The sequence below is a fragment of the Dasypus novemcinctus genome, chromosome 12 (assembly GCF_030445035.2).
Source record: "Dasypus novemcinctus isolate mDasNov1 chromosome 12, mDasNov1.1.hap2, whole genome shotgun sequence".
NCBI classification, from domain to species: domain Eukaryota; kingdom Metazoa; phylum Chordata; class Mammalia; order Cingulata; family Dasypodidae; genus Dasypus; species Dasypus novemcinctus.
The window spans coordinates 28,959,754-29,031,842 of record NC_080684.1 but is presented as its reverse complement, the minus strand read 5'-3'; the positions used below and the strand labels follow the sequence as shown (position 1 = coordinate 29,031,842).

The 72,089-nt window shown below is 36.5% G+C and overlaps 1 protein-coding gene across 1 annotated transcript; it reads left to right on the top strand.

The window, feature by feature from the left end:
- Positions 1–47,088: 47,088 nt before the first annotated feature.
- LOC101428640 (vomeronasal type-1 receptor 4-like) lies at positions 47,089–49,601 on the top strand. Its single transcript, XM_023590997.1, has 2 exons — positions 47,089–47,958; positions 49,581–49,601. The coding sequence occupies exons 1-2, from the start codon at positions 47,089–47,091 to the stop codon at positions 49,599–49,601; spliced, it is 891 nt and encodes a 296-aa protein (XP_023446765.1).
- The last annotated feature ends 22,488 nt before the right edge of the window (positions 49,602–72,089 follow it).

Below are 72,089 nucleotides of genomic sequence, written 5' to 3'. Positions count from 1 at the left end.
TAACACCCCACACCAATGTTCCTCCCCTTCTGTAGTTGAACCTTTCTGTGGTCCAAAACTTCTTCAAAAATGAAACCTAATATATTACCAGGTTCCATTAATAGTAAAATGGAATATAGTGATGGGTTTAAAGGTTAGATACAGAATAAATGCTCATTTAGAAAAATTAAATAAAGTAAAAATAAATTGGGCTTTCAAAAAAAGAAAAATCTTTGTTTTTGACATTTTGTCTTTCATCACTGCAACAGGTGTTGCCCTATATGTACAGTCACACGGCAATTTCATTTCTTCCTTAGTGTCTACCTCCTTTCTTTTTTTGTAATTATTAAATATGTCTTCACAAAAGGTTTATATCACAGTAATTCACATATAAAATATAGGGTACTCCTACATATCTGACATCAAACACTTTGTCCCTTCCCCAGCAATTATCTTTTTACATGTTCATGTTATATTTGCTGCAATGTATTTTTAATCTCATCTATGGTGTCTTTCATTTCCATAACATGAAATGAAATTAGTTACATTACTTTGCAGACTTTTAAATTGTTATTTATGCTCTTCCAGTTTTTTCTTAATATCCATTATTTCTTTAATCTTATTTTCTTTAAATTCTTTGAAGAAATTTAGTTGAGTTACATGATTATCACTGACTACTTGTATTAAACCCAGTATCTCTTCAGGATATTTGGTTTGTTCTTTTGACTTGGACTTTCTCCTTTCTCCTAGTATGGCTTGTAATTTTTTACTAATGTCTAGGCATCAGAATATGTTAGTGAATTTACTCTGATGGCTAATTTCTCTCTTTCCTATTGTTTTTCTTAACTGTTCCTCTTTGATATTTGACACAACTTATTCTCAGTCTTTAAAATTACCCAGATTATTTTCAGAACAAGGCCAGGGACTCAGTAGGGTGCAAATTTTCTCCCAGGGGTTGGATACATAGCACATGAACAGTTTTTGTCCAATTTCCAAACCCTCCAGCAGATAGCACTAGTCAGTACACACTTCCACTGAAGTGTCTCAGTCATCAATTTCCTGTGTTCCTGTGCTGAATCTCTTGATTCAACACCCTCTGTTGACCAAATTCACCAAAGAAATTTCCCCTTATTCTCCCTCCCTTTTCCTTTGAAACAGCTGACGGGGGGAAAATCTGCTCCTCTCTCAGTGTGTTGCAAAGAGCCAGGAGTTTTACCCCATCTTAATATCTTTGGGATGGGGGAGGGCTGCCAGAGGGGCTTGGTAACTCATGTTTGTGATTTTGGCTTCTTCATATCTCTGTTCCTTACCCTCCTGGGAGTTCTGTAGCACTGTTCTGATCTGCTAACCCCCAAAGCAGTTCCTCAAACAGATTTTGGCTCTTTCTTCATTGTTTATGTGAGAGCTTTCAACTCTGCCTGTTAGTCCATTGCTATCTTTGCACAATTCTCTCAGTTTTCCTTTTAAAGTCTTCAATTTCAAACATGCCAATTGATTTGAGTTGAAGATATGGAGTCAGAAGTCCAGAGAGATCAAGACTGATAGAGTTCAAAGTACAGAATATCAATGCAGAAAGAACTGTACTGATAGAAACCCAGAGAACTGTAACAGTCTTCCTAAGTATTGATCAGAGCACAGTTTTGCACATAGGTGAGAGACAACTAGCCAATGTTATGGGAAAAGATGTGATAGGATTAAAAAATAAAGCATGTGGCAATCACTCAGAACAAGGCATAGGACCTGTTCCTATAGTATAAACTAAGGGATAAAAAACGTCAATATTCACAAGGCATTTCATAAACAAGAGGATATCGTCTTTGTTGTGGGGAATAGCTATCCCTAGATTGACTTCTACTAACACTTTATCTAATAGGTCATGAAATCAAAACTCAAAAGGATAAACTGTTTCTAAATAACTTAATTGTTTCCTACAACCAATCTCAAGAACTTTTATGGCTGTATGAATATATGCAGCAACCAACAAGATAAAATTCATAATGAATGGCATCCAAGTAAAGATTATCAAAGAGACAGGAAAATATGACCCATAATAATGGGACTATTCAATGAATCAAAATTTAATCAGAATAGAAGCAGAGGGAACATTTTCTAACTCATTTTATGAGGTAAGCATTACCTTAATACCAAATTCAAAAAATTTAAGAGGAAGGAAAATTGTAGACTAATATTTTGCATGAGCATTGTGCAAAAATTCTCAATAAAATATTAGTAAATTGAATCCAACAAAGTGTAAAATAATTACACATCATGACCAAGTGGAATTTATTCCAGGTATGCCCATACTGACTCATCAATCAAACATTAATTAATAGAATTGTCTTAGTCAGTGTTCTCTAAGGTAACAGAATTGAAAATATTCAATTATATACTTATATAGCCCAAATATTATGACAATTATTACAGGAATTGGCTCACACATTTGTGGAGATGGGCAAGTATGAATTCTGTAGGGTAGGTCCTCCAGCTGGGAACTCCAATGAAAGGTTTTGCTGAGTTCATCTGGAGAAGATGGATGGCTGAAATAGAGATGGGAATTCTTCCTTATAACTGCTGAAAACATTAGTTCTCCCTTTAAGATCTTCCTTCAACTGATTGGATTAGATTTTTCCCTTTGTTGAAGGTATGCTCCTTAGTTGATTATACATATAATCAGCCATAGACACAATCAACTTACTGATAATTTTAATTCATGAAATACCCTCACAGTAATGATCAGATAAATGCTTGCTTGGCCAAACAACTGGACACCATAATCTAGCCAAGTTGACACATGATCATAATATCACAATAATTTGCTGCTAAAGGAACTCTGAACAGGATGAACTGGATCAGACCCACAACATTCCATGTTATAATCCAATTGTTTAATGACAAAGAAAAAGAAAGAATTCTGCAAGTTGCAAGAAAGACACAATGTGTATCATAAAAGGGACCTGAACAAGACTATGTTCTGATTTCCCAGGAGAAACCATGGATTAAAGAAGGAAAGTGTGACTATATTTGAACTGATGGAAGCCAAACATAGCCAAACAAGGTGCCTTGCCAGTTGGCCCTACCTTGGTGTTTGTGCTCTGAAGTGTAACAAAGTTGGCCTCAGATGTGACTTCTCTACGTCTGCCTCTTTTGTCCCTTTTACTTGACCTGAAGTTGGTGCAGGAATTGGTGGGTGTATATCCAAGAGACTTGAATCTCTGGACTGTCCATGTGCGAGCTGAGCCCTGAGCCTCAGTGCAGTTACTATTCTCCAGTTATTCGGACTCATCCAGGACAACTAACATGGAGGTGAGGATGAATAACCACCACACCAAGGATCCGAGATTGTCTACAACTGCAAGCAAGACAGTCCCATCCATCAGCCATGTGGAATTGAAGCTCCCTCTCAATTAGAGGTAGAGTGGGCATCACCATCCAGAATCCTCAGGATTGAGGAGTAAAATATGGGTTAGAGTGGAATTGCTTGTATTCTACTGTAGACATTGTGATTCTCGCAATGAAAGAAATTATATCATTGATGAGGAGACAGTGGCCACCGGAGGTGCTGAAGTCAGGAAGAGGGAAAAAGAGGTGTAATATGCAGGTACTTTCAGGACTGGAAATTGACCTGAATGGCATTGCAATGACAGATACAGGCCATTATATATCCTTCCATAACCTAAAGAACTGAGAGGGAGATAGTGTAAACTACAATGTAAACTATAATCTGTGCTTAATGGCAATGCTCCAAAATGTGTTCATCAATTGCAATGAATGTACCACATTAATGAAAGAAGTTGTTAGTGTGGGGAAAATTAGGATGTGTGGGGAATGGGGTGTATGAGATTCTTTTATATTTCTTTAGGTAACATTTTATGTAATCTAAATATCTTTTAAAAATAAAAATAAATAAATATATAATTTTAAAAAAGAACTATATATCCAGGGAAATCACTTTAAAAATGAAGGATGGAATTAGATATTTCCAAATAAACAAAAGCTGAGGGTGTTCATCATCATTAGACCAGCCCAACAAACTAGACAATGTAGATGAAATGGAAAAATTCCTAAGAATGTATCAATAACCAGAAAGAGCCTGCATTTGCCTGGAAAGGCTGGTGCAAATTTCCCCAGCTTCTTTCCTGCTGAAGGTGGTGCTAGAGCTTAGTCTAAAGGCTGCAAATGGATCTTGGTGGAGAAAAGCCAGTAACTACTGTCACTGTAATTTTCAATCAGCCCCACTTCCCCTCATGCTGGGGGTGGAGTTAAAGTGGCAGCTACCAGCCTCTTTCTGATTTGAACAAGCTTAAACTTTATTTTTATATGAGGCACACAGAGTGGGATGAGGAGAGGTTTTGGCCCCAAAAGACTCTTTGTTAGTTTTTTAGTAGGGTTTAGAGGTTTGTTTGGATACCAGGTTAGCTTGAATTAACATACCACCCACATTGTGACTGGATATAAGCTAGAATAGGCATTCAGTTTACATCTTTTCTGAATACATAAAGCCTATAGAGTTTATATCACTTAATTGGTCTCCAGAAACTAGGCAAATTTGGATACAGAATTAGATAAGTTTGAAAACACTTATATACACATACAGGCTATATTATTTCCCCACTTTGATGCCTGCTTAAGTTTGCTAATTTTTGGCATCATTATTTTCAGTTATGGGGTGGGTGGCTATCTGTGTTTTTACTGCATCATTTATTAAAGCATGTACCCTAACTATTAATTAGGGGAGGAAGCAGAAAAGCATGATGAGAGCATAGGAGGAGTTCCAGGTGCACACTGCTTTGACTGCTTATTTTTCCCACTAATTTTTTTAATTAGGGCTCAATGATAAAGTTTTTTTGGGGGGTATTGGGGGCTCCTCATGGCCTCAGGAGGAAGTCCTCTTCAGAGTGGCAGAATCTTGGGGAGGGTTTTCCAGCAGCCATCTTGGGAGCCATTGATGTCCACATGGACAGATTGCTGGGTTTCAAATCCACCCACTGATTTTCTATCTTACTAGCCTGCTTTATTTCCCCCTTAGTTTACACCTTTAATTTTAAAGGTGTGCTGAAGGGAGATGATCATTCTTCTTTAGCTACTTCATGCTGGTTGAGGCAGTTGTTCCTACCTGACAAGGTGTAACACCCTCCCTGCTATTCTAGGTTGGAGGAAGATAGATGTGGCATCTTGGGCAAAGCTGGATGAAATTCCCATATGGCTAATAAGATGTTGATTCTGGAAGAAATAAACTTAATTAGAATTTTGAGAATATATGATTCTACTAAGACATATTGGATAAAAGTTCAGGTGTCTGAAAAGGCTGCATTTTTCCAAAGTTGGTGGGAAACAGTATTTTTCCTTGAGTTATTTTATGCTGTTGGGTAACTTTAGAGAGAAATTGCAATAGACAAAAGGGTTAGGTATAAATTGCCAATTTCAATTTTTATGGTAGGAGTGAAGAATGGGAAGAGGCACTGCCCTTTTAAGTAAGTTAAAGGAAATTAAATCAGACAAAGTTTGGTTTTCCTCCCCTCTAACAATAGGCATTAGGGTTAGAGTTAGTGGGAACAGATGACTTTGATATAGTCACTACTTAGTTTTATTTTTTGATGAGGTATTTTAGGCCGTTCAATGACTGGCATTTGTACATCCCATCAGGTGTTTCTGGTGAACTGGCACTTTCTTGGGCAGCTGACTTCATTCAAGATTAGTGCACCAAGCCAGATATTCCTTTAACAGCTGTGGGAGTGATGAGACCTACAGAGTAAAATTGTTTTTAGTGGGGTTTTTTTTACATTTTTGGTTTTAACTGAGTAATTCCTAGTAATTTTTTGACTGTTTTTACCAGGCTTTGGTTTTTTGTAATCCTGGTTGGCTAGGCTGATTAGGGCATTCTTCCCCAGATGAGTGGCTTGGTGAGGTCCACGAAGGACTTTCCACTGCACTGCTACTGGCAGATAGCCTTGAGTATCTTTAACAAGTCATCCATTAATTTCCAGGGTGTATTCCAGGCTAGCTTTAAACTTTGGGTATGGACATTTAGCTTTGTTTTCTGGGCTGAAGTTCCAGGGGGAAGAGCTTTGGCCTGCATGAATTCAAACTAAGAAATCACTGCATAGACTGCCTTTTTAAAACTTTTCTTAAAAATTTAAAACTGCTTTCATTTGTGACCCATTTAATGTTTGGGTTCACAAGACATTCCTCCTTTAAATCTGGCTGGCTTGAGTAGTTTTGGTTAAGAGTCTCAAGACAGGAGGGGAGAAGGGGTTCTTCAGGATTTGACTTTGGGCCCTCTACCTATAGTAGGGAGGCCAGGTTCAGAGTTTGACACACCCTTATTTGTGCCTTGGGGTTTTTTATTAATTGGGCCTGGTATTAATTAACTATCTACTAGTAAACCACTGGTAGCTCCTGCCTCGAGCACATTCTTCACCTGATGTGGGGTGAAGATTGAGAGGTTGCCCCCAAGCTAATTTGGTGGCTTTTTCAATTAAAAGGGCTGTTGGCTCCACTGTTCAAAGGCAAGGTGGCCATTCCTTTACCTTACAGACATGTTCATTAACTACTCAGAAAATGAAGTTGACCAGGACTTTCAACATGTTTAATGTCCTTTCACATATGATTTACTAGGAGTATTACCGTAATCCTCAGACATATATCTAGAATAAGCTATGGGTACAGTATTTAATACTAATTAATGTACTACTCTATGCATAAGTTTCTCCTTGAGCTCCAATTAATAGCTTTAAGTTTCAGGTTTGCAATACCATACACATTATCTCTCCATGGGAGCAAGCTATAGTGACAATTATGTTTAACTTCTCCTCACAGTACTTTGGTATTCATTGCTCCACTTGATATGTTCTTCACAGAAGCTACAGCACCATTGACCCTAGAGAGAAGCTAGGAAAGTAGGTTCCAGTATTTCACCGGCCTGGTACATAGCACTGTTTGGCACTATAAAGCAATGCCAATTTGGAGGTGATATCCATTGTACATTTGGCTGTAATGAGTTATTGTTTGCTGCTTCAGGAGTTTGAAACTGCAACAGAGTTCTCATCCACCTCAGAAGCATGAGCAGAGATGTAGTCGATAACTATTATTTTAGGGGTCAGTGACCAACCTAGTCAATAACTCATATGGAGAAGTACCCTGCAGTGTATTGAACACCTGGTTTGAATGCACAAGAGAGTTTGACAATGCTGAAGTCTATCTCTTGATTTTTATATACATTTTAAACATTTTTAATGCAATGTGTTACATATTAAATGAATTTTAGTACTTTGCTTTTTCTACACTTTTACCATGAAGACATTAATTACACACTTATTTTACTTTGGCAATAGAGGAAAAACTACTTTTTTTTCTATTTTTAAAATGAAAAATGAAGATTCCCAGTGGAATTAAAGTAACTTTTCATTACCACCACTTCTATATGCACATCGAGGTGACTTTTAGAATGATTTTATTGCCATGAAGTTCCTTTATGCCATTAACATCAATTTAGGTTATTAGTTAATAATGACTTCTTAGAACTAGCTATTTAGATGTTTCACTTTAGAAGATGCTTTTACAAACTTTTTATAATTAACCACCAATACACAGACTGGTTAATTTACCTTAGATTACAATTAGCAACTGATGGATTTTACTATATGCATTTAAGAGAGGGCAGATCTACATTTCTTCAACTTAATTTTATTAGATATCAACTTAGAAAATTTTTCATAGTAAAGACTTAATACATACAATATTAATTTATTAACTTAGCATTTTATAAACCAAAGAGAGAATACCCAATTTAAATAAATTGAAACTGTTATAGTTTATACAAATACTTTTTTTTTCATTTCTTTACAGGGAGCCAAACCCTTTCTGATATAAACTGATTCTTAATTTTTTCTGCTTAGAAGAGTTTTGATCTGTTACACCAAGCTCCTCCCTCAGAGCTCTTGCAAAGATAAGGCCCTGGGGGTGGGTAAATTATAAACTCAGGAAAATTCTTTTCCCTTTTTTTAAATAGTTGCTATATTCAGATTTCTATATGACCTTTTGTCCCCTCCAGGTTTTTTAGCTTAATGTGTGTTCTAGAAGTATTTATTACATATAAAACTGCATATTTAATTTTAACAAATTGAACAGAGCTTTTGTTAAGAATTATTTGTTAATTTCGTATTATTATCCTGATGTATGGAGATACATACTGAGCAAATAGGCAGACATGAATAGTCTGACATAGAAACACAACTTAGTTACTTAAAACTTTCATTCTTTTAAAAAACAAGTTTAACTGGAAAACAACATTTGAAAGATTTTCCAGAAGGCTTTTTTTTTTTTATTTGCACTATGACCATACACTTTTACACAAGAACTTTTTTCTTAATTAATGGCTGATAGCTAAAATGTTTCCAATACTCTAATACAAGTTTCCTTTTCCTTAGAACCTTATCTTTTACCTTGATTTCAGCAAACTCTGGATGAGCAAGACCAATTACTTGTATATTCATTGAGGCTATTAAGGCTTCAGGGAAACTGGTTTCTCTCAAGAATTACTACTTTTAGGAACACCAACAGTCAAGGCAGACTTCTTTTACTTCTCAGTCCTCAGAGATAATAAAACTCCCCTCATGGACCCTGGACTGGGGAGTGGCATCTAATCTCCAGTGTTAAGAATTCTACCAGGCAGTAATTTAGCCCACACTTGGAGCCATGAGAGAAAGCAGGGTTATTAACACCAGTAGAACAGGAAACAGGGATGTCTCAAATCTGTTTGTTTTTTCCCCAAGCCATAGGGGCAGAAGTTGTTAAGAAATAACCATAAGCATAGGCAAGGGGTGGGGCCAGACTTGTAGTAACCATAAACAAAGGCAAACTCAGTTTATTATTACCATTACAATAGCTGAAGTTTAAGGCTTAAGTGAAGCTAGTTATAAAATAATCATAATTAGAGGTAAGTTTAATTTATAATTACCATTACTATAATAAACGTGAGATGGATATGAAGTAGCCATAACCAAAGGTAAATTAGTTTAAGATTACCATTACAATAGCTGAAATCTAGGCTACATTTACTTCACTGTAATAATTTCAGTGTTTTTTTTCCATTTTATATATATAGTTTCTAGAAAGTTTTCATTTAAAATGAATTTGGGCACCTTTATTTATTAACCAAGCAATTCAAATAATTTATTAATAGCAAATTTGTGAAGTTTCTGGGTATTTTTTCTTTCAGCAATTATATAAATTTCACTTGTGATTTATGCATTAAGTGTACTAGCAAGACAGTATTGAAAGATTTATTTTTAGGTTACCTTTCATCATTATTCAATTCTAAACAGGTAAACTCCTAATCTGATTTTCTAGGCATATGCAAACTGGCAAAGTTAAATGCAGATTTTAAAATTGAACACAGAGTTAAACAGATTAAAACAGAAGAGAAAATTCTATACCTTTAGCATTTCTAGGAAATTTTTTTGTTTTAATTGATGGCATATGACCTCCTTTTATTTTGATCACTATTTGCACCTTTTATAGGCATAACCAATTTTACACTAATGGAAGTTCAAGGCTTATTTTTTCATTTCTTTAAGGAGACACAATATGAGGTTTTTGGGCCTTGGATCTATCTGTTCTCTTTTTTTATGCTTGTTTAACTGGAATTCAGGGTTCCATGCAGACTGCTCTGTGGCCATGCAGCCCAGCAGCAGGCAGAACTTCCTGATTCCTGAGAAGAGACTCCCATGAGGAGCCCACTGGCATGCCAGAAGTCATGCTTATCATTCCAGGAAGAGTGAAGAGACACCCTTTTAGTTGACTCACCTGGTGTCCCAGAGTTCCAGCCTAACCAAAGTTCATCCTTTCACACAGTTCAATACCACCATCTGGAAGCATGAAAACATACAATGGCACTGAACCAATGGACAAATACTAAAGAGTCACAGCACACAGAAAAAAAAAACATAAAGTTCATTAATTAGACTTTTAATTCTTATTCTTTTGGTATGTGGTTTCCAAGCTTTCAATGATTTCCCATTTTTTATTTTTATTGCTTTTAAGAATTTCAACTGGCACCAAGAGGACTTACACAGTATTAATTCACAGTTTTGGGGAAGTGTCTTGTTCTCAGACATGTAAGCTAAGGGAGGGGTTTATGAAGGAGGGGAGCTTCCAAAAGGACCCCTCACCCATGCTTGCCATCTACAAAACAAGCTCAATTGCATTCCAGCACCAAAACAAAGACCTATTTCTGGCCAAACTTTTCCACTGCTCAACTCCTATACAGACCAACGTTAATTACAAAAACCAATCCACTTTTCTGTAACCAAGACCCTCCAAATATATACCAATATCTCAGGATGGGAGGGAGTGGGACTTCAACCCACAAAACCTCCCTCACCAGTGCCGTACTTTAACTTGCAGCTAACCAGAACCAAATAGTAGGTTGGTATAAACCCCAACTCAGATGAAGAGCCCCAGAGCATGCCTTCACTGCTCTTGACTAGATGAGGTTGCTACAGAAAGGCAGTTTAGGACTCTGCTCTTACCCCATGTTCTCCACAGTTAGACACACACAGCCACCACTTTTTTTTCTTTTCAGACCTGGAGAAAATGGCTTTCCCCCAACTTCCTTGGAGTACTAGATCCTTGCAGGGTTGATCAAGCCCCTTTCTAACGTTTAGGTAGGCTTTTCTTACACTATGCCCCCAGGTGACTTACCCATCTGGCATGTGGAGCTTTTCTCTTCTGTTCTCAGGGTTTCCCTTTAAAGCCCTCAGTGCCTCTGGTTTCTTTTGGGAGGGCTTCATTGGAGTCCACAACCTCTTTCTGGAGTAAAGGTGTCAGGGGTACCCAAGGCTGGGGTTCCCCTGGGCCCTCCCAACTTCCTCAGAGGTGTCTGAGAGGGGCAACAAAATGCTCCTGTCTCTGGCCTTCACAGTGATTCTGGATGAGCCCCCAGAGATGTAGTGGAAGCAGAGAGAAGTTGGTGATTGTATATTGAAGGCTAGAACATAGGAATTCTCTGAGAAAGAAGGTTTATTATGACTGGCCGTGCCCAGCATATTCCTGTCCAAAAACCCAAGCCCTGAGTCAGTCTTGTAGGTTGCTTTTATACAGAGAGCATAGGGGTGAAGCTAGGAAGCAGTGGGTTGAAGAGTAAGGTTTTGATTTCTCAGGGCTTGGGTTCTTTCTGGGTAATAGGCAGGGTGGCCTGGGTGGTGTGATTACAAGAGGTGGGGTTGCAGTTCTTATTGTTTGCATGCACACATGGCTTATGCTGGAATGTTAAATTTTGTGAGCTTACACACATATCCCGAGTTCTTCTTGAACACAAATACAGGCTAATACATGCACGGGCTATATCAACAATAGAGCAATAAACACTTTAAACAATATACAATGGTAAAAATAACATTGATTGACTCATGGGCTGATGAAAGACTTGGATAGATCAGTGACCATTGACCAAGATGGTCCTGATCAAGCCAAAAATTAACATTTGTGGAGAGGAAGGCAGCCAAGGAGAGAGCCCATTATTCTGGCCCAATTTTAAAGAATCTCAGGACTCAAAAATATATGTTCAATAGAGATCAACAGCAAGATAAAAGATAGACTGAAACAGACAGATTATTGATGTCTCTGTAGGGAGCCAATGGCTTACTCATTTTATATTGCTCACCATGAGCAAAATGACTGGTAGTCAAGCATTTGGCCATCTGAGATGATTCAGTAAGAAGCATGATAGAAGTAAACAAACACCTTCAGCACTGTGCAACACACACAGTGAACCTAATAAAAATTATAGATTACTTTTAATGTAATATTATTACAAAGTCAATAAAATAAAATAAAAAAATTATAGATTAGATTTATAGTATAATTGCAATGGTATTATTTCATCTATTGTAACATAGATACCACACCAATGTGAAATGTTAATAGTAAGGAAAACTGCTTATGGGAGGCAGAATTTGGGAACCCTGTACTTTCTGCATGATTTTTCTGTAAACCTACAACTTCTCTAATAAAAAATAAACAAAGAAAGTATGCCCAGGTAAGGTGAATTCAGCATTCTTGCCTTTATTAATCAAACTCTAATTGCATTCACCACCAAATGACTTTGATAAAATCACAGTGGTTTCATGTCCACATCCATGAAACTCCAGGGCACTGTTTATTTCCTCATTCTTAACTATTAAGAGACCACCACATACCAGCTGGTGCTGATATACATTGTAACTGAAATAGATCTAGATGAACAATCAAACAAAAAAATATTCCTGTGGGAGGAAAAACAAATTTTGGGGATAAAAGCCCCACAAAGCTAAATATAAAATGAACTCCAAATTAATATCCTCATAGATATGACAATACAGAATTTAACAAAAACAAGGAATAAGTGGCAACCAGAAAGAAATAGCCAGAGAATAGGAAAGCACTTATCAAAAGGAAATTAAGATTGTGAAAAAAATTTATAAAGAAATAGAAAGCTTTGGATGAAAATATCATAGAAAATCTATCAGAGGGCAGAATAACAGTAGCATGCACAAGAGACAGAAAGATAAAATAAAATTTAAAAAACAGAAAGACTTTTCCCCCAGTATTAATGCTATAGAATGTCCTAAACTGAAAATGCAATCTCAATATGCCATGTACCAAGTAAGAATGGAGCACAATGGATGAGAAAAAGAAACATACTTGGATACATTACTGTAATTTTAAAAGTCTAATATCAAAAAGTGATTCTAAATATATGTGGAGAATATTAAAGCTCTTAGTTTGCAATACTGAATGCTGTAAGAAAATGGCACAAGAAAATTAAAATTTTGAAAAGAAATGAGTTTAAAACTAAGAATCTATACTAAGCCAAACTATTATTCAAAACAAAATGCAGAGAAACAAATTTAAGAAATGCTGGCACTTATAAGGTTTTTTTCATGCATGTGCTTTTGTAAGAATTATGCTCAACAAAATAAAGCAAAACCATGAAAGAGATAATCAAGAAACTTGGAAGCAGTAGATTGAAATATGTAGAGTTGTAAAGGGATATTTCAATATCAGTCATTAGAACATGCCTAGCAAAAAATTCCAACTGGAACAGAATATAAAAATGTCCTGGAAGCTGAACACTAGAGTAAAGGAGCATCTTTACTTAAGTAATATAATGTAGAGATTGGGAAAATAATGAGGCTTTGGTGAAAATAAATAATACTAGGGAAAAAAAAAGACATGTATAATAGAAACTCCAAAAGAACCATAACCTTGAATTTAAAATAATATTTCCAGTAATTTGCTCTGCAATGAAAAGTGCTCATGTAATCAAAATAATATTTAATGTTTTTAAACAACCCAACTAATATTCAAAGGATATATGGGAAACAGGGTTGGATTAAGAAAACTAGCTATCTAATCTATCATCATATGAAATTAGAAGATTGTATGTAAACATGATAATGTAAAATCACAGAATAAAATGTTTAGAAAAATGGAGATAACAATCAGATGGACTAACTCAGAACTGAGTGTGATCACTAAGGTATATTATTTAGGAATGGATACATATTGCCACTTTTTGTAAGAATTTAATGTTCCAGTAAAATTGTTTTAGCACCTTTATTGAATGATAATTTATACACCATAAAGTCCTCCTTTTAGGGTATAATTCAGTGATTTTTAGTAAATTTGCCAGCAAGACACCCATCAGCACAATCCAGTTTTAGATCATGTCCATTACAACCCTCACAATTGTAATCATTTTATCCTCATTCCCACCTCTAGGCCCAGGCAACTACTAGTCAACTTTCTGTCCCTGTGGTATTCCCATTACTGATATTTGATATGATTTCATTTTAAGCTGCAATGAAAATCCTTGTATAGACCAATTTGCCCATGATTGTAGCTACTTAAAAGTGAGATCAAAAGACAATTTTACATTTAGTTTTTCTTGAAAATTTGCATTTAGCTAGATTTGGTATTAATTTGAGTTCAAATTAAGTCATCCAGAGTGAAAAATATTTCTAAAATTTTAAAGGATTTTCATTCGTATTAGCTGGAATAGGGGTATATATAGTCACTTTTGTGGCTTGGACAATTTTCATGTTTTGTCTTTGTTTACATATAATAGCAGAATAGCCTTGTTTCTCTGGCTTGATCCTTTATGCTCACAGAATAGCCTTTTCTGATTTTGATGCTCTATGAAATCAAACAGGTGGAAAACAAGACCTAAGTGTGAATGGCAGGCCGGCCTCAAATTTTAAGGACTGCTTTTGTTCTTCTCAATATAATTTATATAAAATTTTAGTTAATATCAAGGAGCTCTATTTTCAGTTCTTTTCTTAAAATTCTCCAATATTTAAAAGTATTTGAAGTAATTAATTTGGAACTATAGTGACCAGCAGTGTCTAGAACTCTCAGACTAAAGAATTTATCTAGTTTCTAGTCTTTCTGAAGTCTTTATCCCAGAGATTATTAACTTCACATAATAAGGGCCTAAAATGTCCAGTCTTAAGATTCAGAATAATAGGGGAGGAGATAGACTAGCAGACATACAATAACCAAAACACATAGGGTATTACACAATGTGAATTTCTTGCCCTCATGATGGGGTTGTTGAAGGCAGGTAAATTACTTAAGATTTATGGTTAAATGTGCCATTCTTTTCCAAAAATTCTTAAAATATCATCTTTTTCATAGCAACATCATTTTCATAAATCAAATAAAAAGAGTGATTTTTAAAGATAACCACTATTGTTGAAAGATCATTTTAAACTTTCTGTTTCTGTGAACTCTCAGAAGACTATACAGCTCCTAAAAAATTGTTTTCTTCATTATTTATAAGATATTTTAATGTTTTCCTCTTAGTGTTTTTTTGCTTTCAGAGAAATTGATTTTTTTTTGAACTATAGGTTTCCACTTAAATTTTTTTGTAGTGTGTTTAACATCTGGTATTAGTAATATTTTGTTTTGTTAAATGACCATCCTTTCCTTCATAGACTGTGATTTTGTCTGTAAGAAAAGAAACTATTCCACCTCCTGAAAACTTTCTTTTAATTCTTTGTCATTTTTTATTTTGTATTTTAAACGAAATATGTGATTTTGCATGTTATGTAATGTTAACAGAAATCTGATACTTTGACTACATAAATTTTTGGTTGTCTCACAAATACTTATAAAATAATATATTATTTCTTTTGTAAACAAAAATGACACTTTCAACAAATATTTTAAAATATTAAAAATTCATACAACAATTGTGTTGATTTCTGGGTTCTCTATTATATTTACCTATGTATCTCTTCATTATGTACAATGTTATTTTGATTACTGAATATATATACTGCATTTTAATTGCCACCTATGATCATTGGTCCACATAATTTTTCAAATTTCATTTATCTTTAATTCCAACTGAAATTTACATCAGAATTTTTCCAAAATAACTCATTAAGGATTTTGATTAGAATTTTGCTGGTTTTGTAGACTAATATTGGAGATAAATATTATCTTTATGGTACTTGATTTTTTCATGTAGGAACATCATAAATCTTTCTAGATTTTCAGGTTCTATTTTATTTCCCTCACTAAACTCTTATAGATGGCTGAATTTTATGATAAATACCCTAACTTCCTCAGTCCTTTGTTAATGTTTAAAGAGCAACCAGGGCACAAAACAAACCTACCTAAATGAGTGCATATTTACAATTCTTTCTTTTCTTTCAGATGTTATATGCACATTAACTGTAGTCACTTTTTTAATGCTGAACAACAAATAAGTCCAAAACTTAGTGGCTCAGACAGCATTCCTCACTTATCTCTCACAGTTTCTGTGGTTCTGGAATTCAGGCATTGGAGAGCTGATTGTTCCTCCATGTCTCTCATGAAGTCACAGTCAAATATTTGCTCAATCTCCAGCCATCTAAGACCATGAATGGGCTGGAAGACACACTTCAAGGTGGCTCATCTATGTGGTGATTATTAGACAGCCTCAGTTTCTCTCCACAAGGGCCTCCACAGTACAACTTGAGTATTCTCAGGACATGACATTTGGCTTCCCCAGAGAAAGAGGTCCATTTGAATGTGGAAGCTGCAATACTTTTCAGGACCTAGCTTTGAAAGCTATGCATTATTAGCTCCACAGTATTTTTTGGTCATTCAGACTACCCATATTTAAAGTGGGAAGATTCATGAAGCAAGTTTCATTGGGCCATCTCATACAATGGATACTATTCAGTGTCATACACAAATCTCAATTGTACCATCAGATGAATTTTGATTTATATATAAATTCTCAAACCACACCCCTATGAAGACTTGGAACATTTCCATCACACCAGAAATTTGTCTCTTCCTTTTCCCAGTCAATCGCATCCCCCAGAGCAAACACCTCTTTTATTTATTTTCACCATAGATGAGTGTCATTTCTTTAAGCACTTCATACTTAGAAAATCATATTGCATAGTAATTTTGTTCCAGCTACTTTTATACAACATGTTATCTGAGAAGCAACCATATGATTGCATGAATCGATGATCTCTTCTTTTTATGTCAAATGTATTACATTGTATCACTATATTGAAACATATTTATTCCACAATAGTATGAGGCAGGAAATTAATAAGGGGAAAACATTCAGAATATGCACAAAGATATGGAAGTGATACAACACACTTTTGAGTGTTGATTAATAATATTGTAGGAAAATAAAATAACTAATTAATACCAAAACAGGAGAAAAGAAGGAAATAGGAAAGAGTAAAAAAGTAAATAAATTAGAATTTAAAAAGTGTAGAAAAAATTAACAAAATCAAAAGATGGATCTTTGTGATGATTAATAAAAGTGACAAACTCTTAGCTAGAGTAACAAAGAAAACAAAGAAAAGATGCAATTTTTTAAAGCAAAGGGGATATCTCCACTGATCACGCAGAAATAAAAAATATCTTATGAGAATACTTTAAAAAATTGTATGCCAACTATAACCAAAGCATATTGAAAATGAAAAACAAAATTGGAGGAATCGTTATTATTAACTTTAAAGCATATTGCAAAGCTACAGTGGTTAAAACTGCATAAAACTGGCACAAGGATAGACATATTGAACAATGGGGTCAAATTCAGAGTTTTGATATTGAACCTCATGCATGTGGTCAACTGATATACTACAAGGCCCTCAATCTCACTCAACTGAGACAGAATAGTCTCTTCCAAAGTAATGAAAAAGGTTGGCAATCTCATGCTCTAAATGAAAATTAACTCAGGAAGGATCCAAGATGTAAATATAAGAGCCAAGACCATAAAAGTCCTAGAAGATAATGTAGGGAAGGATTTCTGAGATTTGTAGTAGGATCATTTCATAAACCTTACATCAGTGTGTGAGCAATGAAAGAAAAAAATAAATAAATGAGACCTCCTCAATATTCAAAACTTTTGTGCTTCAAAGGAGTTTGTCAAGAAAGTGAAATGGCTGCCTACTCAATGGTAGAAAATATTTGGGAACAATTTATCTGCTAGGGGCTCATATGCAGAATATGTAAAGAAAGCCCGTATCTGAAACATAAAAAGATAAACAACACATTTTTTACAATGAGCAAGAGATTTGAATAGACACTTTTCCAAAGAGGAAATAAAAATGGCTAAAAAGCAGAAGAAAATTGTTTAACATCACTAGCATTTAGGGAAATACAAATTAAAACTATAATGAAATATCATTTTACATCTATTAGACTGGTGGCTATTTAAAACACACACACACACAGATGGCAGCAGGTGTAGCTGAGTGACTGAATGCATGCTTCCCAGGTTCACAGTCATGGTCTTGGGTTCAATCCCAGGTACCTCCTTAAAAAAAAAACATAAAACAATAAACAAAACAGAGAACTCCAAGTGTTGGAGAGGATGTGGAGGAAAGACAAAACTCTTCCATGCTGGTGGAAATGTAAAATGGTACACCCAATGTGGAGGATCATTTGGCAGTTCCTCATTTACAAACTTGGGGAAAAGTGTTGGAAGGGGAGAGAGTGGGAATTCACATATGTTTTTGATGTAACATTTATGCTATCTAATCTCTTTTAAAATAAAGAAAAATATAAAATATATCATTGATTTCTATGCAATAAAGCATTATTTCTTTTAAATTTTAAAAGAAGCTTTAGATTACATAAATGTTACATTAAAAGAGAGTGAATTCCCATACATCTCACCTCCTTTCTCTACCACACTTTCCTACATTAGCAAAATCTTTCATTATCATGGGTGTATTTGTTATAATCAATGAACACATATTGAAGTATTGCTATTAACTGCGAACTGTAATTTACATTATAGTTCACATTTTGCCCATAATTTTATAGATCATGACAAAATGTGTAATAACTCTGTATGCACCATGGCAACGTTATGCAGGATGATTCCAATCTCCCAAACGTGCCCCCATGTTACACCTATTTTTCCCTGACTCTTCCCTCCTAACCTCTGGTGGCCACTGCCTTTATGTCAATGAAAAAATTTCTTCCATTGCTAGAATAATCATGTCTTTAATAGAAGGATTCTTAACCAGAGATCCACAGATACCCAAGGGATCCATGGAAAGACTTTAGGGATTCCCTGAGGTTGAATTAAAAAAAAAAAAAACTTATTATCTTTATTGTCTCTGACCTCTAACTGAAATCTAGCATTTCCTTCACTTATAAATGTATGCAAGAAATAAAATATAGTAGAATTCATTTCATCTGAATGCCAAAGGTGTATGTGGAACAGAAAGAGTTGAGCATCCCTGCTTTAATAGAATAATAATGTCTGCCTTATTATCCAAGGGTTGTTTCCCAGTCTTGAGGATTTGGGGATGGTAATGCCCACTTTAATTGAGAGGGGGCTTATATTCCATGATGCAGATGGATTGGAGTATCTTGCTTGCAATTGCAGGCACTCTCTGTTCCTTGGGATGGGCATTGTCCATCATAATGTCCTTGTTGGCCTGGGTAAGTCCAATGAACTGGAGAGTAGGTTTTGCAACTCTGCTGAGATTCAGAGTTCACCTGGTATGTAAAATGACCAAAGATTTAAGTCTTTGGGAAATATATTTAACAAATGTAGTTCTAATTATAGTTTCAATTAAAAGGGGCAGAAGAACCTTTTGTAGGGAAACTATCAATGAATCTAAGTCTGTTATACTGGGGGCATAAATTCCAAAGTAAGGCCCATGGATAGGGTGCAGAAATCATGAACTTGTATGTCCTGCTTAAAGTGTCTAGATGTCTCTAGAGCCCTCAGGAGCTCTGCTGTTCCAGGCACTCATTACTGTGGCAGTCAATGTGATCCTGCTGAGACATGCAGGAGAGTAACCTCTGTAAAGACCTCCTGACTCACTTTGAAATCTCTTAGCCATAAAAACTCATTTGTATTTACCATTTCCCCCTTTTTGTCAAGGTCTTTTCCCAGACTATGATTTCTTTCAAAACAACATTATATATAATTATTTATCACCTGATATTATATCAGTAGGATTGGACTGCGCATCTACTTTAAATTTTAAGATAGCCAACTGAAGTATATATTTTGGAACTTCTCCCAGTTTATTAAGTCGTCCTTATTTCTAAATGGTATATAAGTATTTGGACATTCCTATGTGCTTTATTTATTTCTTCCATTGTTCTTATTTAATGTCCTTTGTCTAAAGGTAAAATTGATATTTAATGTTATTAATTTAAATATATCAATGGAACAAATATAAAATCCTTCTTAAATGACAAAAGCAAAATTTTAAAAGGGCAAGAAATACACATAAGTGGTTGAGTAAAATGCTTTTTATCCATATATGCATATCAGGGAACAGAAAAATGATAGACTATAACCAAATCTATTGATTGCATCAGCAAATGTAATAGGACAGAATTCATCAAATAAAAATTATATTAGATTATCCTGTACAGCAAAATCCAATTCATCAATTATAAGAAATATAATTAGAATTAAATAATTAGGAACATTTGAAAATAAAAGTATAGGTAAATACAATATATATTTTAAAATTTTGTTTGCTCTTTCAATTGCAGTCAAGGCAGAATTTAGGGAAAAAATTTACTAAACGAGACATAGAAGTGAAATTTACAATCTTAAATGACCCTATCATATAACTCTATTTAAAGTATACAGAAAATACACAGAAATACTATAGTATAATAACAGAAAATTTTAACATATTACTCTTACTATTAAACTGTTAAGAATGAATATAAAATACTTAAATATAAAATACTTAAATACAAATATATTATATTATATTATATAAATATACTATAAGCAGCACACTTTGAGAACAATGAAATAAAATTAGAAATGATTAACTAGTAACTTGGATCATAATATTTGAGGTCTGAATTTTAAAAGAGGCTTGAATCAAAGGTAAATAAATAAATTGCATGCTTTAGTAATAAAAAAGCTAAAACACAACATCATAATTTATGGGATATTTATAATGCTGAAATAAGAGGAAAATTCATGCCTTCAAATGCTTATATAAAAAAAGAATTAAAGATCCAATTTAATATCAAGAAACAATGTAAAATAAACTAAAATGCATCAAAAAGAGGAAATTAAAAAACCAACTAATAGTTTAGAAAACTGAAAACACAGTAAAAAAATAACAGTGTATTATTTAAAATATTCAGAAAAATAAACAGAACAATTGGTTTTTTATTCCATTGTGGGAAATCTGCATAACATACAATTAACTATTCTAAGCATTTACTTGTATAATCCATTAGTATGATGCACATTCATAATGTTGTACCACCATGACCACTGTCTTTCATCACCCCAAATAGAAAATGATGTCCCCATTAATCAATAATTTCCCATTTCCCTCATCTTTCCAGCTTCTGATAACCATAAATCTGCTTTCTGTCTCTATGGCTTTTCCTATTCTAGGATATTCCATATACGTGAAAGCATAATGTATGCCATTTTTGTGTCTGACTGTTTCTTTAACTTAACAAAATATTTTTTAGATTTTTGTCTATGTTGCACCATTTAGAAGTGCTTCATTCATTCAATTTTATGACTAAATAATATTCTGTCATATGGATTACCAACTTTTGTTTATCCATTCATCCATTGATAAGTATCTGGATTGTTTCCACACCTTGACTATTGTGAATAGTGAGTGCTGTTGTGAAACTTCAAGCATTTGTTTCAGCACCTGCTTTTAATTCTTTTGGGTATATCCTAGTATATACCTAATTACTTGGTCACATGGTGTTTCTTTAACTTTGTGAGGAAACATCAAAGCCTTTTCCACAGTGCCTACACAATTTTGCATTCCCACCAGCAATGTATGAGGTTTCTAAATTCTCCACATCTTTGCCAGCACTTGTTATGATGAAATTGTCTATGAAATTAGAATCTATGGAGTCCATGCCTTAGTTTTTGTGTTTTGTTTTTTTTTTTTTTTTTGCCACTTTTGTTCTTCCTTCACCAAATAAGGGTCTTAAATGAGAATGGAAAGAAATGTTCAGTGCCTAGCTATCACTGAAATGCTAGTAAATATTTTTAAATTAGGTGAAAAATAAGATTCTGAGATATTGTAGACATTGTTGGGCAAGAGATAAAAATTGGGTCTATGTCTTGAAACTTCATCAAACCCAAAACTGTGGCTGTTTCATTTGTTCTCCTTTAAACTGTCCTGGTCACATGTTGGAAATGCTGATGACATCAGAGGAGTGCAGCACTTCTAATTGGAAATGAAAATGCAGTGGGTCCATGGCAGCAGATGTAGATAGCAGCATCACCTCAGAGCTCTTGCCCACTACCCATTTCTTTGCAATTTGAAGCAGATATAAAGTGATTGGGTAGAGCTAAAGCACAGATGAAGGATTTGGACCAGTAAGAGAGATTTCTGTGAGCCCAATATCAGTGGTAGGCAATAAGTAGCCTGAGAGAAATAATGACTTTATGTCATATATTTTCACAATAAGTGAACCAGAGTCTTCAGTTTAGCCACCCCACACACACCAGTGAATTCCCTGCCTAGGTAGGTTAAGGAAGAAAGTCCCGACTGTTCAGATGAGGTAAATAAAGATGGATGTGATTTGATAGGGAGTCGCTATAAAAGAGAAGTTCATGAATATTTGGAAAGAGGGACTGATTCATGAGTGAATAAAAGGAAGAAGAAGCAAGAAACAGGTATTTAGAAAGAAGGACAAAAAGAGCTGGACTTGAGAAAATCCATAAAGCGAACACCTGGCAATGAGGAAAGACAGTTAATGATGAGATCCCAGGAAGAGAAAAGGGAAGGTAGAAATCAAGTAGAGTCTTTCTTTCTCGCCCTCAATCTCTCTCTTTTTCTGCCAGTGAGCAGTTTTTTTCTATAGTGAGGAAGAGAATTGTGAACTGTGAGTTTGGAGTAATACCAAGATGAGTGGGGGCAGACAGATATCAACAAAGGTACAAATGGAAAACATTTCTTGGGGGAAGGCTAAATGTGTAGATGGCCTGAGGGATTGACATAATATTTGTTGGGAGCTAGAGTGATCAATAGCTAAACCCTCAGAGATACCTTGTGTAGCCCTGTTTCTATACTCAGTCCCCTGGATAGTTCTTACCCTCTGCCTCCAACCTTTGACTGGAAAAGGATCTGGACAGTAGTTTTTATAAAGAGATAATGCCAGATGCTAAGGATGACTTTCTCATGGATGATATGTGTGGGCTTATAAAGGTGAAGTATAAGCAGGTGTTAACTCTGCAACCTGAGCACCAAGAGGCCTTCAACAGACTGCTTGTTTGTAAGATGTTCCAGATCTCTGCCCTACAGCCTGTTTCTCCAGCAAATGAAGTCATTTCCAAACACTAACCTTGCCCAAAGTGGAATGGGATTCTAGGATATGGAGTCAGTTTCTCATATGTGGGAATGTGCAAGCAAGACTTTATTAATGAACACTTGTGATGCACACTTAAAAAATTAGAAAACTTTAGTTCGTGTTTAGCTTTGGCAACTTGTTGGCTCTCAGTTACCCCTTCTGAATCTAAATTTCTTTATCTGTGCAATGAGGCTCAAAGATGTCAACTTCCTACTATGATATGATAATGAAAACAGAAAATGTTGTCCCAGGTCTCTACCAGCCATCTCTATGTCCCCTTAAAATAAAGAACACTCAGATCACTAAAGGAATAGTTCATTAGATATGGAAGATTTAATTAACCAAATATTTTATTTTGGTGGTCATAAATTTTAATTAGGACATTATATCTCCTTTCTAATATTCTGGAGCCTGGTATTAAACACTGTCTGTGTTATGATGGGCTGAATTGACACTGACATTACAAGCCTCATGTTTTCACTTTTATTCTCTCTATAAACTGAGACACATTTCCTCATGAAGCATAGAGTTTCTCACTCTGGAAGCCTCCTAATTGAGATTGGCCCCATCAGGAACTTAATGGAGTAAGTCAGAGATTGTCTCTGATGCCATATACAATTCTGAAATTCAGTGATTGCATATATATATATACTAAGCACTCAATTGATGCATCTTGGACTTAAATGATGTGACTTTACTCAGCCTTTTAAAGACTGAATTAGAAACAGCCAATGGAAAATAATCATTAAATAAATATATAGACCTTTCAGAAATCACTGATATGCTTCCTGTTGAAAGTTTAACAATGTATCCAGATCAATACTTAGATAAGTAAAAAGTAGAATGTGATTAATACTGTAAGAAAGAGGTAAGAATTAGGATGTTCAGTAGATCTTCTCCTGATACAGTAATTTTTGGAGATGGTTAGATTAATTAACCCATCGGGATTTTTTTTTTTTTAAAGATTTTATTTTTATTTATTTAATTCCCCTCCCTTCCCCCGGTTGTCCGCTCTCTGTGTCTTTCCGCTGCGTCTTGTTTCTTTGTCTGCCTCTGTCGTCGTCAGCGGCAGGGGAAGTGTGGGTGGCGCCATTCCTGGGCAACCTGCACCCCCTCCCACGCTGGGTGGCTCTCCTTTAGAGGTGCACTCCTTGCGCGTGTGGCTCCCCCACGCGGGGGACACCCCTGCGTGGCATGGCACTCCCTGCGCGCATCAGCACTGCACATGGGCCAGCTCCACACAGGTCAAGGAGGCCCGAGGCTTGAACCATGGACCTCCCATGTGGTAGACGGACGCCCTAACCACTGGGCCAAAGTCCGCCTCCCCCCATCTGGATTTTTATGACACTTCCAAGAAATAAAATTATATTCTTATATTCTTTCTTGAAGTGGGCAATTATTCCTTATGATCTTGTTTTTTAAATATAATATTATACTTATAGGATACATTGGTGGTATTGGAATTTCTCAGAAAAAGGTTATCATACATTCAAAATATGGGAGGGGGGGGAAACTAGGTTTCCTTATTTGTAACTGAGAGACTTTAGGAAATGCATAAACTCCCTGATATTGTATACAATTATTGGTGTGTGAGGGCATGTCGCTGATTTATATATCCTTATATTAAATCTTAAAAGATTTGTTTAAGATACAAAATGTACACTTTATGATTATTGTGGGTTTGACATTTTGAATAATTATTTTCCCATAAAGGAATCTCAAAATAAGGTTAGTAAATATTTATGACAAGACTTTTTCCACATAGAGTTTGGGGAAATTATTTTCATATTATAAATGAATGCACATGAAATCCTTTTACATTTTTCTTTTATTCATGTAAATGATTGAGACACCCTTCATGTTCAACTTAGCTTGCTAAATTTATAAAGCTCATGTAATTGACGTACCCCTGGGTCTTTCCCTAATGTCTTCCAGTATTTTTCCACTAGCTTGCTCTTGTCCTGGAAAACTCTTTTGATCTGTGAATAAGGTCATCCTTGCATATTTAAAAAAAAATTATTTCAATTTTATTTGACATAATATATTATTACTTCTTTTTTTAAAGATTTATTTATGTATTTATTTCTCCCCCTTTCCCCCCCACCCCAGTTGCCTGTTCTCTGTGTCTATTTGCTCTGTGTTCTTCTTTGTCCATTTCTGTTGTTGTCAGCAGCACAGGAATCTGTTTCTTTTTGTTGTGTCAGCTCTCTGTGTGTGCAGCACCGTTCTTGGGCAGGCTGAACTTTCTTTCGCACTGGGCAGCTCTCCTTACGGGGTGCACTCCTTGCACGTGGGGCCCCCCTATGCGGGGGCACCCCTGCATGGGATGGCACTCCTTGTGCGCATCAGCACTGCACGTGGACCAGCTCCACACAGGTCAAGGAGGCCCAGGGTTTGAACCATGGACCTCCCATGTGGTAAACGGACACCCTATCCACTGGGCCAAGTCCACTTCCCTTATTACATCTTATTGTCCTACATTTTCTTGTCCATATTTCCTCTTACTGCTCGCCTGGACAGTGAAATGAAAATGAAAAGAGGTATAGTTTATCTAATATTTTCCATGCTTCAAAATAAATGTCATGTCATAAGATGGAGAAAAGATTAAAAAATAATTCTGATATATTGAAGATAGTTCTTTTACTTTTTTAAATTTTATCTTTTGAAGAAACATAAATCACAAAAAAATGTTACATTAAAAAATACAAGAGGTTTCCATATGTCTCACACCCCATTCCCCCACTCCTTCCACATCAACAATCTCTTTCATCATGGTGGCACATTCGCTGCATTTGGTGAATACATTTTGAAGCACTGCTGTACCACATGGATAACAGTTTACACTGCAGTTTACACTCTCACCCAGCACATTCAGTGAGCTATGGCAGGATATATAATGTCTAGCATCTGTCCCTGCAATATTAAATAGTTACAAGTTAGGTCAGTTGTGTTTTGTTTAACACTGATTTCCAGAAGAAAATAAACTATCACTATGGTTTGTTACAATTGTTTTTCTTCAAATTGTTCTGCTTCAGGATGGAAATATTGATGACATCTGAGGATTCTAACTTCTGATTGAAGGTCCAAACTCAGTGGGTGTTTGGCACTAGATGTGCACAAAAGTATAGAGCTCTTTCCAACTCCTTCTCCCCAGTTAGGAATATAATGGGAAAGGGCAGAACCAAAGTACAGAGGAGAGAATTTACTAGATCAAAGACTGAGTGAGAGCAGGCTCCCCTTTTTTTGTGATAGGAGAAAAGCAGCCTTGCAGATACCATGGTAACTTCTCTCCCATTTGCACAGTCTCTGCATCAGAACCCTCAGTCTAGCCAGACAGAATGTGCCCTGGGAATGATGTGAAGAATACCCCGAACCTTCATTTGAAGGGAGACAAATAGGAAGAGATTTGAAATGGTAATAAGGCATTTAGAGGTTAGCAAGCTATTCCTGAGTCTGGTATGCAAGAATGAGAGGAGCGATTAGGAATTCAGTGCTCTGGGGATTAATGATGCAAGAGCTAGAGACAAGGAAATCTACATCAAAAATAAATAAATAAAAATAGAAGTAAAAATTTAGAAAGTAAAAAGCCAATGTTAAGATATGAAATCCACGGATTTAAAAAAGAAGGAAAAGGGTCTGCCATCGAGGAAATGGGTCCGGTGGCCATCGCACTTGTACTTAGTGGGGCATGAAGTGCTCTTGGATCTGCCTTAAGTTTCTGAGGGAGCAGAAGTGGGAGTTATAGGTGGGATGAGTAGCAACTGCCAGATTGAGGAGAGCATCATCATAGTGAAGGGCAACCCAGGTGTCAGTAAACCAGAACTAACTTAATTAACACACATTTTGCTTCACATGAATTTAGATCCTAATGTCTTTGGAGCCTGAATCTTGTAAATAAGGTAATTTTAACTATATTTTTTAGAAAATTTTATTGTCTTTTTAAAAATGAGATAAATAGATGATGCAAAATGTTACATTAAAATACATAGAAGGTTCCCATACACCCCACTTACCACCCACCCTCACTCCTCCCACATCAACATCCCTTTACATCAGTAAGGCATATTCATTGCATTTGGTGAACATAACCTGGAGCACTGCGACACCACATGGACCATATTTTACATTGTAGTTCACACTTTCCCCCAGTACATTCAGTGCGTTATGGCAGGATATACAATGTCCTGCATCTGTCCCTGCAATATCATTCAGGAAACCTCCAAGTCCCAAAAATGCCCCTATATCACACCTCTTCCTCCCTCTCCCGGCACTCAGCAACTCCCGTGGCCACTGTCTCCACATCAATGATACAATTCCTTCCATTGCTAGAAACACAACAGTTCTAAAGTAGACTACCAACGAGTCCACTCCAATCCGGATTATATTCCTTCAGCCTGTGGACCCTGGGATGGTGATGTCCACTCCACCTCTAAATTGAGAGGGGGCTTTGATCCCACATGAGTGATGGAGGTGATTCTTCTGCTTGCAGTTGTAGTTTCTTTTGTTTCCCTGGTGTAGTGGTTGACCATTCTCACCTTCCTGTCACCTGACGTGGGTTAGTCCAACTAATTGGACAGTAGATGTTACAACCCTGCTGAAGTTCAGAGCCCAGCTGGCACATGGTCAGTCTAGAGATTAAAGTCTCCTCAGCATACACAAACCCCAGTGCCAATCACAGGTTCAGTAAAAGTGACAGAAGAGGCATGTGTTGAGGGGTCATATCTGACTCCAACTCTATCATACTCAGGAGCATAAATTCCAAAGTTGGGCACACTCACAAGGAACTGAAATCCAGAGCCCTCTGTCATGACTGTACAACCTCTGTGACTCTGTATCCTTCAGCATCTCCACAACCTGAGATTGTATCTACTTTGGCTGTCTCTGATATTCTGCTGAGATGTGCATAAGCATGACCTCTCTGAAGACCTCTCAACTCATTTTGAAGGCTCTTAGCCATATAAACTGATTTGTCTTTACAATTTCCCATCTTATTCAAGACTTTTTCTAGTTGCATCACCAGCTAGTGATAGGTAGCAATCCCTCAGCACCAGGGAGGCTCATCCCTTGGAGTCATGCCCCATGCTGGGGGGAAGGTAATGCATTTACATACTGAGTTTGGCTTAGAGAGTGGCCACATTTGAGCAACATGGAGGCTCTTAGGAGGTAACTCTTAGGCAGCCTGCAGATCTAGGCCTAGTTGGAATTTCAAGCACACAGTCTCATAAGCATAGTCATCAGTATCAAGGGCCATCATTGGACCATCGTTCTTCACTGGTCTTTGCCCTTACACTTGGGGAATTGTTGCTGTTGTATTGGGGAATACAACAGAGCTGACCAGGATGGGACCTCAGTACTCCATCAGTTGTAAATGTTCTCAGTTTTTCTCATTTGATTCTTGCCCTGTATATGAGGTAAATTTTAAAATTGCAATTTTGTGAATTGCTTCATGTCTTCTCTTCTTTGCGAACCATGATCTGCTCTGTTTGTTTTTGTGAAGAATTTTCTCCCCAGCTCCTATGATTTATTTAAATTCTCTCCCTCATTTTTTCCTTATACATTGAGTTCTGGCATGCTATCTTATAGCATTTCAGTCACCTGCCCCTTTTTTTTGTGGGGCTTTTCTACCTCCCAATTTCTTACTCATTTTGGTAGCTTGCCCCATGGACCAAAACAATACTTATCTAGCAAAGCCCATTTTGTGTTTATGTGGCCCAGCCACCTAAGATTGACTGAATGTGTGTGCCTCTTGACAAAATTTTTGTTGTGATTTCTTTTTCTCTCTTTTTTGTTCATCTGGATGACCATTTTCATGTTGCACCCATTGGATACATTGGATACTGGGTTTCTGAGGTATTGTGTCCCTGTACCTGGATATGTAGGGGGTTCTCTGTTGCTGCATCCATATCAAGGAGTGCCTGGGCCATACTGCTTTTATGTCTTTCCCAAACTGCTTGAGACCATATGGGACTGAGGTGTTTGGACTGAAAGAGCTTGAACAGAAATACCTTAACTAATCTTGGAGATACTTTTACTTTTTCTTCAGTTAAGTATTTGCACATTCTTTCTCCAGTCTTTATTATCTTTGCAGTTCCAAGCATGTTGAATTTGTTCTTTAATTACTTGAAACTGATGGGAAAAATTTTCAGAAGATATATTACCATGAGGATAACATTTGTCAACTGACTTTTGACAATTGTGCTAAGTAAAAGCAGTAAGGAAATAATCATGTTTTCAAGAAATTGTATGGTAAAAACTGGATATCCACAAGCAGAAGAATGAAATCAAGATCTTAAACATAAGAGAGAAAAATGTAAAAACATTAGATGATAACATTGGGGGAAATTTTCATGACCTGGCATAGTTATGATACTAAAAGAATGAGATACAAAGTAACAGAAATACATAAAATTGAATGCATTAAATCTAAAATCTTCAGTACCTCAATGGAAATTATCAATAAATTTAAAAATACAGGGGAGTGGACTTGGCCTACAGGGCAGAACTACCACATGGGAGTTCCATGATTCAAACCCCGGGCCTCCTTGGCCCATGTAGAGCTGGCCCACGCACAGTGCTAATATGCACAAGGAGTGCCCTGTCACACAGGGGTGTCCCTGCGTAGGGGAGCCCCACGTTCAAGGAGTGTGCCCCATAAGGAGAGCCACCCAGCACAAAAGAAATTGCTGCCTGCCCAGGAATGGCACCACAGACATGGAGAGCTGACACAGCAAGATGATGCAACACAAAGAGACACAGATTCCCATGCTGCTGACAACAACAGAAGCAGACAAAGAAGAGCACGCAGCAAATAGACACAGCGAACAGACAACTGGGGCGGGGGGGGGGGGGAGGAAGGGGAGAGAAATAAATAAATATTAAAAAAATACAGCTTACAGAATGGGAGAAAAAGTTCTCAAGCCACACATACCTCATCTATGTTTAATATTAAGAATATACAAAGCATTTTTACAATGCAGTAAAACCAAATGATAAAGAACCCAATTTAAAAATGGTCAAAGTGCTTCAATAGGTATTTCTTCAAAGAAAACGTGTTCAAGGCCAATAAGCACACAAAAGAAAGAAGCTCCAAACATTTAGTTCTTGGGAAAATGAAAATTAAAGCTACAATGAGATACTACAAAGATAATTACTATCCAAAAATTGATAGTTTGCAGAGAAATTGGAATTCTAGTGAATGTTTGTTAGGAATGAAAAAATATGTGGATATGGAAAGCAATATGGTCATTTTTTTCAAAAAATTAAATTGAAAATTACCATTGGGGCTAGCAATCCCATTTCTTTATATACCCAAACTGGGTCACAAACAGATATTTGTACATCTATGTTTATAGAAGCATTATGCACAACACCCAATATCTGGAACAACTCAAATGTTGATCAACAAATGAATGGATAAGCAAAATGTGTTGCATACACACAGTGAAATATTATTTGGCAATAAGAAAAAATGAATTTATGAGACATTTTGCAACATGGAACAGACTTGAAAATATTATGCTCTGTGAAATAAGCCATACAACAAAGGACAACAATTTTATTGTATCACTTATAAGAGGTGACTAATCAGCAAATTTACAGCAATGGAAAGCCAACAAGAGTTTATGGGGGAAGGGGTAATGGGAGAAGAGGGAATGTTTAAAAATTGAAATGTTCAAATACTGATGGGATATTTTTAAAAAATAAAATATGGTATATCCATACAATTGGAATGCTTTTCAAAACTGTTTAAAAAACTGATCAATACTTCAAAAATACAAAATATGGTATATCAATAAAATGGAATACTACTCAAACATAAAAGAATAAAGTTCTCATACATGCTGTGGGCTATAGCATAGATTAGTCTTAAAAACATTATGCTAAGTGAACCAGACACCAAAGAACAAATACTCTATGATTTACCTGATAGGAAATATATTGAATAAGCAAGTCCGTGGAGATAGAGAGTAGATTAGAGATTAGGAGGGTTAGGAATGGAGGAGGATTTACAGATTAGTGGATACAAAATTTCTGCTTTAGGTTATGAAAATGCTTTGTAACTGATGGTGGAGAGGGTAGAACAATACTAGAAATTAATGCCACTGAATTGTATCTTTAAAATGCTTACCATAGAAAATTTTATGTTGTATATAATATCTATAAACATTGTTATATGTGTATGGGAAAAGCATTAAAATGAATGTTAGCTGTTCTTAAGAACCTCCCTATGAAAACATTTGAGTGAATTTGAGCATCAAAAATTTTTGTTAATCTAATATATTATATCACTATGAATGAAAAAGAATCCTTAAATCCACTGTGATAATAAAAACAGTAAAGTGTGAAAGGGAAAACTCTCCTTTACCAAGGAATGTGAACTAATGCATATAAAATGAACAGAACAATTCAAACTACCGTGTGATTGATTCAGACAAAAAATGATCAGTAAATGATAAAATAATTTGGTCTTTTGTTATGCAGTTAATAAGGCAATCTTGCTGAGATTCAGGGCTCAACTGTCATATGAACAGACTGAAGATTTAAAAATATGAGAAATATTTATTAGGTACAGTAAAAACTGTAAGTTCAAATAAAATGGGTAGAATAATGATGATTAGAGAAATTATAAATGACCCTAAATCTGTTTTATTGGGGAAATAGGTTATCATATATTTCAAAATAGGGCCCTCCTAGGAGATGTTGATTTCCTGAAGCTGTGTGCTTTGCCTATACTGTCTGGATTTCCCCCAAATAGGAGTACATTTGTCTGAGGCTTTTTTAATTGTTGCAGTTAGTGAGATGTGGCTGAGACCTCCAGAATTATCTCCCAAATCACTTTCAAATCTCTTAGATGTTAAAATTCTTTTGTATTTAATATTTCACCCTTTTGGCCAAGGTCTTTTACCAAATGCATTGCTGGTTGGTGCTTGTTAATAATCCCTTGGTGCCAAGGAGGCTCATCACCAGGAGTCATTTCCTACTTCAGGGGAAAGGAGTGAATTTATTTGCTGAATTTGGCTTAGAAAGAGGCCACATTTGAGTAACAAGGAGATTTTCAGGAGGTAACTATTAGGTATTAATTATAATTGAGCTAAGTTTCATTTTTACAGGAATTATGTCCTTAAGTACAAGCATTAAGACCAAGGAATTCCCATATTGGCCTGTTCACTTGTATTAGGTGCTGCATATATATATGTTCAGGAGATTTCTGCCATTTTATTGAGAAAGTATCAGTATTCCCCAGAAAAGGAGTTTAAAATTTTCTTGCCTACTTTGTGGGTCTCTAGCAAGAAAACATTCATATGCCATAGGGATATGCACTAGGTGTATTTCTCCCCATATATCCCCACACTATGAACACCCTGTACAGGTGACATATTTTCATCATAGACCTTGAAAGAATATTATAACCCTGTATTCTTAACCACAATCCTCAGTATAGAAAAGTTCCACAAATTTAGTAACCTAAAATATCACCATTTATTTTCTCACAGTTGATATTTCAGAAGTCTCATGGATATAGCTGGTTCCTCTACTTAGAGCCTCACAAGTCTGAAATAAGCTTCAACCAGCTTAGGATCTTATCTCTCTGCTCTCATAGAGAAAATACCTCCAAGATATTTCAGGTTGTTGGAAGAATTAATTTCCTTCTCAAAAATTCATGTGACCCCTTTTATCTTCAAAGCCAGCAAGAGCACATCAAATATGACTAATGCTTCAAATGTATGACTTTCCCTTCTGAAATATTTCTGAGACTTCTATTTTAATGGCTCATATGATTTCATTGGGCCTGCCAAGTTTATCCTGGAAAAGCTCCCTATTTTAAGGTCAGACAATTAGCAGTATAAATTATGTCTGCAAAGGAAGCAACATAACATAAACATGGGGCAGTACCAGGTTTGAAGATCTGCATATGATATCATGAGACAATTGAAATTTTGGTCAAATTTATATATATACATTTTATATGTATATTTGTTATATAAAATTACATATATATTTGTTGTGCTAACAATTTTATTGTCTTTGGTTACTTCTTTGATGGTGTCTTATAAGGAAAAAGCAAGTAGAAAACATAATTAAAATTTGCAATGTATTATATTATTTTATTTTCATATAATAAAGCATTTGGTCTGCTTTAGAAATATTACATTTAAAAATTTTTTTTTTCAAATCAGTCTTAGAAAATTTAAGTAATTCATGACATATGCAGAGCTTGAGGAAAAAGACAGACTGTCACTTCTTTCTCCTATTGGGTATCAGATATCAGTCAACAGACTTTCCTGCCAAACCAGCTGTGGTCACAAATGTACCTGATATCCCAAGAGCAGAAAGGCTATGGAATCCAATATGCAAAATCCAATGTGCAGGCCTCTAATATATGCTCAGCTAAAGAGGTTTTAAGTATACTTAGGACAAGCAAGGTTTTTATCTCATATACTGAAACTAGACTCTATCAATGAATATGATATTAAAAGTGTGGATCAATGATTGTTAGAATGAATTAGTGACCACTGTCTGTCCCTGCAAATTTTATCCCCAACCTTCATGCCTTCTTTCTCTCCACAATTGTGATTTTTAGGCATTCCTTGAAGGTCCACCTGCCACCTCACCTTCATTAAGTTATTCTAGATTTCTTTATTGCTCCCTCAATGCCACCCTTTATTCTTTTTGATCTCCATCTCTCCATGGTTCATATTCCAGAATTAGCCCAACCTTCTGAAGTTCCATTGCCTCCACAGCCTTCGTCCTCCTGCCTTCCTTCTCCCCTATCCTATAACAACTCTCCTGTTCCAATGATCTCAGTCTATTTCCTGTGTCTTTTGTTTCTGCTGCCCTTAAGCCCAAACCCTTGACCATAAGACATCCTCAGGTCCCATATGAATACCATCCACAACCCCTGCACCATTACCCCATTACTTGAAGCCTATTGTCTTTTTCCAGGGACATTTAGCTCTGTGATGCCAACTAGCTTCCCCACACCTTTCATTGCCCTTTGCACATTTTGCATCCCCTTGTCATTGTTGCTCATAACCTCCATCTCCATTTTCCATCCTGTATCCTTCCCTTGAGCACCTGTTCTTCTTCCTAGCCCAATCGTATTCCTCTTCTCCCAAAAAATGTTCTTTAACTCCTCAAAGCTATTAAATTCCTTGTTCCGTGTATTCTTACCTGTCCTTTTCTATGCCTTCTATCCTTTACTACTTTCTCTTTCCCTGCATTTTTTATCCTCCTGTACCCCAGAATCTGCAGCCATATATTATTCCTGTGTACCCTTTCCCCGTGCACTTTTTATTACCCTGCTCTATCACATGCCGGAAAAGTCATTCCCCTAAATGCTCCAGTTTTCCCACCAGGAAACCTTGATCTATAGTCTCAAAACTCACATTTTTTATTGCTTTACATGGTAAATGCTGTTTTTGTTGGTGACTGTAAGCTTGGTAAATCACAGATATGGAATAGGCACCTCCTAGACTTCTAGAGGAATGGAGATGTCACTTCTCTTTCATACATGAGCATGTTACTGAGTTATGTATACACATGGTGACTGTGTGAGTGTGATTTTATGAGAGTGGGTGTGACTTTAAGTTTATATGAATGTGTATGATTGCGAGGGTGTTTTTACATGGTAAGTGTGTGCATGAGTGTGTGTGATTGAAATTGTGGGACTGTGGATATGAAGGTGTTTAAGTGAGAGGGTGGAGCAAGATGGCATCAGAGTATGTGCACCCATATCCTAACTCCTACAAAAAAATGGCTGAGTGGGGACAAACTTCTGCCTGTGTGAGCTGTTTTGGGAACCCACAAAGCAGTCGGCTGCTGGACATCCATCCGGAGATGGCATGACAAGGAGAGTGATAGCTCAAGGTAAAACCATGGGTTTCCATCTCTCCCCCATGGCAAGAAGCTGCCAGCTTTCCTGAACTTCGCAGGTCGCACATTGAGAAGAGAAAGACTCTGAGAGTGGGAGGGTTCTGGTGAAGGGTGGAGAGGAGCCCTATGAGTGCAGGTTCTATTGTCTGGTCCCCCTTTTTTTTGAGCTTTGAGTAGCATACCAGCTAGCTTGAGGAGAAATCAGGAAATGGGGAGATGCAAATCTGCTGAGGCACCCGATTTACCTAAATGCTGTGGGATAGGGAACATTGGTCTGGGAGAAGGTGGAGAGAGGCAATTAACTAATCCTGTGCAACACACCCTAGGGAGGGGGACAGTAGGAAGTAGGTAGGCTTCCAATAGCATATTTAGGGTTCCTGGCAAGGTGTGGGTGGCCTCTCTCAAAAGACTGAGAGTAATTATTTTCCATGGTGATTTTGCTCACCAGGGTCCCATTTGAATTTTGGAGGGGAGTTCTAACATGGGCTTCCTGCTGCCCTGAGAGAGAAGGAGGTGAGAAAGGGAGAAAGGGGCAAGGACAGATTCCTCATTAGTTTATTCAATTGCGAAGAGTCCATCCTGCCCCTGTAATGGGACTTTTTTTGAGGAGCAGTTTGACCATGAAGGAAGGTTTGGCTCAGTGGAAGAGATTCAGCCTTGAATGTGCAAGGTCTTTGGTTGAGTTCCCAGGTCCTCTTAGAGAAGTGACCCACTGGTGGGATATTAGCTGATACTTTGAGACAGGGAAAACATTGATACTATCCTTGTATTAGCTTCCATTGGGCCTCTTATTTTCCCTAAAAGAGCTTAAGAGGGAAGTCTGGTTTATTTATTGTTTTTTTTTTTTCTCACTCTTTTCTTGAGGGCTTGTGTTTGTTTGTTTTTGTCTTTTTGTCTTCTCTTTCCTTCTTCCTCATCTCCCCACTTTTTTTTTTTCTTTCTTTCTTTGTTTTTTTTCTTTTTTCAATTAGAAGCTGCCAGCTTGTTTATTGTTTGCTCTGCTTCCTCATCCTCAACCTCTGCTTTTCTGTGTGTACTGATTTTGGCTGCCAGTGCTATCTCTTTTCCTTCCTACATCTTTCTATCTTCCACTTTCTATTGTTTCTCTTATAGCCCTGACTTTGTTTAGCTCCCAATTTTTCTTGCATTTTATTTCTAATACTTCTATTCTGTTTTCAATGTTTTATTAACTCTTTACATATAATGATCATTCTTTTCTCTTTCCCTCTCTCCTAATAACAGTTGATTTTTAATTCATACTACATTTTTCTCCATATTCAGTTTCCCATTTCATTGTAGGTACTCCACTCTCTTATTCCTATAACTATACTCTGCTTACATGAGTTTAATAGTTATTCTCTTAGGTCTTATATGGCTCCTCTGCTAACATTTACAACCAGTACTACTATTATACTTTTTCTTTTCTTACCTCTTTTGCTTTCCCTGACCCTAATCCTTTTCCTTCAAAATAACTTAGACAAAAAAAGGTAATAGAATAAGGAGAAAAAAAATATCAAAGAGAAAAATTAACACATATACAAAAACAGGACCTCGAAAAATCTGAGCCTAGAGGGAGAAGCTAATCAACTAAACAAACCCACCAAGATAAAACAATGAGACAGCAACAAAATAGTACAAACCAAACCAATAATCAAGAAGCCATAGTCCAGTCCAATGAAAACATTAAAAACCAGGGAGAAGAGCCGAACATCCAACAACTAATAAAAGCTCTCCAAACAAATATCATGGACAAACTTATGAAGTGAAGGAAAGATTAAGGATATTAAGAAAACACTTGGAGAACATACTGAAAAAAGTGTAAACATACACAAAAAGATAATGGATATGATGGTGATGAATCTCATGATTCAAGAAATCAAAAATACACTTTCAACAAATATCAGCAGATATGAAGAAGCAGGGGAAAGAATTAGTAATGTGGAAGACAGTACATCTGAAATCAAACAGATTGTAGAATGGATAGATAAAAAGATAGGAAAAGCCCAGCAGGGACTTAGGGATTTGAATGATAACATGCAATGCACAAACACATTCATTATAGGCACCCCAGTAGAAGAAGAGAAGGGAAAGCAGACAAAAGAGGTATTGGAGGAAATAATGGCTGAAAATATCCAAAACCTATTAAACTAGAAGGATGTATGTATTCAGCAAGGGCAGTGCACCTCAAACTGTATAAATCCCAATAGGCCAACACCAAGACATATACTTGTCAGATTATTCAATGCTCGAGACAAAGAGAAAATACTGAAGGCAGCCAAAGAAAAAAGAACCATTACATACAAAGGAAGTTCAATTTGATTAAGTGCTGATTTCTCATCTGTAAACATGGAGGCAAGAAGGCAGTATTGTGACATAGCGCAGGTACTAAAAGAAAAACTTTCTGGCCAAGAATACTCTATCCAGCAAAACTGACATTCAAAAATGATGGAGAGTTGAAAATATTCACAGATAAACAGAAACTAAGAGAGTATGCCAACAAGAAACCTGTACTTCAAGAAATACTACAGGGAGTTCTGAAGGAGGAAAGAAAAAAACAGGAAAGACAGAGTTGGAGGAAAGTGTAAGAAAAACCAAAAAGACATAAAAGGAAATAAAAGCAACATATGACATACACAAATCCAAATAAAATATGGCTAATGTATATACTTCCTTGAGAGTAATACCAGTGAATGTGACTGGATAAAACTCACCTGTCAAGAGACACAGATTGGCAGAATGGATAAGAAAATATGACCCATCTGCATGCTGTCTTTGTGTAATGCAAATTAGACCTAGGGATTCAAGGAGGTTTAAAGTGAACAGCTGGAAAACAATCTTGCAAGCAAACAATAACCAAAAAGAGAAGAAGTAGCTGTACTAATATCAAACAAAATAGACTTTAAATGCAAAAGTATTTTGAGAGATAAAGATGGACACTACATATTAGTAAAACTGTTAATCTTTCAAGTAGGAATAACAATCATAAACATTTACATACCTAATCAGGACACCTCAAAATACATTAGGCAACATTGGATAAACTAAATGAAGGAATAGATGTCTCTACAATTATAGTAGGAGACTTAAATGCACCATTATCACCATTAGACAGAACATCACAATGGAGAATCAATAAAGAAATAAAGCATTTGAATAATATATTAGAGGATCTGGTCCTAATAAACATATACAGAACACTACACCCAAATACAGCAGGATATACATTCTTCTCAAGTGCGCATGGATCATTCTCCAAGATAGACCATATTCTAGGCCACAGAGAAAGTCACAATTAATTTAAAAATATTGAAATCATACAAAATTATTCCTCTAACCACATTGGAATGAAGTCTGGAAATCTGCAAGGGACAGAGACCCAGAGTAGTCACCAAGATATGGAAGTTGAGCAACACACTCTTAGAAAAACAGTGGGCCAATGAGGAAAACTCAAAAGAAACAAACAAGTACCTTGAAACTAATGAAAATGACAACACTACATATCAAAACTTATGATGCAACAAAAGTACTGAGAAAGAAATTCATAGCCATAAAATTCATACATCAAAAAAAAAAAGAAAGATCGAAGACCTAACTGCACACTTGGAGGAATTAGTAAAAAACAACAACAACAACAACAAAAACACAATAAACTAACACCAAAGGAAGAAGAAACAAAGAAATAGCAAACATCAGTGCAGAATAAATGAAATAGAAAATAAGAAAGCACTAGAAAAAAATAAAACAAAGAGTTGATTTTTTGACATCAATAAAATTGACAAACCCTTAGCTAGACTAACAAAGAAAAAAAGAGAGAAGATGCAAATGTGTAAAATAAGAAATGAGAAAGGGGATATCACCACTGACCCCACAGAAATAAAGACTATCATAAGAGGATACTTTGAAAAGCTATGTGTCAATAAGGACAATTTAGAGGAAATGGACAAATTCCTAGAAACACATAAGCAGCCTACATTGATGAAAGAAGAAATTGATGATCTCAACAAACCAATCACAAATAAAGAGATAAAAACTGTCAATAAAAACCTCCCAACTAAGAAAAGCCTCATGCCAGATGGATTCATAGGTAAATTCTACCAACATTTCAGAAAGAACTAACACCAATCTTGCTTAAACTCTTCCAAAAATTCAAAAAAGAAGGAATATTGCCTAAATCATTCTGTAATGCCAACATTATGCTAATAGTAAAGCCAAACAAAGACAACACAAGAAAGGAAAATTTCAGACCAATCTCTGCAATGAATCTGGATGTAAAAACCCTCAACAAAACATTTGCTAATCATATTCAACAGCACATCAAACGAATTATACACCATGATCAAATGGGTTTCATCCCTGGTGTGCAAGGATGATTCAACAAAAGAAAATCAATCAATGTAATACTCCACATAAACAGATTAAAAGAAAAAAATCACATGATTATATCTATAGATGAAGAAAAAGCACTTGATAAAATACAGCAACCTTTCTGATAAAAACAGTGCAAAAGATAGGAATAGAAGGAAAATTTCTGAACATGATCAAGGGTATATATGAAGAACACACAGCTAACATCATTTACAATGGTGAAATCTTAAAATACTTCCCTCTAAGATCAGGAAAAAGTTAAGGATGCCCACTATCACTGCTCCTATTTAAAATTTTGTTAGAATTACTTGCTCTAGCACAAAGGCAAGAAACAGAAAAGTCATCTGAATTGGAAAGGAAGAATTCAAAATTTCACTATTTGCAGATGACATGATCCTATACATGGAAAGCCCTGAGAAATCTACAACAAAACTTCTAGAACTTATAAATGAGTTCAGTAAAGTCACAGGTTTTAAGATCAATGTGTAAAAATCAGTAGCAATAAGAAGCAATGTGAGGAGTAACTCAAGGAAAAAAATACCATTTACCATAGTAAATAACAAAGTCAAATTCATAGGAATAAATTTAACTAAGAATATAAAAGATAAAGATGTAAAAGATACACAGAAAGCTACACAACACTGTTAAAGGGAGTCTAAGAAAACTTACATAAATGGAAGAATATTCCCTGTTTACAGATAGGAAGACTAAAGATCATTAAGATTCCTATCATGCTGAAATTGATCTACAGATTTAATGCAAACCCAATAAAAACAACAAATCATTCTTTACTGAGCATGGAAAACTAACTATGAAATTTATTTGGAAGGGAAAAAAGACCTGAATAGCTAAAGACATATTGAAAAAGAAAAATGAAATTGGAGGAATCACACTATCTGATGTTTAAACATACTACAACTCTATAGTGGTTAAAATGCCATGATCTTGGCCCAAGGGTGGACATACTGACCAATGGAACTGAACTGAGAGTTTGGATATAGATATTTGCATATACAGTCATCTGATATTTGACAAGGATACAAAGATCACTCAACTGGGAGAGAATGGATTCTTCAGCAACTGGTGCTTGGAGAACTGGTTATCCATATGCAGAAAATGAGAGAGGATTGTCATCTCATGCCTTATACAAAAATCAACTCAAAATGGATCAAAGATCTAAATTTAAGACCAAGACCATAAAGATCTTGGAAGACAATGTAAGAAGCATCTACAGGACCTTGTAATAGGAAATGACTTCATGAGCTTCACACGAAAAGCAAGAGCAGCAAAAGAAAAAAAAAAAAAAAAAGTAAATGGGGCTTTCTCAGAATTAAAGCATTTTGACCCCAAAGGAGTTCATCAAGAAAGTGAAAAGACAGCCTACCCAATGGAAGAAAATATTTGGTAACCATACACCTAATAGGAGGCTAATATCAAACATATATAAAGAAATCCTATACCTTGAAAATATAAAGACAAACAACCCATTCAAAAAATGGGCAAGAGATTTGAACAGAGGCTTCTCCAAAGAAGAAATACAAATGGATAAAAAGCACTTGAAAAGATGCTCAACATCACTAGTTATTAGGGAAATGCAAATCAAAATTATAATGAGATACCATCTACACCCTTTAGACTGGTGGCTATTAAAAAAACAGAGTACTACAAATGTTGGAGAGTATGTGGAGGAATGGGAACTCCCATCCACTGCTGGTGGGACTATAGAAAAATCCAACCATTCTGGAGGCCAGTTTGGTGGTTCCTCAAAAAATTAGTTATAGATTTCCATATGACTCAGCAATTCCACTGCTGGGTATATACTCAGAATAACTGAAAACAAGAACATGAACCAGTATATGCACACCAGTATTCATAGCAGCATTATTCACTATTACCAAAAGTTGGGTCCTTTTTTGGAAACTCATAGTGCAGCAGTGCTCCAAAATATATTCAAAAATGTAGTAAAAAATGCAATGAATATGCCATGATGATGAAAGAGGTTGTTAATGTGGGAGAAGAGGGTCAGGAGGGTGGGGGGTAGACGGGGACTTCATATTATTTGAATGTAACATTTTTTTAAAAAATAAAGAAAAGGAAAACAGTTGGAATCCACTCAAATGCCCATCAACAGATGAATGGATAAACAAGTGTGATATATAAATACAATGGAGTACTACTCAACTGTAAGATGGAATAGAGTACTAACACATGGGATAACATAGATGAATCTTGAGGACTTTATTTTGAGTGAAGCAAGCCAGACATTGAAGGAGAAATACTACATAATTTCTCTGGTATGAATTAAGGAAATCAAGCTGTCTCAGAGAGCTAGAGCCTCTGGGGGGGCGAGGGGGAGAACGGTTGTGAGCTGACACCCTCATGGGCAAAATCTATGATAAAGTGGAGGTAAGCAGTTGCGCAGTGAAGGATAAGACAGGGACATAGGCATACTATTATATATAGTATGGGCTATATAATATATATAGTGGGGCTTGCAGGCTTGAGGGGAGCTAGAGTTAGGAGGATGGGTCAGATGGCCCATGGAATGGGAAAAGGGTTTGGGGGAGCAGGTGAACATGGGAGATTGTTGAGTATATGATTGAAACTATAATGTGAAAACTCTTTAGAATATATAATAAGGAAGGGTTACCTGTTAAAGTTGTTTGGTGGTGGGCATCTCACAGAGCTTGCAACTCTGGCAGTCTCAAAGGGAGCGTGTGAATGCTCTTCTTGTCATATTGTTTTAAATCAGTTGGGGAAGACACATACAGTGAGCAGGAAAGTGCTGTGCCCACATCCTAGGGACGTCTGATGTTATCAAGGAGAGGGGGGTCTCTCAAGAGATTGGGTGGGTCCCAATGGGGTAGGACAGACTAGAGTGTCAAGCCTTCAGCATTGTTGTAAGTATCTATGAATCTAGCCCTTCCAGCAGTGAAGCTGGGTTGTTAATGTGGACCCTGAGAGGAGGGGGAGAGATGAATAGAAAAAATGGAAGAGGGTGTAACTGGGGGCAATGGAAGTGTTCCACAAGATCGTGCAATGATGGATATAAGCCATGTTAAATTTCACCAAAAATTTATAAAAGTGTATAGTCTAAAATGTAAACCATAATGTAAACCATAAAGCAACAAAAATTTAGGAAAGTGTACAGCCTAAAATATAAACCATAACATAAGGCATAATGGAAGAATGGTCAGTAGTTATGTTTCAATATCTGTACATCAGCTGTAGCAAATATAACATCCACGTGTAAAAAGATCCCTGCTGGGAAGGGGGGAAAAGGGTTTAATGTTGTATATATGGGAGTCCCCTATATTGCATATGTGACTTTACTGTGATCTAAAACTTTTTAGAAGACAAAATTTAAAAAAAAAAAGGGATGTAGACACAGAGGAAGGAATGGAAGAGATTGCCTTGTCACCGTACATGCAGGGCAACTCCTATTACAGTGATAAAAGGCAAAATGTCAAAAACAAAGTTTTATGATATTTTTCATTTTTTAATACCCCAATTTATTTTTTACTTTATTTTAGGTTTTCTAAATTATTATGTATTCTATTTCTAATCTTTAAATTCATCAATACTATTTCATTTTCCTACTAACTGAATTTGGCAAAATATTAGGCTTCATTTTTGAAGATGTTTTTGATCACAGATGGGTTCAACTATAGCAGGGGAGAAGCACTAATGTGGGATATCATTGCTAGGGGATATATGGGTGGGCGTTCTTAAGGATATGCATATAGGGTATATAGATACGTTCAGTTGTTCATTGAGTATTGTCATAGTGGTTAGAGTTACACATGGCAACTGAAGGAGTGCTGAGTTCCCATCTTGGGGAGCTCTGTTGCTTTCCCCAGTGGAACAGCAACAATCCTCCAAGCCCAACGGCAAAGACCAGTCAAGAAGGATGATCCAATGATGGACCATTGATCCTGATGATTGTGCTTATGTGCCTGTGTGAGTGAAATTTCAACTATGCCTAGAGCTGCAGGGTGTCTAAGAGTTACCTCCCAATAGTCTCCATGTTGCTCAAATGTGGCCACTCTCTGAGTAACATTCAGTATGTAAATACATTACCTTCCCCCCAGCATGGGACATGATTCCTGGGGATGAGACTTCCTGGTGATGGTAATAATCCCCAGCCAGTGATGCCACTAGGAAAAGACCTTGAAAAAAAGGGAGAAATGGTAAAGACAAGTGAGTTTATATGGCTAAGAGACCTCAAAATGGGTTAGGAGGTCATCAGAGGAGTCACACTTACGCAAGTCTCAGCAGGATCCCAGAGACAGCCCAAATAGATACAACCCCAGGTACTGGTGCTCCTGAGAGCTATGGAGACGCACAGGTTCTACAGTCATTGCAGAAGTCATTGTCTTGCCAGTGGGCCCTACTTTGGAATTTGTGCCCCTGACTGTGATGGAGTTGAACTCAGATGTGTCCTCTCTACACAGGCCTCTTCTGTCACTTTACTGAACATGTGGTTGGTGCTGGGGTTTGTTTATTATCAGGAGACTTGAATCTCTGGACTGTCTATGTGCCAGCAGGGCCTTAGCCTCAGCACAGTTGCAACACCTACTCTCTGGTTCATTGGATGTACCCAGGTCAGCTGATGAGGAGATGAGAATGGTTAGCCTCCACACCAGGGAACCAAGAGTGTCTACAACTGGAAGCAGGAGAATCACCTCCATCAGCCACGTGAGATCTAAGCCCCTCTCGATTTAGAGGTGGAGTGGACATCACCATCCTAGGGTCCACAGGATGGAGGAATATAATATGGATTGAATTGGACTTGCTGGTATTCTACTATAGAACTGTTGTGACTGGCAATGGAAGAAATTGTATCCTTGATGGTGAGATGGTGGCAGTGGGAGTTACTGAGGACAGGGAGAGGGAGGAAGAGGTGTCATATGGGGCATTTGAGGACTTGGAGTTGTCCTGAATGATAGATATTGCAGGGACAGATGCAGGACAAAGTATTTCCTGCCGTAACCCACTGAAAGGACTGGGGAGAGGGTGAACTACAATGTAAAGTATGGTCCATGCAGTGTGGCAGTGCTCCAGGGTATATTCACCAAATGCAGTGAATGTGACTTTATGATGAAAGGGGATGTTGATGTGGGTGGAGCAGGGCAGGGTGTGGGGTATATGGGAACCTCTTATGGTTTTTAATGTAACATTTTGTGTGATCTATTTATGTAAAAATAAAGACAAAAAGTTTGCTAAAAAATAAAAAAGATGTTTAATTAAGTATATGGGTTTTGGGATTATGAGTGACAATGTATGTGTGTCTGCATCTGTGAGAAAAGTATAAATTTATATTTGTGCATGTTTGTAATGTATGGGTTGTACATCAGTTTATAATTCCTGACCTGTAAAATAATGCAGAGGGATTGAATAGTGGCCAGGATCAAATTGTTTTTGGTGAAAATAAATGGTTGATTGGTACAATTGTATATTAGGTTCTTCATTAATGACAAAATCAATGAATGCTTATAATTGAAAATTTTGCAAAAAATAATAGAAATTGAGTAAGTAGCTTTGACTTATCTATTAAAAGAATGGTAGATCTGCCTTTTAAAAACCTGATCCTGGTTGTTTTATTTTTGAGGGAAACTTATATAAATTTTTCTCTTTTTTCTCTCAATGTTGTTCTAATTACTTATTACTAGTGAGGACAATATTACAAAAATATGTTTTCTCAAAAAATTCCATGTTGATAGACATTGATTTGTGCAAATGATCTACTGATTTCTAAAAGTAAATTATTAGAAGCATGTTTTCCTTTTCTCATAGCTCTTTGAAAATCCTTCTCAGTTATATTGTCTGATTCCATATATGCTCATAAATTAAATGGTGTTAGCCTAAATGGTATGCTCATAAATTAAATGGTGTTAGCCTAAATGGTATGAAGATTAGGAAAGAACTCACTTTGTGGTATAAAAGCTTCTAAGGAAGCAGAGAATAAAGTGACTTGATGCCTGTCCCTCATGGCTCAGACATGAACATTTTCTTTGCATCCCTCTTTGCCTCCAGAGATTATGGGAAAGAAAGAGCCTTGTGCAAACACTCCAGTGGTCTCTTATGAGATCCTGATTAGAAACTTGTAATTGTTTTTGGTAATTAGCAACTGCAAAAATATTTTTCAGAAATATTCTCAGTTCCCCATGACAGCACTCTCACGATACAAGTAATATTATAATTGTTCTGCAGGGAGGTGAGGTCACAAAATCACAAAACCCCATTTCAGGGTCTTATTTCCCCTCTACCACACACATATTAGCAATTATAACCAACTCACAGGACCAGAGTATTGGGAGTGAGAAGTTGGGTAAGTATTTCCTATATCAATGGGAAATGCAAAATCATAAGAGAAAGAGGCCTATCGATAGTCAGGAAAAGTGATAATATTATAAAAATGAATTCTTCAGGGTTTGAAACTGTTCCAGAATACAAAATACAAAGATGAGAAGAATAATTTCTGAGGTATAAGCAAAGCAGGTAAAGAAAAATGCAGGTCTTAGATCCAATACCAATCCCTGGTGTTTCCTAGTGTAATTTGGTTAATTCCTCATCGATGGTAATTGTTAGTGTTTACTGCAAGTGATAATGAAATCTCTGATTTTTAGAATGATTAAGGACTGCAGTTCTGAAATTAATCTGCTGTTTAGTCAGTCCACCTTACAGGAATCATAGAGAAAATTTTCAGGATTAATATAGGTGTGCATGTAATACATCCATGTTTGTAATAATGAACAGGACATATCAACAGGAATCATCCAATCCTGTGCAGAAATTGTGTATCTGAACAGCAGCTGATGGAAAAGAAATGTTTTCTTTAAGTCAGGGGTTATGAATTGCTTCATAGAGACAGTAAATGTGACATTACTGAAAACAACTGTGGTCTATTGATTATGGTGAGACTGTTTTGCCCCTTGATATTAGGGAATGAATAATTAAGAATAATGCAACTCTATTAGTATGTCTTTCAGAAAGAATCTGTAAGGCTCAAATGTATCTTTCTGTATTTTCTATGGTTTAAAAACATACTATCAGACATAGGTTTTAGCATTTCTATTTAAGCAGTACAAAAGATTTCACAGTTTACAGACTCTATTTCTCATACATCCTATACTTTAATATCTTTCACATATCTCATCTTATTGCAAACTTAATTTAGATATTAATAGGTAAATATGATTCAAAATTAGTAATGATTTCATTTCAATTCCTTGTATTTCATCATGCTTTAGTATCTCATGTCCCTCATTTTAGAGCATGGCCTAATGTTGTTAAATACATCCAGTGAGAGATGTCATTATACATTTATTCCCACTATAAAGGCAAAGTTATCTTTCTGTTGCCATCCTAATACAGAATTTATCTTGCATTTACTAAATCCTTCTTGTTATAGGGTAGGTTTATGTAGTAATATGCTGCAATCAGGGCATCTACATTTTACTGTGATCAAAGTGATTATTCATATTTGATATTGGGCTATGTAATAACTTTTACACCTAGCTGGAAAACTTTAAAATAAAATGAAATCAATTTAAAATGAAATGACAGCAGATGAGAACAAAATATAGAGAGCTATTTGAATAATATAGCTAGGTTTCTTCCTTAGTATAGCATGTGTTGTTAAAGCTACCTAGGGTGTAATTTTGACAAATCATTTAACTTCTTTGTACCTAAATTATCCTCAACTTTATGATTAATATATCAGTGTCTGCATCATGGATTTGTGAAGAAAACAGAAGTTACTATATGTAAACTTGATAGCAATGGTACATACATGGTAATTTCTCTTTAATGATTATTTATTCAATGCTTAGAAATCTCTTAATGAAAGAAAAACTAATATGTCTTTAAGTGCAATCTAATGGTAAGTGGAGAATCTTCTTTTTAATTGACATGATAAATTTAGCTCATGCGTTATGTTCCCACTGCAGTATCTTCTGACTCTGAAATAAAGAGAATGACCTCCAGGGATTTGGTGTTCCCACTGCAGTATCTTCTGACTCTGAAATAAAGAGAATGACCTCCAGGGATTTGGTGATGGGAGTGATAGTCTTATTACAAACCATATTTGGAATGCTGGGGAATTTCTCTTTTTTTTACCATTATATCTTCCTTTCCTTCACTGGGTGCAGATCAAGGTCCATAGATTTGATTATCAAGCACCTGATAGTAGCCAACTCATTGATCCTTCTCTGTAAAGGAATACCACAATCAATGGCAGCATTTGGTTTGAAATATTTGTTCAATGATTTTAGATGCAAAGTTGTTTTCTATTTTCACAGAGTGGGCAGGGGGGTGTCCATTGGAACCACCTGTCTCTTGAGTATCTTCCAAGCCATTATGGTCAGTCCCAGGAATGCCAGGTGGGCAGAGTTGAAATTAAAATCCTCAAAGTATATTGGCTTTTCCCTTTTCCTGTGCTGGATTGTCTACATGCTGGTAAATATTATTTTTATTATACATATAACAGGCAGTCAGAGCACCAAAAACACTACAAACAAAAAAAAATTTGGATATTGTACTTCTATACGTCAGGACAAAATCTCAGAGTCACTCTATGCAGTGTTGTTATCAGTCCCTGATGCTTTATTTCTGGGGCTCATGCTCTGGGCCAATGGCTCCATGGTTTACATCTTGTACAGGCACAAGCAGAGGGTCCAATATATTCATAGGAAACATGTCTCCCCCAGTTCCTCCCCTGAGTCCAGAGCTACCCACACCATCCTTGTACTGGTGAGCACTTTTGTAACTTTTTATACCCTCTCCTGCATATTTCATGTTTGTATCACTCTTTTAAATAATCCTAGTTGGTGGCTGGTAAACACTTCTGCACTTTTTAATTCATGTTTCCCAGCTCTCAGCCCATTTATTCTCATGTTTCGTGACCCCATGTTTTCAGGCTCCACTCTGTCAAGTAAAGCATGCAGAATTCCCCATCTTATCAGAAATATGTAAGTGTATGTTTTTGTACAATGTTCAGTTATGATTTACACATCTTCTAGTCTATCATAAGAACTATTATGAAAAGTCACACTTCAAGTGCAGGGAAAGCTGCACTTGCCCAAGAATTAACAGTAAATGATAACAGCTGAAATATTATGCAATTACTATTTAAGTACATCTTGGAGTATGTAAGTTTTTAGCTGATATAGTATATTTTTTCAAAAATTCACTACACATGAAATTGTGCAAAAGTTACATAATAAAGGAAGAGATTGTGTGTGGGGTGGGTGGTGATTCAGAATACTTAAAAGAAAACATCCCCATGGAATAATGAAGTAGCATGTTGGGAAAAATGAATACAGATTCAGAATCAGAGAGTAGAATCATTGGGGACAAGTTATGATTTTTAAATTTTATGTACTTAGAGAGATGGTAGTCATTTGAAATATGCTGCTCTAAAGAGAGATTGATATCTTTAAAATATTATCATGTAGAAATGTCCACATAGAACTGAAGTAGATCAAACAAGAATGTGAAAAAGATATTTTTGCTGTTTTTTAGAGATGTGTTTGAGAATCTGAAAAAATCTGGTTAACTGGTAGAAAATTTAATGGATTTTTGTACTGTAGATGGAAGTGTGTGTGTGTTTTGTTTGTTTGTTTGGTTGGTTTTTTGGTATATGAACACTCCTACTGGGGATTTTGTCAAGAAAAATTTTGGGGAGAGCACCCTCATTTCTTTAAGTTAAGGGCATAAGATTTTAGTTGAGACTTTCATTAACCTTGGAGCAGTAGAGGGAGAGCCATTTGAAAGAAGAAAAGCATGTATCCATTTTTTGTTCGTAATGTGGAGTTAATAACTTATTGGATTCTGAAGTATCCTAATAATGTTTCCTCAACTTTAAGAAACATTTTCTTATAGCTTTCTATATATTTACATTATAAAGCAGATGTAAAGAAGTAAATTTATAAAAATTTTAAACAGCAGCGTTTGTCCTAATGAATATACATTGAATATTATGCCAAAATATAGAGAAACACATTTTTAGCTCCCACAAGACACATAAATTATTTATATTTACATATATACATATATTAATATTTCCATGTACATATGTATGTGCATATATATAAAACTAGACTATGTTTGATATGCAGTAATATTGAAAAAGTATAAACTGAGGAATTAAAATAACAACAAATTTTGTTTAACTGTGAAGTATATTTAAGCTGATGATTTATAGCACCAGGCTTGTTACTTTGTTAAAATTATAACTATGTGCATGTATATATACTTAAATAGTTAATTAACTGAGCTAATGAGAAACTTTTTAATTTTCCTCATTTTCTGTTATGCTACTTGTTTAATTGATTAAAATGATATGATGACATGAAATGTAATGAAAATGAGGTAAAAACTTTTCTACTTTAATTATGTATTAGTAATATCTCTTTAAAAATATCCAATTTAATATATGCATTGTTTGATATTAATAGCAATAATATAATTATGATCAATATAATGATGCATATATTTGGGATTGTATGTATCAACTTGATGCATGATCTTCATTACATCGCACTTAGTTTTTATTTTTTGTATCTTCTATTTTTAAAATTCTGGATATTGCCTCTTTTCTTTGGAAGTTGTATACTCACTCCATTTCTCTTAGTTTATAACCCAGACATTAAAGCATATTTTTCAAAATTAATCAGAGGGTAAAGTTATCCAATATGTTCAAATGCCTTACTGAAAATATAAAGACAAGGGCACACTAATCTACAAGTTAAATTTGTTTTATTGTACTTTGCCTCATTGCATTTTGCAGATATTGCATTTTTTCACAAATAGAAGGTTAGTGGCAACCCCACATTGGGCAAGTCCATCAGCACCATTTTTCCAAAAGCATGTACTTGTTTCTGTCTCTGTGTCATATTTTGCTAATTATACTAATATTTCAAATGTTTACTTTATTATTATGTATGTTAGGTTATCTGTGTTTTTTTGGCACTACTGTTGTAATTGTTTGGGGAACAACATGATCACATAAGATGGCAAATTTTATAAATGCATGACCTGACTGCTCCACTGGACAATTGTTCCCCAATACAACTAAATTGAAATTGGGCCAATTAGTAACCCTGTAATGGCCTCTATGTGGTCAAATGAAGAATTGCACATCTCTTACTTTAAATCAAACCTTGAAATTATTAAGCTTAATGAGGAAGGCATGTTGAAAGCCGAGATAAGCCAAAAGTTTGGCCTCTTGTGCCAAGTTAGCCAGGTGGTAAAAGTAAAGGAAAAGTTCTTGAAGGAAATTAAAAGTACTACTCCAATAGGCACCCAAATGATAAGAAAACATAAAACCCATATTGCTGATGTAAAGAAAATTATAGTGATCACACCAATCACAGCATTCCATTGAAGCCAAAGTCTAATCTGGAGCGAGGACCAGCTCTCTGCAAGTCTATGGAGGCTGAAAGGAACACAGAAGCTGAAAAAGAGAAATTTAAGTTAGCATAGGTCACTGCATGAGATCTAAGGAAATAAGTCACTTCCAAAACATAAAAGTGCAATGTGAAGCAGCAAGTGCTGAAATAAATGCTGCAGCAAGTTATCCAGAATATGTAGTTAAGTGCAGATTGAAGGATTTTTTATGTAGAGGAAACAACCTTCTATTGGAAGAAATTTCCATGTAGGACTTTCATAGCTGAAGAAGAGAAGGCAACTTGATTTGACTTAATGCTTGAAAGCACAGGCTGACTCTAATATTAGGTGAAAATACAGCTGCTGACTTTAAGTTGAAGCCAGTGCCATTTACCACACTGAAAATCTTAGGGCCCTTAAGAATTATGCTAAAACTACTCTACCTGTGCTCTATAAATGGAATAACAAAGCCTGGCTGACAACAAATCTGTTTATAACATGATTCACTGAATATTTTAAGCCCATTGTTGAGACCTACTGCTCAGAATAAAAAAATCCATTCTAAATATCACAGCTCATTGACAACACACCTGTTCACCCAAGAGCACTGATGAGCATGTGCAATGAAATTCATGACTTTGCCACAACATCCATTTGCAGTGCATGTATCAAGGAGTTCATTTTGATTTTCAAGGGTTATTATTGAAGAAATAGATTTTGTAAGCCATAACTGCCATAAACAGATTCCTCATATGGATCAGGGAAAAGTAAATTGAAAACTTTCTGGAAGGGATTACTTATTTTGGATGCCACAAAGAACAAACATGGATCATGGGAGGAGATCAGAATATCAACATCAAAACAACATCCAACCCTCATGGATGACTTTGAGGCATTGAAGATATTAGGGAAGGATGTCACAGCAGATATGGAAATAGTAAGATTACTAGAATTAAACATGCAGTTTCATATTAAAACTTGAATGGATAAGGAGTTGCTTTTTATGTGTGAGGAAAGAAAGAGGTTTCTTGAGATGGAATTATTTTCTGGTGAAGATGCTGTGAACATTACTGAAATGACAGCAAGAGATTTAGAAGATTATACCAACTTCACTGATAAAGTAGCAACAGGGTTTGAAAGGATTGATTCCAATTTTGAAATAATGTCTACTGGATGTAAAATGCTATCAGACAGCATGCATACTACAGAAAAATCTGTTGTGAAAACGTCAATCAATGTGGCAAAAGTAATTGTCTTTTTTTTTAAGATTTATTTTTTATTTATTTATCTCCCCTCCCCCCCAGTTGTCTGCTCTCTGTGTCCAGTTGTCTTATTTTAATAAATTGTTACAGCCAATCCAAACTTCAGCAACCTCCACTGTTATCATTCAGCAGCCATTTACATATAGGAAAGGCCTTCAACCAGGAAAAAGATTGACTTGTTGAAGAATCAGATGATGGTGAGCATTTGTTTTAGCAATAAAGAGTTTTTAAATTAAGGTATGTACATTTTTTTAGACATAAGATTATTGTACACTTCATAGACTATAGTACAGCATAAACATAGTTTATAAACCCTGGGTAACCAAAAAATTTGTTTGATCACTGTATTGTGATATTAATTTTATTGTGGTGGTCTGGAATCAAACCCACAAAATCTCTAAGTTGCATCTGTAGTTACCTTCTACCAACTTTTTACATTGCTTATATGTATTTAAGACTATATATAAGATGTATGTACTGATGTTACATGGAGAACTCAATGAACTTCCAAAACTTGGGCAAACCAATTGTATTAGTCTGCCAACAGAGTGTCAATGCAAATTACCAGAAATCTTTTGGTTTTTGTAAAAGGTATTTACTTGGGGTAAAAGCTTACTGTCACAAGGCCCTAAAGAGTTCAACTCAAGGTTGATTTCCCACCAAAGTCAGTTGCCAAGTGTTGAAACAAGCTGGTCACTGATCTCTCCAAGCATCCAGTCTTCCCCTCTGGACTTCCTCTCTCTCAACTGCAGGCTGGCATAAGGCCTGTCTCTCAGGGCTTCCTCTCTCTCAACATAGAGCTCATTTATTTCTGGGCCTTCTATATCAGTCTCAGCTGTATGGTTCTCTTCCCAAGGTCAGCTGCAAATTATCAAATGAATGGCTCATCTCTCCCTGCAGCCCCAGGATAAACTTTGACAGAGCTCTCTCTCTTCCCAATTTTTCTTCTTGAGTGTCAATTTATATTGGCCCACCAGGAGTCAGGGTCTCAACCTGAGTCAAGCTTTTCTCACATGGTAGAATCAAAAACCTACTTTTAAGAGGTAAATTAATTAAGGGTCCCTCAAATGAATCTAATATAATCTAAGGGTAATACATCCAGAAAAATAGAATAGTTTACAAACATAATATTTCTCTTTCATAAAAATGATTGCAAACTGTCACACCACTCAAAAGTCAGAATATTGATAGGCTGAGTATCCTTTTATGTTTCCTCCATGCCACTATCCACATTGGTAACAGTAGCCTGACTGCTATTACCATTGAACAGTTCCTTCTGCGTTTTACTTTATATAAGTGGAATCATTTAGCAATAAAACCTTTGTATGTTGAGTTTCCATTCCATGTGTTGTTTGTATCTTGATCTGTACAGTTACAAGTTATTGTGGATCATTCATAAGCATTGTTGTATAAGATCCCATTGTGTCATTATCAAATATTTAATATAATAATTTCATTGTTTATGTGCATGTAATTTTCACTATGGAGCTATGATCATTAGTGTAGGTATTCAAATGGCAGAATTTGTGTTTTGGTGAAATGTATGAATTTTTGTTGCATATATGTGTATTGCTGAAATTATTCATCATGTTTACATCCTTTCCAACACAGATGATGCTGTCAAACTGTTTTACTATAATTTTGTAAGAATTTTCACACCAACAATCAGTGTATGATATTTCTTATTTAACCACATTATTGCTCATATATGATTTTTTTTTCCATTTTCATTTTAGCATTCTGGTTGTTGTGTCATGCTAAGAGCTAATGGTTCATTAAAGGAGTTGAACATGTTTTCACATGTTTATCAGCCATTTTCTGACTCTTTTTGGGAAACGCCTGTTCATTTACTCTGTTCATTTTTTTCTTGATTGAATTTTCTGTCATTCTCTTATCGGTTTGTAAGCATTCTTTATGAATTCTGAAAACAAGTGCTTAATGTCCCTGTCCCCACATCTCTTTCTCTCTCTCTGATTAACTCTTAATTCCACTATAATCTAATTTGCCTTTACCCTTCTAATTTATTTTTTCCTTGTAAATATTTTCCTGTTCTAAGACCACAAAAATGTTCTCCTTTGTTTTCTAATAAATATTTCATTATTAGTTTTTAAAATTTCAATCAGCCATTCATCAAGAATTGATTTTTTATGCGGTAGGAGTATGGATTGATGTTTTTCCAAAAACAACTGAAAACTCAGTGTATTCTGAAAGTGAAGCATAATTTGATTTCATTTGCTCTCACTTGTTATTTTGTCATATAGATTAACATCTCCCCATCCTTGGAGCTGTTTATTCTTACTATTTCTACCTATCATCTTAATTTTTAGCAATCCCATTAGCCACACTAGAAAGATGAAATTTAAAGAAAAAAATCCTCAAAAATTTTTGGTCATGGGATTGATTTTTTCCATCTTTTAAAGTGAAAGGTGTCCCTATTGGGATATATTTCTCAGTGGGTACCTCAAATTTCTAACATTCTGTATCAGCTTTATTCCAATATAAATTTCCTTCCTTCCTTCCTTCCTTCCTTCCTTCCTTCCTTCCTTCCTTCCTTCCTTCCTTCCTTCCTTCCTTCCTTCCTTCCCTCCCTCCCTCCCTCCCTCCCTCCTTCCTTCCTTCCTTCCTTCCTTCCTTCCTTCCTTCCTTCCTTCCTTCCTTCCTTCCTTCCTTCCTTCCTTCCTTCCTTCCTTCCTTCTTCTTTCTTCTTTCTTTCTTTTCTTCTTTCTTTCTTTCCTCATTCAAAAAATATGAGTTCCCCATATACCCCCCACCCCCCTCACCTACTCCTCCCACATCAACAACCTCTTAAAGATCTTGTACTGCAAGACAGCATTCAAGAGGGTATTAATTTATATTTCTGGGGCAAATGTCATTATAATTACCTGATGACTGTAATATAGGTAAATCCTTCTGCTGAGGAAAAACTATTGCAAACTTGATAGTAACAGAGTTAAAATTTGGGGGATTCTTATGCCCAAGCTTCCTCACATGTGGCACAAATCTATTTTTTGTGCAGCATATACCTGAGTCCCTTTGTGTTAACATCATGGAGCTTGCAGGAGCCAGGGAGGCTCATCCCCAGAAGTCATGTCCCACATCAGGGGAAATGTAATGCATTTATATGCTGAGTTTGGCTTATAGAGAGGCCATATTTGAGCAACAAGGAGGATCTCAGGAGGTAACTCTTAGACACCCAATAATACTAGGCATAATTTCAATTTCAAAAGCAAAAGTAAAGGTTCATAAGTATAGTCATCAATATTAAGAGCCTATCAATGGTCCATCCTCCTTCAATAGTTACTGCTTCTGGATTCATGGGATTCCTGCTGTCTGATTAAAGAATGTGGCAGAGTTCCCCAGGGTGAGAAATCAATATTCTTACTATGCGAATCTCCACCCACCGTGACAATGCTCCATGAACACTTGAACACATTCATATGCCTTATAAGTATGCCCCAGGTGACCATCTTCCCATGCATCCCCTGTCATTGACAACTTACAACAATGATCCTCCCCTGCCACATTTGTAACTCCTCTGTGATCCCAAAACTTCTTCAAATATGAAGCCAGCAGGGAAGAAGATTTGCCTCAAGGGATTGAGCTTCCATCTATGACATGGGAGGTCCCAGGTTTGGTTCCTATGGCCTCCATGGCAAACTGGCATGACAGGCAGGCATGGTGAGCTGATGCAGGAAGAAGATGCAACAAAGAGACCCAGAGGAAAGATAATGAGATACACAACAAACCAGTTAACTGAGGTGGCTCAAGTAATTGAATGCCTCTTTCCCACATCAGAAGTCCCATGACCACTTTCCAGTGCCTCCTAAAGAGCAGACTAGCAGATACAGAGAGCACACAGCAAATGGACAGAGAGAGCAAACCCCAAGCACAGAAACAACAAGGGGAGAGGAATAAATAATGGAATAAAATAATCTTAAAAAAAATGAAGCCAGCAAAATAACCAAATGAAATTAATACAAAAAAGAAAGAATTATGATAGTTTTAAAAATAACAAATAAATGCAAATATTTTTAAAAACATTATTGACTAATAAAAATAAATAAAAACATAAAATTAAAATAACTTCTTGACATTATGTCTTTCATCACTCTAAGATATGTTGTTTTGTATGTGCGGTAACAGTTTTTTCTTTTTATTCCCCTGCCATCTTATTTTTTTCATATGGTCTTCAAAGGACATTTAGGTGACAGAAAAGTCAAATTCAGATTGTAGGGGATTCACTTACAGCTGTTTTCCCCTTTCCCCTATTAATAACATTTTACATGGGGTGGTACATTTGTTACAACTTATGTACAAATATTGAAACATTATTTTGAACCGTGGTCAGTGATTCTATTATGGTTTACATTTTGGACCATGCACTTTTATAATTTTTTAAATTTAATTTTTTCACTATCTTTTTTTAAAGAAACATAGATCACAAAAACTTTTACATTAAAAAATATGAGGCTCCCCTACATTCCACACCCTACTCCCACACTCCTCCCACATCAACTACCTCTTTCATCATTGTGGCATATTCATTGCTGTTGGAGATTTGGACCTGAAGGGTATCGGGAATGAAAAAGAGAAAAGGGAGAAAGAAACAAGGAGAAAGAATGAGAGAGCTGGGATCAGCTGGTCTGCGAGTAATGACTCCTCAGACAACTTTATTGATTACAAGGGGCTGTTATATACCCCAGTGTATGTGCCTATACACACAAACACTAGCCTACGTGACATTAAGCATAAACATTAGCATTAACAAAGCTTACTTGACATTAAGGAGCAACACTAATTAACTATCAGCATTACCCATAGTCTAAGGAATTTAAAAAAATCTTATCTCAAGGTACAAAGTCTAAGTGTTCTATACATTACAAAAGGTATGAGCTCATCTTTTCTTTCAGCCTTTCACAGCTTCGACCCATTTGCAGGGGGAACTCCCAATCACCACATTCCTTAGATTGCAAGTATAGTCATGGAGACAGCACCAGCAGGGAGACAGTACGTCTCTCCTTGAGAGGCCACTGTGCCTCAGTTTCCAGCACATTGCATTTGGTGAGTACATTTTGGAGCACTGTTGTACTGCATGGATTATAATTTACATTGCAGTTGACACTCTCCCCCAGTCCATTCAGTGGGTTATGGCAGGATATATAATGTCCAATATCTGTCCCTGTACTATCATTTAGGAAACACCAAGTCCTGATAATGCCTGCATATCATTTCTCTTCTTCCCTCTCCCTGCCCTCAGCAACTACTGTGACCACTGTCTCCACATCAATGATACAATTTCTTTCATTGTTAGAGTCACAATAGTTCTATAGTAGAATATCAGTAAGTCCACTCTAGTCATATTTTATTCCTTCATCCTGTGGACCCTGGGATGATGATGTTCACTCCACCTAACATGGCCTGTATCCATCATTGTGAGATCATGTTGAACAATTCCATCAACACTCAAATCACATGTTCCCAACAATTATTTCTTCCTCTCCCTCCCCTCAAAACCCATGACAACCACCAACTTCATTACTACTTGCAACAACTTTGAGGGCTTGACCTACTGGCCCATCTTTCCCCATTAGGCACTGCCTATGCTCCTATTAAAATCCAGCCCCATTATTTGAGAACATAGAAGGACTCCTCAGGATGGGAATCCAACAAATTCCCACTCACTCTGTGGGCCTCCACACAGAGATACAGCAAACTCTGACAAGGTAAACTTTCACATACTCCCTAATAGCCTGCCCCAGGGGTGCCCAGTCCTGCATGCCACACATATCCCCATCCTAAACCAGTAATCCTTCCCTGCAATATTTCCCAAAAGAATATTCCCAATGTAGTTTCAACCACGTACCCACAAATCCCCAGAGATCACCTGTTCCCTCCCCTAACTCTCCTCTCAGTTTCATGGACAACCCAACCCACCTTCCCACACTAACTCCCTCAAACTCTAGCACTTCCCTACCCAATATCATCACTGTACCACTATACCACTTTCATGCCCATCCACTACACAATAGCTTTCCACATTATCATAAATTTTGCCCATCTGGGCATTGGCTCACAAACTTATTCTCCCTTTCTATCTCCTGATACCTGTTTTCCAGACTCTATCTCTGTGAGTCAGCTCAACTGCCTTAATTCATATCAGTGATGTTATGTAATATTTGTCTTTCAGTGCTGGCCTGCTTCACTCATAATAAGGTCTTCAAGATTCATCCATGTAATTCTGTGTGTTAACACCGCATTCCTTCTTACAGCTGAGTAATATACCACTGTATGTATATACCAATATTTGTTTATCCCTTCATCTGTTGATTGACATTTGTGTTAGTTTCCAACTTTTGGCAAAAGTGAATAATGCTGCTTTGAACATTGGTGTGCCTTTAACTCTTCTAGTTCCTACTTTAATTATTTTGGGTATATACCCAGCAGTGGCATTTCTGGGTCATATGGCAGTTCTATAGTATTTTTCCTGTGGAACTGCCAAACTGTCCTCCATGATGGCTGCAACATTCTACATTTCCACTAGAAGTGGATAACTGTTCCCATTCCTCAACACCTTCTCCAATACTTTTAGTTCTTCATTTTTTTAAATAACCACCAGTCTAATGGGTGTAAGATGATATCTCCTTGTAGTTTTTATTTTCATTTCCCTAATAGCTAGTGATTTTGAGCATCTTTTTATGTGCTTTTAGCAATTAGAATTTCTTCTTTAGAAGTGTGTATTCAAATCACTTATCCATTTTTAAATAGCTTTTCTGTCTTTTTATTTTTGAGGTGTAGGGTTTTTTATATATGCTGATATTAGACCTCCATCAGATATATGTTTACCAAATATTTTCTTCCATAGAGTATGCTGCCTTTTCACTTTCTTGACAAACTACTTAGAGGTGCAAAACTTTTTAATTTTAAAGAGGTCCAATTTTTTTTTCATTTATTGATAATGCTTTGTGTATAAAGTTCATGAAACCATTTCCTACAATTTGACCTTGTAGATGATTCCCTACATTATCTTTCAAGAAATTTATGTTCTCATTCTTATATTTCAATCTTTTATTCATCTTGAGTTAATTATTGTATGAATTGTGAGATGGTGTTCCTTTCTCAATCTTTTGGTTCTGGATATCCAGTTCTCCCAGCTGCATTTGTCAAAGAGGCCATTCTTACCTAGTTTAGTAGGCTTGCTGGGCTTGTCCAATATCAGTTGACAGTGTATGTGAGGATCTATATCAGAACTCTCAATTAGATTCCACTGGTCAGTATGACTATCCTTGTGTCAATACTGTGCGTTTTGACCTGTGTTGCCTTTTAGTATGTTTTAAAGTGATTCCTCTGATTTTATTTTTTTCTTTTTCAATATGTCTTTGGTTATTTGGATCCCCTTGCCTTTCCAAATAAATTTCAAAGTTTGCTTTCCCAATTCATTTAAAAAATTCTGTGGTAAATTTTACTGCAATAGTGTTTAATCTGTAAATCATTTTGCATAAGATAGACATCTTAATGATGTTTAGTCTTCCTCTCCAGGAACAGGGAATATTCTTCCATTTTTTTTTAATGCCTTCTTTGATTTCCTTTAACAGTGCTGTGTAGTTTTCTGCATATAAATCTGTTACATCTTTAGGTAAATTTATCCCTATTGATTTGATTCTTTTAATTGCTATTATAAATGAGATTTTAAAAAATTTCCTCCTCAGATTGCTCTTTATTGGTGTATGAAAATGCTACTTACTACATTAATCATATAACCTGCTACTTTACTGAACTCATTTATGGTAGATTTCCCTGGGCTTTCAATATAAACAATCATGATCTTTGTAAATAGGGACATTTTTACTTCTTCCTTTACTGTTTGGATGACTTTTACATATTTTTCTTACCTTGCTTGAGCAAGTATTTCTAACATAGTGTTAAATAAGAGAAGCAACAGTGTGCATCCTTATTTTTTTCCCCAGATCTTAGAGGGAAAGATTTTAGGAATTCACCTTTGAATATGATGTTAGATGTCTTTTATATATATATACATATATACCCGTTATCATGTTAAGAAAGTTTCCTTCTGTTCGTACCTTTTGTTCTGTTTTTATCATGAAAAGGTTCTTTATTTTGCAAAATGCTTTTTCTGCATCTTTTAAAATGATCATGTGATTTTTTTCCCCAGCCTGTTTATATGGTGTATTCCATTGATTGATTCTTATGTTGAGACATCCTTGCATACCAGGGATGAAATCAACTTTGTCATATAGTATAATTCACTTGATGTGCAGTTAAATATGTTTAGCAAGTATTTTGTTGAGGACATTAGCATCTAAGCTCATTGGAGAGACTGGTCTATAGTTTTCCTTTCTTTTGGCATCTTTGTTTGGCTTGTTATTCGGGTGATGTTGACATCCTAGATTGAGTTAGGCAATGTTACCTCCATGTCTTTTTTTGGTGTTAGTTCTTTACTGATGTTTGGTATAATTCACCTGTGAACCCATGGGGTCCTACACTCTTCTTCTTATTGAGTGGTTTTTCATAACTGATTCTATCTTGTTACTTGTGATTGGCTTGTTGAGTTCATCAATTTCTCCTTTTGTCAATGTAGGCTGCTTGTGTGTGTCCAGGAAGTTTTTCCTTTCCTCAAAATTATCCATGTTATTGGCATACAATTTTTGAAGGTATCCTCTTATGAGACTCTATTTCTATGGGGTCGGTGATCATATCCCCTTCCTCATTTCTTATTTAATTTATCTACATCTTCTCTCCTTTTCTTTCTTTGTTAGTCCAGCTAAGGGTTTGTCAACTTTATTAATCTTCTCAAAGAACCAGCTTTTGGTTTTGCTTATTTTTTCTAGCACTTTCTTATTTTCTATTTCATTTAGCTCTGCTCTAATCTATGTTATTTCTTTCTTTCTACTTGCTTTGCAGTTAGTTATTCTTCCCTAATTCCTCCAAGTGTGCAGTTAGGACTTCCATTTTATCTCTTTTGTCTTTTTTAATATAGGCATCTATGTCTATGAATTTTCCTCTCTGTACAGCTTGTGCTGCATCCCTCAGGTTTTGATACTTTGTGTTGTAATTTTCGATCATCACAAGATGGTTTCTTATTTCTTTTGCAATTTCATCCTTTTCCAGCAGATTGTTGAAGAGTGTGTTTTTTACTTCCCTATCTATGTGACTAATCTGCTTCTCTGCCCCTTACTGATTCATTCCCTTGAGGTCAGAGAAGTTATTTGTATAATTTAAATCTTTCTGAATACACTGAATGTTGTTCTGTGGCCAAACATGGGATTTATCCTGAACAATGATCCATGTGCACTCAAGAAGAATGTCTGTACAACTGTATTGGGGTATAATGTTCTGTATATGTCTATTAGGTCCAGCTCCTCTAATGTAATATTCAAGGTCTCTGTTTCTTACTGATCGTCTGTTGAGATGGTCTGTCTAATGGTATTAATGGTGTAGTAAAGATCCACACTATAATTGTAGAGGCATGTATTTCTCCACTTACTTTTATCAATGTTTGCCTCATGTCTTTTTAGGTGCCCTCATTAGGTGCATAAATGTTTGTGATTCTCTTTCCTTCTTGATAGAGTACCCCTTTTATTAATATATAGTGTCCTTTTTTCTTACAATAGTCTTGCATTTAAAGTCTATTATGTCTGGTATTAATATAGCTACTCTCACCCTTTTTTGGTTATTGTTTGCTTTTAAAATTGTTTTCTAACCATTCACTTTCTGCCCCCTCAAGTCCCTGGGCCTAAGATGGGTTTCTTATAAACAGCATATAGATGGGGCATATTTCCTTATCCATTCTGCCAATCTGTGGCTCTTTATTGGAGAGTTTAATCATTATATTAAAAGTCACTACTGCCAAGGAATTACTTACATTCACCATATTTCATTAATTTTATGTATGCCATGTGATGCTTTTATTTCTCTTTTTATCTTTTGGTTTGTTCTTACACTCTCATCCAACTCTCTAGCTCCTCTTTTTCTTTTCCCATTCAACCGGCTGAGCGCCCTTTAGTATTGTTTGAAGGGCATATTTCTTATAGACAAGCTCTCTTATTTTTTGTTTATCTGTGAATATTTGGAAATATCTCTCATTTTTGAATGCCCACTTTGCAAAATAGAGAACCATTGGCTAGAAGCTTTTTCTTTTAGGACTTTAACTACGCCATACCATTTCATGCTTCCATGGTTTTAGGCGAGAAATCAACACTTAATCTTATCAAGCTTCCATTGTATGTGATGGATCTCCTTTCTCTTGCTGCTTTCAATATTCTGTCTTTGTCTTGAGTATTGGGCAATTTGACAAATACATGTCTTGAGGTAGACCTATTAAGATTTATACAGTTTGGTGTGTGCTGTGATTTTCCCTCAGGCTAGTTTGACTTCTGTTGGTCTGTTAGTTGCCATCCCTGGCTTCACTCTCTCCAGGACTGTTAGGTGCCTGTCAGTCTACCCCCTCACTGACCCAGTTTCTCTCTCTTCCAGGATGGGTAGGTATGACAACCTTTCCCTCTCCCTGGAGCCATTCGGCTCTGGCTGGGTTGTGTCTTTCCTCCTTTTGCCCTCCTCTGGACTGCCTATCCTACCTCCTACATCCCTACTCCTCTCTCCCCGAGTTGTCTGACTGCTGGTCCCAAACTCTTTGCCGGGCAGCTCCCCCACTTCAAGAGCCCGCTGGGTAACTGGATGCTTCCTTGGCTGCCTGAGGGCTTCCTTCACTCTTTGACTTGCTGAGCACTGGTCTTCCAGCCAGTAAACCTCTAGCTTCCTTGGCATTATGAGCCATCTGTCTGCTGGTTTGAGCCCCCTATGTTCTTCACCTTCCCTTTAGCCTGGCCACCTGGGCCCACTTGCTAGCTGTATTCTCCAATTGCTCCCATGATTCCATGACTTTCCTTCTACTAGGTAAAACTGCCTACCTTCCTGCAGTTTTTGGAGTAGCAGCCTATCATTCCCTACTCTGCCATCTTGCATCTTATTGCAAATGTTTTGTGATGAGTCTTGTGAGGGAACTGATAAACTTATCTATAGATTTTGGTTGAGAGTAAGTATAAGTAGTTATGCCTTAAATTCATAAAAATTCAAGCCAAGGGATGGGATTCCCTTAAGACAGACTCATTATTCCTTTGGCCCTTGGGTGTCTGCATATTGCTTCCACACTTATGTCCTTTCCCACAGATAACATATAACCTCTATAATATTGAAAACAGAACTTCACAATTAAATCATTAGTTACTTAATCGAGAGAATAAAGATTAAAATATAAAAAGTTCTATATGAGTAAAATCATCATTAATAGTATATCCAACAAATACATGTGTAATCAGCTGTAATATTGTGGGAATGAGCCAGAAGATAAGGACATCTCAAGGAAGAAGAGACTAAGCATGCAATATATCTTACTATACTATGGTACAATGCTCCTAGAACAATAACAATATTTTATTCTGAAACATTGGAAACAGAGATTTGTTTCAGTCTTAGATTGTCTTATTTCAAATTAAAACTGAAATAATTAATCAAATTATTTAATTCATTCCAGAAGCAGAGGTCATAAGCAATGAGAAATATCACAGTATAAATTTCTGAAACGTGGATAGAAACTAATATTTCATAGATTCTCTTAACATAATGATGACTAATAAATTGCTTTAGACAGCTAAGGAAAAGTTTTTAAAAATTCAGAATGGGCATTTATTAAATGCCTCTAATCAATGATAGGGGTTTGAAATGATTATGTTCAGTTATTGAACACCTATGCTACCTAATGTAACATTCTAGATGCACTCGTGGGGATTGCTAAATTAAGTAGAAATTGAACCTGACTTTAGAAAACTTACTGACCAAATTAGAATAGAAGAAAATATATTACAATTGTCATGATGGGGACAAAGAATTTTAAGAGATGAGGAAGAAAAATAGTATTTAAAGTTACTGTAGGGAGTGTGTGAGTGCTCAGTTTGCCATAGTGGGTTCTATCATTGGATAGAGACCCATATAATGAGAGTGAAGGTATACCCACATCCTAGGGAGGACTGATGTTCTCAAATAGAGGGAATTGTATCTCTCGAGAGAAATGATGGCTCCCAATGCATTAGGGCAATTGAGCATGTCAAGCCCTCAACATTGTTGCAAGTATCTCTGAACATGGCCCTTCAAGCAATGAAGATTGACTGTCACTGTGGGCCCTGAGGGGAGGGGGAAAGAGGTATTGAATAGATGGAATCAGTGTAACTGTGTGGGCAATAGAAGTGTTCCACAAGATTACACAAGGATGGATATGACAAAAATGTATAGGGGCTGATAGGCTAAAATGTAAATCATAATGTAAAATATAAGATAACTAAAAATTTAGAAAGTTGTATAGTCTAAAATATAAACCACAATGTAAATCCAAATGTTACCTTGTTTGAAAGCTATTGTCTCAATATCTTTACATCAGTTTCAGTAAATATAGTATGAGCATGTAAAAAGATTATTGCTGTGGAAGGGAAAATGATTTTATGTTGGATATGTGAGAGTACTGTATATTGTATATATGAATTACTGTGATCTAAAACTTTTGTGAAGACAAGCTTAATAATTAGGGAAAAAAGAAAGAAAAAGAAAGGATGTAGACACTGAGGAAAAGGTGGAAGAAGTTGCCTTGCCAATTTGCATACAGGGCAACATTTACTGCAATGATGAAAGGCAAAACATCAAAAACAAAGCTTTTGCATTTTTAAAATTTTTGATACCCCAATTTATTTTTACCTTAATTTTTCTAAATTAATATGTATTCTATATCTAACCTTTAAAGTCATCACTATATTCCATTTTACTATTAATGGAACCTGGCAATATACTGGGCTTCCTTTTTGAAGAAGTTTTGGATCACAGAGAGTTTCAACAATGGCAAGGGAGGAATACTGGTGTGGGATGTTATTGACAGGGGACACATGGTTGGCAGGGAGTTCTACAGGGCATGTATCCTGGGTACATAAAAATGTTTGGATATTTTCATAGTGGAAACAATTAAAACCAACAACTGAGGGAGTGCTGAGTTCCTAGCTAGAGGAGCTCTATCACAGTCCCTAAAGGAATGGCAACAATCCCCCAAGTGCAATGGCAAAGACCAAAAAAGAAGGAAGGTCCAAATATGAGCCCTTGATACTGACTATGCTTGTAAGCCTGTGCACCTAAAATAAGAACAAGGCCTAGAGCTGCAGGGTGCCTAAGAGTTACCTCCTGAAAGCCTGCGTGTTGCTCAAATGTGGTCATTCTTGAAGCCAAACTCAGCATGTAAATGTGTTGCCTTCCCCCCAGCGTGGGACATGACCCCCAGGGATGAGCCTCCCTGGTGCTGATGGATTACTACCAAGTACCAGCTGATGATATAACTAGAAAATGACCTTGAATAAAAGGGTAAACTCGGACCAGCAGAATATCTCAGTCTACATGTAATACCAGGAGTTAAAAATTGCTTTTTGACCTGAATAAAAGGGGGAAATGGAAAGGACAAATGCGTTTATATGGCTATGATCTCCAAAAAGGGCTGGGAGGTTCTCACAGGGGTTGCCCTTATGCACACCTCAGCAGAGTCCCAGAGACAGATAAAGTAGATACAACCCCAGGTATTGGTTCTTCTGAGGGCTACAGAGACCCACAGGTTCTATGGTGATGGCAGATGGAGTTCAGTGCCATATCAGTTGGCCCTATTTTGGAGTTCATGTTTCTTTGTGATGGAGCTGGACTCTGATGTGATCTTTGTCCACAAGCCTCTCCTGTTACTTTTACTGGATCTGTAGTTGGTTCTGGGGTTTAGTTTATACCCAGGGACCTGAATCTCTGGACTGACCATGTGTTAGCCAGGCTCTGAGCTTCAACAGACTTCAGCTCGAATGGTTTCTTAATCACCTATGTTATGTGAGTATGGCTTGGCACTATGTACCCCAGAAAAATGTTCTTAATCCATTCATCTATGTGTGGACCCATTGGAAATATGATACTTTCAAGATGTTACTTCAGTTAAAATAACATCTTGAGTGGCTCAACTCACTCAGGATGGGTCTTAATCCTATTCCTGGAGTCCTTTATAAGTAAATTGAAATTCAGGCAGAGAGGTAGCAAGAGCTGATGGTTAATGGAACCAGGAAGGGAAAGAGAGGTCCAGAGAGATAGCCCTGTACATTGCCATGTGACAGAGAAGTCCAGGGCCAAGGATCACTGGCAGCCATCCCCAGAATGCCCATCTTCAGAAGGAAACCATTGTCTGATGACCCCTTGATTTGAACTTTTCCTAGCCTCAAAACTGTAAGCTAATAAATTCCCATTGTTTAATCCAATCTGTTGCATGGTATTTGCTTAAGCAGCCAAAGAAACTAAAACATTATGAAAGACTTTCCTAGACTTTTGTTGAAACAGGTCAGACTAGGAGAGGGTTTTTTTTACATATTCTAAGACATCTTAAAATATACAAGTATCCAGGAATTTATTGTCTGAGAGTAGGATTCTATTTGATGGTTTTTTATTTACAGTCATTGGACCTTACATAGGAAAAAAGAAGAAGTTCCAACATCAAAATTCAGATGTCTCTTTGTATTTATAAGAATCTCTAAGAAAATACAGACTGAAATCTGACAGATTTAAGGGTAGTTTTTTCTTCTTTATTTCTTCTATTACACAACCTTGCCATGAATTATAGCTATTTTTGTAAATTTCCTTTTCATGGTAAATTGATCATTTTTAATAAAATCTACTCACTATGTGAGGCACTTTAAACATAGTTGCTGTCACCATGGCAACCTGTTGTTGCCATTAACAGTGCCAGATTCATGGCTTTTATTCCCAGAATTGACTCCTTAATATTACACTATTTCATGATTCCAAGTACAGTCCAGCCAATGTATCCCAGGTGTATGTTTCAACAGAAATTATGAGAGGCATTATAAATGGATCCACCCCCTTTATCCTTGGGATTTTACTCCAAAGTGTGGTCTGCCGATCTCTTCCTATAAATCCTGGAAGTGCTGTTAAAAATGCAGATGTAGGAGTCAAAAAGACAACCTGCCTAATAAGAATCACTGGTAGTACCAGAAATTGCATATCAAACAAGCATGTCAAATATAGTCTGCTTATTGTGGGAGAAGAAAAATAAGACATCTTCTCTTACAGAGGTCAGCAGATTATTATTAAGTCTATTAGTGATAAATAGCCAACCATTCAAATGCTTCCTTCAAATCCCAATGGTTTCCTAATTACCTGTGGAGTAAAGACTGTCCTCGACTTTTAATGGAGTAGTTCTGATTGGTAAAGGGGGATAACCTTCTATGGTCCAGTCAAATAGGCACAATGGTATAAATGAAATGGCCTGTTTAATTAACAGCCCATCAAGTAGGCATAAATAGCCATATTTATTTTACTTTCCTTGATTCTGTTATTTTTTACCAATATTACCCAATTGAAAGTGGTGTTGTATGTGGAAAAAAAATCAGAATGGGTGAGAAAATATATAATTGAGAGTCAGTCCAGGAATCAGAGTAAAACTCATGAGTTATGAGTTACTATTTCTTTTGTATAGCAGGCTAGACAAATGCCAGGTAAATCTAAACAAGTAATAATATCTGGCATTTACATATTGTTTCATTTTTCTTTGAGGATACATTTTCATTGTTTTCTTATGCCCAGTAGGTATATGGTTATTACCTCTTGGGGGCAGTGTCTGCAAAAATAAATATACATAATTTCATTTCTGCTCAGCCTTTTACAAAGTAACCAAATGATATGACAACATACAAGCATTTAGTAATTTTCTATTAAGCATATCCTAGACACTGATAGTAACTTGGTGGGTTGCAAAATATGCTTTACACTAAAGAAGTTAATATTATTGAAAGAAAGATGGAAGTTTGCCTCAGGTCATTTGACTTCTTAGGATTAAGATGAAAACTCAGATTTTTCTGAAGCCAGACAATACTATGGGATTGTTTTCTGATAGAAAACATACCCATTAAACAGTGCTTTCTGAAACTGAAATTCAGACACTTTAACAAAAACATACTGATCTTTCTATTCTTTTTTATGCAAATGAGAGCATTGGGCAATAAACAAATTAAAAATCCAACAAGTACACAATATGCACATAGATTTCATAGCCCTTTTGAAATTGAAGGCCAGGGGAGGTCATTGCTTTGGCACTTCCAGTCACATAAAATAATCTCTTTTTATTTTCATCCATTTAAAACTCTTGATTTTAGACAAATGTGCAGAGGATTCTGCTAAATTATAAGGGTGGCTCATTTTAAAGGTTAAAGGATGAGATGCAATTAGCCTCTAAATTCAGACCTGATTATTGAAGTCAGTTTATCCTTTGGTTTGGAACAATGTAACTAGACATTTCAATGCATAAATGTGTCCACTAGTGGACAATTAGAGCTGTCAGTTTAAGTAGTCCATTGAAGAGGCAGGTTAAACTGAAATTGGTAGTGTCTCTGTGACCTTGTGCTTAGAAATGTTTCTCTGGAAATACAATCATAAGCTTTGAAATGGTGAGGAAATTTGCAGAATCTAATAATCACTAAAGTACTAATAACTACATGCTTTCATATATATCACAAATAACTGACCCATGAAAGGATGGCTTTTGCATGGATATTCTAGAAAGGCAGCAATAACTGGTATTCAGGTAACCAAGAGGAGCAAGCAATTTTGTAGACTACTATGATTTTGAAATAGAGTCTTAATCAGTGCTAGAAAAAACAACAAAAGAAAATTCTATTGATAGTTTTTGGTAGAAACTTTTACCTTATGTTTATTCCTCTCCTCCATTTTATGTGCAGGTATATGAAATCTGGAAGGAGAATTGTGATTCTCACCTGAGCATGAAAATAGCAGCTTCCTATCTGATGGTTAATTAGTCATTTTTAATGATATTTACTGACTCTGAGGTTCTTTGTCAAAAGTGCCTGCCACCATGGCAACCAGTTATCTGGAAAGTGCCTTAAGCTAAAAGCAAACATTTCTGTGGGAACAAAACTACTTTTTCCTCATTCATATTTGTATTTAATTGTATGAGTGTTAGTGAGAGGTGAGATGAGAGATAATTAACCCATACAATCAAGACTTTCTCGGAGCTGAGACCTGGGTTGAACATCCCTAGTCTAACTTTAGTCTGCAAATAGCAGCTGGGGGAATGTTAACTCCAAGTCAAGCAAGAGAACAAAGGCAGGGACTTTAAATAGGTGCCACAAGCCAATTTAGGGAAGAAAAAAATGTCAACATTTTGATCCATATTCTGGATAAAATTAACTGTAATGTTTTTTTTTTTTTTCAGAAGACAATAGTAATCACATGTCACGATAGCATTTGATTTTGCACCTTTAAGGAATTTTGTATGCCGCGGCTTGCTCGGTCGGTAGAGGTGGGGTCTGGCTGCGGATGAGGGGTCGGTCCAGCTCTGGACGAGGGGTCGGTCCCGCTCGGGACGAGGGGTCGGTCCCACTTGGGACGAGGGGTCGGTCCGGCAGCAGACGAGGGATCGGTCTCACAGGGGTTGCGCGGTTCGGCTGACGGGGTCGCCCGGCGAAGCCGGCGACGAAGGGGTCGCCCGGAGAAGCAGGCGATGAAGGGGTCGCCCGGAGAAGCAGGCGACAAACTGGGGACAAGGGAGACCAGGCCCTTGTCGGGGGCTCTCAGAACTGGAGGGCGCATGGCAGAAGAACTACCGCGGAGACAAGGTAAACACGCAAGTCCACTTTATTGAGGGAGAGGCAACAGTTTTATAGGGGCTGGGGAAGGCTGATTGGTCGAAGCCACACCCTGTTCTGATTGGTTGCCGGCGAAAGGTCGGTGGGCGGTACTGGACGGGGGAGGGGTGGTGGTTAGGGATTGGCTGTCGCTGTTGCTGGGGGAAGTGGCAGGGTTTAGGGATTGGTGGCTGCTGTTGCTGGGGTGGAGGGCAGACTTGAGTTTCCCGCCCACGCCTGGCTGTTGCTGCTGTCGGGGGGAGGGAAAAGGGCAGACTGGATTTTTCCGCCCACGCCTGGCTGTTGCTGCTGTCGGGGGAGGGGAAAAGGGCAGACTGGATTTCTCCGCCCATGCCTGGCTGTTGCTGCTGTCAGGGGAGGGGAAAAGGGCAGACTGGAATTTTCCGCCCTGCGCCTGCGCAGGGAGAAAGAAGAAGAAGGGTGCCGCCCCACAGGCATCATGTGGTGCCATCCGGGAGGAGGGGCGGCCACGGAAGCATGGCTGCCGAGAAGGGGAGACCCGAGGGCACTCTGCGCCCATGCCGAGTTCCCTTCAGGGGTGGCGGTGGGCCCGACCAACCACCCTATTAAGGGGGTAGCAGCTTGGCCTGCCGCGGCTGCTCCCCTGCCAGGCCAGCAAACCACGCTTCAGCCCGAGGGGTGACCGCATTTGTATATTACTAAGATTAAGGCAAATGTGAAAATGGCACAAAGGGAATATTTATAAGCATGGATAGGTTCATTAATAATACTTTAAATAGTATTCTTTACCCCCTTTTCTTTTTTCCCAAGATATTATGTTTTGTTTCTTTATAATCTTTAATATAGGAATTCTCTACTACCATGTAAAGTTAAGGCCAAATCATAAAGTTAAACTAGGTCAAGGCAACAGTTACCTAGTAACTAATTCATACTTTGCCAAAATTGACAGTAAGTAATGTAATTTCTTGGATTGAGTAACATATTTAGCTCTTTATCTCCTCTAATTTCTCTCCTACATTAATACCTAATAAATATTTAGGAAATTCAAAATAAATGTTTACTTTTATTTTTATGTGAAGTCAATTTATAAACTAATAATTGGACCACCTGTTACAGATGTTATTTTTCCAGATTTTGTTATAAGGGAATAAAAAAATCTACCAGAGAAGAGAATTATATATCTTTAGATATTTCCCATTGCATTTAGGCTCTATGTTAGGTGATACTTTGTCAAAAGATGAAATTGCAAGAAATAAGTATTTAGACCAAACAAAAGACAGCTAGGTTGCGTAGGTGCTTCATTAAAGTGGCATTTTATAAAACTTTAGCAAGTTAGATTGCCAAGGAAAGGGGTATGCTGCTTAGTTGAATTTTCTGAAAATGAATCAGAAGGCCATTTTGTTTGCTTACATTTTTGTTGTTAAAGAGTTTCAAATTCAAATTTCCTCCAACTTTTTCTTAAAATGCACTAATGTAATTTTTAATTACATTCTTTGGTAAATGACATTCTTCTATAGGTAGGGTATCATAACTCTGAACAGTAATTTTCATTGTACACTAGAGAAGTAAATGACCAAGAGTTCGATGATGGATGTAGTCTGACCCCTGAACTTCAGCATACCATACTGGTGGCCACATCTTCCCGAGGCATGCCTAATTCCATAGCCTTGTCTGCAGGACATATATTTCCTATGTTGTGAGCATAAACAATTCCCTAATTGTTAATGAATTCGCTTTAAGTGTTACTGAATTCATTGTAACTTGGTCATGACATTTCCCCTTAGATAGCTGCTTAAAAGTATAACACCTAATAAATGTGAGGAAAACAGTCAAGTGATAACGACTGATAAATTTTCATGACTAATGTATATTGACTGTTATCAATAAGTCAGATACTTTTCTATGCATTTATATGTATTATTTATTTAAATTCTCATTAACTCTATGAGACAGCTAATTTCAACACCGTTTTACAAGTGGAGAAAATGAGACACAGAGTAATTATCTACTCCAAGTTCGTATTGCTAGGAGCAAGGAGATAGTTATATGTTAAAAAATATATATAGGCCTTCCAGAGGGAGGGGCAAGATGGCATTGGGGTAAGCACATACTCATCATCTCTGACAAAAAAATGGGTGAGTGGGGGCAAAATCCTGCCCCAGTGAACTGTTGTGGGAACCCACAAAGCAGTAGGCTTCAGGACATCAGTCTGGAGAGTGCGCAACAGAAAGACTGATTGCTCAGGGTAAAATCCTGAGTTTCTGGTGCTTGAGGCTGGAACTGTGGGACAGCTAAGCCCCACCCTCAAGGCGGGACTCTGCAGTGACCCCAACTCTCACTGGTCACCCAGCCTGAGGAGGCATACTCTGAGAGTGGGAGGGGTATGGTGAAGGGTGGAGAGGAGTTTCCCCTTTGCGGGTTCAATTGCCTGGACCCCCTTTTTTGAGCTTTGAGAAACACACCAGCTGGCTCGAGGTAACACCAGGGAGAGGGGAGAGGCAGATCTGCTGAGGCAGCCTGATTTATCTAACTGCCCTGGAACAGGGAAAATTGGTCTGGGAAAAAGCCAAAAAGCTGAGTAGGGCAATTAACTAGTCAGGAGGTGAAAAATACCAAAATTTCAACTCCTATAAGGGAGGAGGACAGTAGGAAGGGCTTAATAAACTTCTAAGAG

Excerpts from the sequence above, each read along its gene's own strand:
- LOC101428640 (XM_023590997.1), top strand. The coding sequence starts at position 47,089 with ATGACCTCCAGGGATTTGGTGATGGGAGTGATAGTCTTATTACAAACC. Across the intron at positions 47,959-49,580 it reads TTATTCTCATGTTTCGTGAC|TCTTCATTACATCGCACTTA; the intron begins CCCATGTTTTCA and ends CTTGATGCATGA.